This window comes from Lacerta agilis, chromosome 1 (assembly GCF_009819535.1).
Source record: "Lacerta agilis isolate rLacAgi1 chromosome 1, rLacAgi1.pri, whole genome shotgun sequence".
NCBI classification, from domain to species: Eukaryota; Metazoa; Chordata; class Lepidosauria; order Squamata; family Lacertidae; genus Lacerta; species Lacerta agilis.
The window spans coordinates 127,072,291-127,144,379 of record NC_046312.1 but is presented as its reverse complement, the minus strand read 5'-3'; the positions used below and the strand labels follow the sequence as shown (position 1 = coordinate 127,144,379).

The window sequence follows — 72,089 nt, the reverse complement described above, 5'->3', positions numbered from 1 at the left end:
TGTTGTCCTTTCATAGCACCCATAAACCAGAGATTCCCCTATCAGCAAAGAAGTTTTTTTTTTCCAGAGAAAAAAAACTCACCAGGTGTTTTGGCATTTGATATTTTTTCTCTTCTCCAGGATGCAAAGCATCCTTCAGCTGGATGGCCGTATTTCCCCCAGGTCTTAATAGGATACCTTCTTCCCACAGTGGCTATGATCTCCCTCCACAGTTGGAGGCAGCCTTGGATTCCCACGGAAACCAATCCTGGCTCTCTTGCTCTGGTTCCCAGCCTGCTTCTCCCTTTTAGGTCACATCACTCAGCTCTGTTCTCAGCACTGCCTTTGTCCTCCTAACTACCAGCCAGTTGAGGGAGAGGGGCATCCATTTCCTGTCTCTCACAGGGCTCCTTCCTCTTCCGCCTTCAAGGCCCATCAGGAAGCTAGCCTGGTCTATTTTAACGCTTGCTGAATCCAGAGGTTAAAAGGGTCTCAACATACAGCTACTCTCCCCAGCAATTCATAACCATCTATTCTGGTCTGCTTCTTCACCTACAGGTGTTGGTTTATGATTGTCATCCATAAATTTTCATTTTGATATTAACAGAATAACCCTATCTTCTTGCTCTGCTGTACGAGCAGGATAGGATTGGTGCCAACACTTCTATTGATCTGAACTATATGTACTTATTGTGTAGACAGAGAGTGGAATTACAAATAAGTAATTCTACTTACTTTGGCCACTGGGTCACACTTCCTTATTTCCATCGCTCTGAAGATATAGATATAGATATCTACAGATATAGAAAAAAAACACGCTATGAACATACTATTAAAGCATTATAAAAAATATAGATGCAATTTGCCATTGAGCTCTGCAGTGCCATCTGGTGCCAAATTTTATAACACACTTATAACGTTATAATAGCAGCTGCGTAGCTGAGTCCTGAGATGTGTTTTCCTGATTCAAAGCTACAAAAGATAAATTCTGTGATGCAGATTTATTAGGGACCTAGTTAAGTCCCTAAAATAAATTCAACTGTTGAAAACAAAATGCTTCCATTCTTGCTGTGAAGCCAGCAGAGAGAGGTGTCACAATGCGGCAGGGAGATTAGTCCAGCGGACCTAAAATCACAGAAGGATTTTCAAAGTAGTATCAGCAAGTAGGAGGTGGATGCCTTACTATTCCTAAGCCCCCTGGACTCCCACTGCAAATAGTCCCCAGGCTTTTTTACCTACTGTTGGCCTTTGTCTGTTCTTGGAACATTGCTGTAGGGAAGCAGTAAGATATCTGGCATGGGCCTGCACAGGGGAGAACTGGCTCCTGTCTTCCTCTGGAAATGTTTGTTTGTTTATTGCATTTCTGTCCCAAGAAGGCGAACATGGTTCTCCCCCTCGTCATTTATTCTCTACAACAACCCTGTGAGGTAGGTAAGGCTGAGAAGCAGTGACTGGCCCCCAAGGTCAACCAATGGCTGAGCGGGGATTTGAACTCTAGGGATTTGCCCTATTTGTTATTCTTACCTCCTTTTTGGCTTTGATAATCTTTCCCAGATGGTGGGGTCCTCTTTCTTTTGGTGTTTCTCTGGTGTTAGAAACAAAATGGTAGGGGCAGAAGCAAGCATTATTTTGTCTTGCTTCAACACCAGAATGTGGCCCCTTCAGCTGGAGGCTCTTCTTCCAATGCCAGAATATATGTTTCTTAAAACACCAGTGGGGTACAAGGTATTTGTAGCAAATCAGTATTTCTAGACTGACTCAGCTCAGTGCACCTTCTAGACTCCTAGAGCATCTGGGTTGAGTTGGAATGAAAACACTCCACTCCTGACCGGGAAAGAGAAGGCAGCTGGCCAGCCTGGTTGAGCTGGGAGATCACTACAGGGAAAGGCAGGAAAGGGTGACTAGCAAAAGAGCCCTTGGGATCTCCTCCTGCTAATCCCCTCTCCTCCTTCAGATGAAATCTGAATTTTTTCCCCTGAAAGTAAAAAAGGAAAATGAAGTTGATTAGGCCTATGAATCTTTGTGATATGCTTCATCCCAAAGAACACATGGGGAGGTTTAAAACTGTATCCAGTCACAAACCACACTAACCCCCCCCCCCCAATCTCCTGTGGTTGTTTGCTCTCCTATCCCAACATTTCCTCCCCTTTCAACTTTTAGTCTTGCCTAGAAAGGTATCTAGGAATCATCTAGCAATGTTCAGCTGGACATGATTAGAAACCTCATCTTATACATGTATGTGACTCACCATCATGGCCATTTCCCAGAGTAAATCAATCCCCCCCCCCCCCGGATTTCTAATATTTCTGATTTTGTAACAATTGGCGGTAGCCGCCTAGATATTTCCCCCTGAAAGTAAAAAAGGAAAATGAATGTAATTTTCCATTGCATTAACATGTTTGCTAATATATTAGAAACCCTTCTTGCAGTAATGGCCTCTGTTAACTCATTATGTTGTGTTAGTAAATAACACAAGCCTTGTCCCACACAAGGCCAATGAGCCAATCCATTTAGCAACCTTTCAGCTAGTTTATAAGCTATAAGGGTGACATTTGTCAGTATGGTGAGAAAGGAGCTGATTACGAAACCGAAATGTTCAAGGAAAAGGCAGGGGGTGTGTTAATAGCATTGCACAACGTGTTTTCCTTGTTTATTACTGTCCTCAAATGAGAATGCTGGGTCAGATGGAAGAGGTCATAGGCTGTCTTCCAAGAGGCTGCTCTGTGATATCACAAGATATTTCCTTCAAAAAGACTTTAAGAATAATGTTCCACAAATGCTCCCAGAAGGACCATATGAGGTGGGGGGTGCGAACATGCACAGATGCATTGCCACGGATTCAAGCCACTGGAAGTAAGCTGGAATACAAAGGTTGCACTCTGAGGTGCTTCCACTCACACAGGGCAAAGGGTTGCTGATGGCCTTCTACTGCCCCTGAAAACAGGCTCCAGAGCAAGCAAATTGTGTCCTCTGTTATCTCGATGTTTTCCTCTTCTGTCTTCTGGGTGGTTGTTGGTATTTTCTTGATTTCTTCTTTGGAAGGAAATCTGAAAGGCAAGCACGGCTGACCGGGGATTTGAACTCTAGAGATTTAGGGATTTGTACCCTTTGCTCCTCCTGGGCCTTGACAGTCTTCCCCACACTGCAAGGCCTACTTTTCTCCTCTTCTCTTTCTCCAGCAGAGGGGCTGTTGAAAACAAAATGCTTCCACTCTTGCTGTGAAGCCAGCAGAGAGAGGTGTCACAATGTGGCATGGAATCTTTTTTTTAAAAAGTGCTTCCTCTTCCTTTTTAATTTGTTCTTTTATCTTTAATAATACATATGAGGCAGGTGCGGAAATCTCCCAGGTGAAATTTGTCTTCTTCCTTTCCTCTGTAATAAAAAATATGAGGAACATGGCAGCGGGGTGGGGGGGACGGAATTACCGGGGAAGGGGGGCAGGAAGGAAAGGACATAACCGGAGGGGAAGGAGGGGACGGGTTTGATCTTCACATTGTTGTTTGTTGTTGTTGTTGGTATTTTTTTTCTTTCTTCCGTTGGAAGGAATCTGAAAGGCAAGCATGGACATGGATCAGAATGACAATATAGCACTCTAGGTTTTAAACCTAAGCTAAGAAATGGCTGTAGGGTGGATCTTCTTCCACCTACAAAATTTATTTAGGGGAAGGCTAATTTGTTTTCTTAAAGTCAGGAAACAGAAAGAGGAAATGTAACATTATTCAGCTAGTAGCAGTGCATATTAAGGTATCTAGAATAGCTACCAGCACAGTGCAGGATGTGCCCTTGCCTAGGCTGGGAGGGGAGCAGCTTTTGCATCACCAAAAAAGAGTGCACAGGTTTTTGTTATTCTTACGTTCTTTAGGCTTTCATAATCTTTCCCAGATGCTGGGGTCCTCTTTTTTCTTGGGCTTTGGTGGTGGAGCCTATGAAGGTACTATTGCTAAGCTGTTATATGTGTATGCATGTATGTGACTCACCTTCATCATCATCTCCCACATGAGGTCTATCTTCATACCCTGCACTTCTAATATTTCCTCAGATGTTACTATTTGGGGGAATTTGAATTTTCTTTCCTGAAAGTAAAAAGGAAAAACGAATGTGGTTATGCAGAAACCTCAGACTTCATCTGCCTAAAGACACCTCACAGCAAATGGTGGAGTGGCCAGAACAAGCTACCCCTGCATGAACCCCCTATTCCACACAATGATTAAATTCAGGATCCCACCCTAAATCGGTGGTGATGGAGCAACCATCTATGCTGCCTTCTATCCTTGGCAGAAAGGTGGGGTGGAAATGTAATAAACAAGATAGACATCTGCCACCCACCCTTGGCTTTCAAATGATGGCCTTGCGAGGCCTTTCTCAGTCATGGATTTTAAAAAGTCAACAATTTCACTTGATAGTTCTCCTAAATAAATAGCTGAATTTAACGTTCATCTTGTTCTGAGGCATTTCCAGAACACGCATTCTGCTTGGTGTGAGCAGCTCCAGACAAAGGTCAAGGAAGCTGCCCACTCGAAATACTGCTACACGCTCTGCACTACCTGTTCCTACGGCCATGAGATTCCCCCTCTCTGCCGCCACTCGGGACAAGCCCTGGCTCACCCTCCACCCTCACCCTCCAATAGGGATCAAATCAGAAGCTGGGGTGGCTTTTGTAATTCCGGGACTGTCCCTGGAAAATCAGGACACTTAGAGGGTTACACCATTGCAACTGTCCCAAGAGCATAAACTGGAAGCTCAGTTGGTCAGAGTGTGGTGCTGATAAGGTTGCAGGTTTGATCCCTGTACGGGATAGCATTGCAGGAGGGTGGACCAGATGACCCTCAGGATCCCTTCCAACTCTATGATTCTAACATTTGAATTTGTTCTTACTTACTTTTCTGAGGCTTCTTTCCGGTGGTGGGCTGGCTGAAAAGTAAGGAAAGAAAAGAGCACTGTTACCTGTCTGCTTCATTTAACCTTCAGTGTCAGAATAGATCCTTTCCTTGTTCCCACACCAAGACACCATTTGAGACTTCAGTGAAAGGAAGGGCAAGGTTCAGCAAGGACCAAGAACTAGCCTCTAAGTGGGTCAAGGTGAAATAGTGCCAGGGAGCACCTGTGTTTCAGTGTCTCATGCAGATTCAGAAGACATGGACTGAATTCAGACTGAACAGGGTGATTAACCTACTGTTGTGTCACAAAGTGGCACGGAGATTAGGGAAACAAGGCACCTGGAGAAGGGTGACTGGGTTTCGTTGTGGGAAGCTGCCCTGAAGCCACAGGCTAGGCTGCAGTGTTGACAGAGGGGTCTTCTGCTCTCCTGCCCTGTGACATGTTGGTCAAATGCCATGAGAGCGATAGGAAGAGCCAGCCCTTCTAAGGCTGGGTGCCATTTTTCAGACCAACATCAGTTGTGCAAGAATGAGGTACAATTTAGACCTATGCCTCTCTGAGGTGGGAAATCTGTGTCTGTCTGTACTCTGTACTGTAGGAGTCTTTGAAGGCTTATTCACAATTAAAGTACGCATGTCAGGGTTAAGGCTAGGTGCCGCTATTCCAACCCAAGGAAGTTAACAAAATATGAATTTTACATACCTGGCTTGTAAGGGGGGTGGGGTCTGGATAGAGACATTTTCTGCAAAGGAAAACAAGACACTTATGTAGATGGCTGAACAAATCCAGCTAAATAAAGGATGACCCATACCTCTTTTTTCAGGGTTCTTCTTCCAGAAAAAGAGAAAAGGGAAAAAAGTACAGTGCTACCTCTGGTTGCGAATGGGATCTGGTTGCGAATGGGTTGGCAGCAGGGGGGGGGGCGTTACCGGGGAAGGGGGGCAGGAAGGAAAGGACATAACCGGAGGGGAAGGAGGGGACGGGTTCAATGAGGGTGTGTTCTTCTTTGATGTTCTTCTTTTCTGGGTTTTTCTTTGCAGCTTCAATCTTTGGAAGGAATCTGAAAGGCAAGCATGGACATGGCTCAGAATGACAATATGGCACTCTAGGTTTTAAACCTAAGCTAAGAAATGGCTGTAGGGTGGATCTGCTTCCACCTACAAAATTTATTTAGGGGAAGGCTAATTTGTTTTCTTAAAGTCAGGAAACAGAAAGAGAAAATGTAACATTATTCAGCTGGTAGCAGTGCATATTAAGGTATCTACAATAGCTACCAGCACAGTGCACAGGTTTTTGTTATTCTTACCTCCTCTTCAGCTTCGAGAGCCTTTCCCATACAGAGGGATCCTGTTTCTTTTTTGGAATTGGTGGAGGGGCTGTTGGAAACAAAATGGTGGGGGGAGAAGAAGCATTATTTTGCCTTGCTTCAACACCAGATTGTGGCCCCTTCTGCTGGAGGCTCTTCAGTGTACAGCTTCCCCATACCTTACCTGGAAAGTCTTTGGCCGGCTGTGTTTTTTTCTTTCCAGTTGATCCTGTAGAAAAAGAGCACCAGTTTACAATCAGGCCAGTTGAGGGAATCTAGGCCTATGAAGGTACTATTGCTAAGCTGTTATATGTGTTTACATGTATGTGACTCACCTTCATTGCCATTTCAAAGAGTAGATCGATCTTTCTGCCCTGCACCTCTAATATTTCCTCTGATGTAACTATGGCAGGGAATTTATATTTTCTTTCCTGAAAGTAAAAAAGAAAAAGGAATGTGGTTATGCAGAAACCTCAGACTTCATCTGCCTAAGGACACCTCACAGCAAAAGGTGGAGTGACCAGAACAAGCTGCCCCTCCATGGGAATGGGATCTGGTTGCGAATGGGTTGGCAGCGGGGGGGGGGGTTACCGGGGAAGGGGGGGCAGGAAGGAAAGGACATAACCGGAGGGGAAGGAGGGGACGGGTTCGATCATCACATTGTTTGTTGTTTGTTGTTGGTGGTCTTTTTTTCCTCTCTTCCGTTGGAAGGAATCTGAAAGGCAAGCATGGACATGGCTCAGAATGACAATATATCACTCTAGGTTTTAAACCTAAGCTAAGAAATGGCTGTAGGGTGGATCTGCTTCCACCTACAAAATTTATTTAGGGGAAGGCTAATTTGTTTTCTTAAAGTCAGGAAACAGAAAGAGAAAATGTAACATTATTCAGCTGGTAGCAGTGCATATTAAGGTATCTAGAATAGCTACCTGCGCAGTGCAGGATCTGCCCTTGCCTAGGCTGGGAGGGGAGCAGCTTTTGCATCATCAAAAAAGAGTGCATATGTTTTTGTTATTCTTACCTCCTCTTTGGCTTTGATAGCCTTTCCCACATGGAGGGATCCTCTTTGTTTTTCATGGGCTTTGGTGGCGGAGCTGTTGGAAACAAAATGGTGGGGGGGAAAGAAGCATTATTTTGTCTTGCTTCAACACCAGATTGTGGCCCCTTCAGATGGAGGCTCTTCAATGTACAGCTTCCTCATACAAGATGGTACCTTACCTAGAAAGTCTTTGGCTGGCTCTTCTTTTTTTCTTTCCAGTTGATCCTGTAGAAAAAGAGCACCAGTTTACGATCAGGCCAGTTGAGGGAATCTAGGCCTATGAAGGTACTACTGCTAAGCTGTTATATGTGTTTACATGTATGTGACTCACCTTCATTGCCATTTCAAATAATAAATCGATCTTCTTCCCCTGCACCTCTAATATTTCCTCTGATGTAACTATGGCAGGGAATTTATATTTTCTTTCCTGAAAGTAAAAAAGAAAAAGGAATGTGGTTATGCAGAAACCTCAGACTTCATCTGCCTAAAGACACCTCACAGCAAAAGGTGGAGTGACCAGAACAAGCTGCCCCTCCAGGAACCCCCTATTCCACAGAACAATTAAATTCAGGATCCCACCCTAAATCGGTGGTGATGGAGCAACCATCTATGCTGCCTTCTATCCTTGGCAGAAAGGTGTGGTGAAAATGTAATAAACAAACTAGACATCTAATATAATATAATATAATATTGGCTGGGTCAGATGGAGGAGGTCATAGACTGTCTTCCAAGAGGTTGTTCTGTTCTACACAAGATATTTACTTCAAAAAGACTTTAAGAATAATGTTCCACAAATGCTCCCAGAAGGACCATATGAGGTGGCGGGTGCAAACATGCACAGATGCATTGCCACGGATTCAAGCCACTGGAAGTAAGCTGGAATACAAAGGTTGCACTCTGAGGTGCTTCCACTTACACAGGGCAAAGGGTTGCTGATGGCCTTCTACTGCCCCTGAAAACAGGCTCCAGAGCAGCGTTTTCAGGGAGGATCCTGCCCTGGTTGGGAGAAATAATGGAGCTGGTGATCGTGACGATTACATTTACTAGCTGACCTGCATCAGCAAGTCCCAGGGCTGCTTACAACAATTTAAAATTCAGAATTGAAAACACTCCTAACAGATTCCACTCCTGCTGTGAAGCCAGCAGAGAGAGGTGTCACAATGTGGCATGGAGATTAGGCCAACGAACCTAAAACCACATGTTAAGATAAATAAGTAATTCTACTTATGTTATATCCTTTTTAATAAAACACACAGAGAATAATGTGTTTCTAAGTAACCTCGTCTTATACACATACGTATGGGGGGCAGGGCAGAAGGGGTGAAGGAAAGGATGTAACCAGCGTGATAGGAGGAAGGGAAGGGTTCAATTGATGTCATTTCTTCTGTCTTTTGTGCTGGGGGTGATATTTTTTTCTTCTTTGGTAGGGAATCTTAAAGGGAAGCATGGACATGACGGGGGGCAAATTCTTGGGGAATGGTGGGCAGGAAAGAAAGCATGTATCCGGATTTGTAGGAGGAGGGAAAGAGTTCAATTGTCACGCATTCTTTCTCACTCTTCTTTTCTTTTCTTTTTTTCCCTCAATGATTGGTAAAAATATGAAAGGCAAGCGTGGACATGACTCAGAATGACAATGTAGCACTCTATATTGTCATGGTTATGAATGCCTCGGAAGCATTCATTTCTGGTTTGTCAGAGTTTGGGAGGTGCAACATTCAACTCCCGAGGTTCCACTCTAGATCACAATGTAGATCTTCTTGATACAAGATGGTACCTTACCTGGTGCTTCTTTTGGCGCCTTTTTGGTCTCCGTTCTCATTTCCTATAGAAAAAGAGCAAAAGGGTTATTTGATGGTTCATTGTTTTATTAATATTTTGATGGGAGCTGCCCAGAGTGGCTGGGGCAACCAAGTTGGATGGTGGCATATGAAAAATATAATATTATAATTATAATAATTATAATAATAGAAAAAATATGGCCTCAAGTTATATTTCCATGGAACTGGAATCATAGAATCAATCCATCTACTTATTTTTTTACCTAGACATTTCAGCTTTAATAGATCACAGCTTCAGAATTATTAAAACACCGGAGATGTAAACACATGTAATCTGCATTTAATCCTAAGGCTTTAGAAGGAAAAGTCAGAAAGGGGAAAAGCCTCGTTTAAGAGAATACATTCTGCCTGTTTCTTTGTCTCAGAATGCAGTACACAGAAATATATTTTTAGCATCACCATAACTAACTGGGTATTGCAATAACTTATTGAGCATATGCATTCGACTATAAATCTCCTGCTCACGGCAGCAACTGATCCCACATCCCCCTATTTTTTACATTATGGCCAGGTGAGATCAGGCACTAAATGTAAACTGTGTGGCTAAGAGTCTCCCTTCTCAGAGGAAAGCACCCCAGGGTGGGGCAGCAAGCAGCAGCAGCGTCTCTAGAGCTGCCTGAATGCACCCTGACTGGCCCCACGCTGGAAGGAACCAACTCCCCCTAGCTCTCATCTCAAATATGTGGTCTATTTTTTCACCTCTACTTCAAATATTTCCTCCGCCATCACTCACAATTATTGCCATCTCAAATTGGAGATCGATTTCTTTTCCTTGGATTTCCAATATTTCTTATTCCGTTACAATAGGGACATATGGCCGCCTGGGTATTATTTTCGGAAAGAAAAAAAGGAAAATGAAGGTTCCCCCTGCCCAATTATCTCATTTCTGACTCTAATATTGGAGAAGACCTGTCTGGCTTCAAGCAGGGGGTGGCAAATGCAGTGCTAGGTTTTCATGGTCTCTATATTGTTATGGGTTGTTGCTGCTGCTGCTGAATCCACCCACATGTTAATTTCTTCAGGGGCAGAGATTCAATGGTATATCATCTGTATTATTAATTCACAATGAGTCTGCAGTGACCTGTGAAATCTCTCACTCTATCCTGCATACCAACAGTAAAGACCTGGTTGCTTTCTATGGGTTGGAACCTGGCAAAGTTAGTAGAACTTCATTTCTATTGAATCAATTGGATTGCAGCTGTTAGGACTCACCTCCGTTAGCATAGCCCAAATAGAACCTAATGTGGTTAACATCTCTTCAAATGAGACACAAGCAAATTGTGTCCTCCGTTATCTCGATGTTTTCCTCTTCTCCTCAGCTGTGACCATTTCATTTTCCTCTTCTGTCTTCTTGTGGTTGTTGGTATTTTCTTGATTTCTTCTTTGGAAGGAAATCTGAAAGGCAAGCACCGCTGACCGGGGATTTGAACTCTAGAGATTTAGGGATTTGTACCCTTTGCTTTCTTCCCACCTCCTCCTGGGCCTTGACAGTCTTCCCCACACAGCAAGGTCTAATTTTCTCCTCTTCTCTTTCTCCAGCGGAGGGACTGTTGAAAACAAAATGCTTCCACTCTTGCTGTGAAGCCAGCAGAGAGAGGTGTCACAATGTGGCATGGAATCTTTTTTAAAAAGTGCTTCCTCTTCCTTTTTAATTTGTTCTTGTATCTTTAATAATACATATGAGGCAGGTGCGGAAATCTCCCAGGTGAAATTTGTCTTCTTCCTTTCCTGTGTAATAAAAAATATGAGGCGTTATCAGCTTTTAAAATCAACATCCTGCTCTTCTGGATTCTAGAACAAATGCTTCTCGGCAGGGGCATAGCGATGGGGGTGCGGTAGGGGTGCCATGCCCCGGGTGCCACCACTGAGAGGGCTGCCAAATCCCAGGCGGCACATTGGGCGCGCCTGCTGCCTCCCCCCAGCTGTAGGGCGGCTGAGGGGGAGGAGTGACTTGTGGTGTGCTTAGCACGGTTGAGCGGGGATTTGAACTCTACAGTTCAACAAACCCATGAATGCAACTTTCAGTTCCTTCTGTAGATTTTACTGTGTTTCTGCAGACTTGACAGTTTATTCTTACCTCTTCTTCGGTTGTGCCAATCTATCCCAGATGAAATCACTATAGGGGGAAATCTGAATTTTCTTTCCTGAAAGTAAAAAAGGAAGGAAAGTACATAACCGGAAGGGAAGGAGGGGACAGGTTCAATGGGGGTGTGTTGCTCTTTTTGATATTCTTCTTTTCTGAGAGTTTTGTTGGGGCGTCAATCTTTGGAAGGAATCTGAAAGGCAAGCATGGACATGGCTCAGAATGACAATATTGCACTCTAGGTTTTAAACCTAAGCTAAGAAATGGCTGTAGCGTGGATCTGTTTCCACCTACAAAATTTATTTAAAAATTTTATTTAGGGGAAGGCTAATTTGTTTTATTAAAGTCAGGAAAAAGAAAGAGAAAATGTAACTTCATTCAGCTGGTAGCAGTGCATATTAAGGTACAGGATATGCCCTTGCCTAGGCTGGGAGGGGAGCCGCTTTTGCATCACCAAAAAAAGAGTGTACAGGTTTTTGTTATTCTTACCTCCTTTGACAGTCTTTTCCAGATGCTGGGGTCCTCTTTCTTCTTTGGTTTTGCCAGTGGTGGGGCTGTGGGAAACAAAATGGCGGGGGGGAGAATGAGCATTATTTTGTCTTGTTTCAACACCAGATTGTGGCCCCTTCAGCTGGAGGCTTTTCAATGTACAGCTTCCTCATACAAGATGGCACCGTACCTGGAAAGTCTTTGGCCGGCTCTTGGTGTTTGCTCTCCTATCCCAACATTTCCTCCCCTTCCAACTTTTAGTCTTGCCTAGAAAGGTATCTAGGAATCATCTAGCAATGTTCAGCTGGACATGATTAGAAACCTCATCTTATACATGTATGTGACTCACCTTCATGGCCATTTCCCAGAGTAAATCAATCCCCCCCCCCCCCGGATTTCTAATATTTCTGATTTTGTAACAATTGGCGGTAGCCGCCTAGATATTTCCCCCTGAAAGTAAAAAAGGAAAATGAATGTAATTTTCCATTGCATTAACATGTTTGCTAATATATTAGAAACCCTTCTTGCAGTAATGGCCTCTGTTAACTCATTATGTTGTGTTAGTAAATAACACAAGCCTTGTCCCACACAAGGCCAATGAGCCAATCCATTTAGCAACCTTTCAGCTAGTTTATAAGCTGTAAGGGTGACATTTGTCAGTATGGTGAGAAAGGAGCTGATTACGAAACCGAAATGTTCAAGGAAAAGGCAGGGTGTGTGTTAATATCCCCATGTAGCATTGCACAATGTGTTTTCCTTGTTTATTACTGTCCTCAAATGAGAATGCTGGGTCAGATGGAAGAGGTCATAGGCTGTCTTCCAAGAGGCTGCTCTGTGATATCACAAGATATTTCCTTCAAAAAGACTTTAAGAATAATGTTCCCCAAATGCTCCCAGAAGGACCATATGAGGTGGGGGGTGCGAACATGCACAGATGCATTGCCACGGATTCAAGCCACTGGAAGTAAGCTGGAATACAAAGGTTGCACTCTGAGGTGCTTCCACTCACACAGGGCAAAGGGTTGCTGATGGCCTTCTACTGCCCCTGAAAACAGGCTCCAGAGCAAGCAAATTGTGTCCTCTGTTATCTCGATGTTTTCCTCTTCTGTCTTCTGGGTGGTTGTTGGTATTTTCTTGATTTCTTCTTTGGAAGGAAATCTGAAAGGCAAGCACGGCTGACCGGGGATTTGAACTCTAGAGATTTAGGGATTTGTACCCTTTGCTCCTCCTGGGCCTTGACAGTCTTCCCCACACTGCAAGGTCTACTTTTCTCCTCTTCTCTTTCTCCAGCGGAGGGACTGTTGAAAACAAAATGCTTCCACTCTTGCTGTGAAGCCAGCAGAGAGAGGTGTCACAATGTGGCATGGAATCTTTTTTAAAAAGTGCTTCCTCTTCCTTTTTAATTTGTTCTTTTATCTTTAATAATACATATGAGGCAGGTGCGGAAATCTCCCAGGTGAAATTTGTCTTCTTCCTTTCCTCTGTAATAAAAAATATGAGGAACATGGCAGCGGGGTGGGGGGGGACGGAATTACCGGGGAAGGGGGGCAGGAAGGAAAGGACATAACCGGAGGGGAAGGAGGGGACGGGTTTGATCTTCACATTGTTGTTGTTTGTTGTTGTTGGTATTTTTTTTCTTTCTTCCGTTGGAAGGAATCTGAAAGGCAAGCATGGACATGGATCAGAATGACAATATAGCACTCTAGGTTTTAAACCTAAGCTAAGAAATGGCTGTAGCGTGGATCTGCTTCCACCTACAAAATTTATTTAGGGGAAGGCTAATTTGTTTTCTTAAAGTCAGGAAACAGAAAGAGAAAATGTAACATTATTCAGCTGGTAGCAGTGCATATTAAGGTATCTAGAATAGCTACCAGCGCAGTGCAGGATGTGCCCTTGCCTAGGCTGGGAGGGGAGCAGCTTTTGCATCATCAAAAAAGAGTGCATAGGTTTTTGTTATTCTTACCTCCTCTTTGGCTTTGAGAGCCTTTCCCACACGGAGGGACCCTCTTTCGTTTTCTTGGGCTTTGGTGGTGGAGCTGTTGGAAACAAAATGGTGGGGGGAAAGAAGCATTATTTTGTCTTGCTTCAACACCAGATTGTGAACCCTTCAGATGGAGGCTCTTCAATGTACAGCTTCCTCATACAAGATGGTACCTTACCTGGAAAGTCTTTTGGCGGCTCTTGTTTTTTGTTTTTCAGTTGATCCTGTAGAAAAAGAGCACCAGTTTACAATCAGGCCAGTTATGGGAATCTAGGCCTATGAAGGTACTATTGCTAAGCTGTTATATGTGTTTACATGTATGTGACTCATCTTCATTGTCATTTCGAAGAGTAAATCGATCTTCTTCCCCTCGACTTCCAAAATTTCCCCAGATGTAACAATATGGGGGAATTTGAAATTTCTTTCCTGAAAGTAAAAAAGAAAAAGGAATGTGGTTATGCAGAAACTTCATACTTCATCTGCCTAAAGACACCTCACAGCAAAAGGTGGAGTGACCAGAACAAGCTGCCCCTCCAGGAACCCCCTATTCCACAGAACAATTAAATTCAGGATCCCACCCTAAATCGGTGGTGATGGAGCAACCATCTATACTGCCTTCTATCCTTGGCAGAAAAGTGTGGTGAAAATGTAATAAACAAACTAGACATCTAATATAATATAATATAATATTGGCTGGGTCAGATGGAGGAGGTCATAGGCTGTCTTCCAAGAGGCTGTTCTGTTCTACACAAGATATTTCCTTCAAAAAGACTTTAAGAATAATGTTCCACAAATGCTCCCAGAAGGACCATATGAGGTGGCGGGTGCGAACATGCACAGATGCATTGCCACGGATTCAAGCCACTGGAAGTAAGCTGGAATACAAAGGTTGCACTCTGAGGTGCTTCCACTTACACAGGGCAAAGGGTTGCTGATGGCCTTCTACTGCCCCTGAAAACAGGCTCCAGAGCAGCATTTTCAGGGAGGATCCTGCCCTGGTTGGGAGAAATAATGGAGCTGGTGATCGTGACGATTACATTTACTAGCTGACCTGCATCAGCAAGTCCCAGGGCTGCTTACAACAATTTAAAATTCAGAATTGAAAACACTCCTAACAGATTCCACTATTGCTGTGAAGCCAGCAGAGAGAGGTGTCACAATGTGGCATGGAGATTAGGCCAACGAACCTAAAACCACATGTTAAGATAAATAAGTAATTCTACTTATGTTATATCCTTTTTAATAAAACACACAGAGAATAATGTGTTTCTAAGTAACCTCGTCTTATACACATACGTATGGGGGCCAGGGCAGAAGGGGTGAAGGAAAGGATGTAACCAGCGTGATAGGAGGAAGGGAAGGGTTCAACTGATGTCATTTCTTCTGTCTTTTGTGCTGGGGATGATATTTTTTTCTTCTTTGGTAGGGAATCTTAAAGGGAAGCATGGTCATGACGGGGGGGGGCAAATTCTTGGGGAATGGTGGGCAGGAAAGAAAGCATGTATCCGGATTTGTAGGAGGAGGGAAGGAGTTCAATTGTCACGCATTCTTTCTCTTTTCTTTTCTTTTTTTCCTCAATGATTGGTAAAAATATGAAAGGCAAGCATGGACATGACTCAGAATGACAATGTAGCACTCTATATTGTCATGGTTATGAATGCCTCGGAAGCATTCATTTCTGGTTTGTCAGAGTTTGGGAGGTGCAACATTCAACTCCCGAGGTTCCACTCTAGATCACAATGTAGATCTTCTTGATACAAGATGGTACCTTACCTGGTGCTTCTTTTGGCGCCTTTTTGGTCTCCGTTCTCATTTCCTATAGAAAAAGAGCAAAAGGGTTATTTGATGGTTCATTGTTTTATTAATATTTTGATGGGAGCTGTGCAGAGTGGCTGGGGCAACCAAGTTGGATGGTGGCATATGAAAAATATAATATAATATTATAATTATAATTATAATAATAGAAGAAATATGGCCTCAAGTTATTTCCATGGAACTGGAATCATAGAATCAATCCATCTGACTTATTTTTTTACCTAGACATTTCAGCTTTAATAGATCACAGCTTCAGAATTATTAAAACACCGGAGATGTAAACACATGTAATCTGCATTTAATCCTAAGGCTTTAGAAGGAAAAGTCAGAAAGGGGAAAAGCCTCGTTTAAGAGAATACATTCTGCCTGTTTCTTTGTCTCAGAATGCAGTACACAGAAATATATTTTTAGCATCACCATAACTAACTGGGTATTGCAATAACTTATTGAGCATATGCATTCGACTATAAATCTCCTGCTCACGGCAGCAACTGATCCCACATCCCCCTATTTTTTACATTATGGCCAGGTGAGATCAGGCACTAAATGTAAACTGTGTGGCTAAGAGTCTCCCTTCTCAGAGGAAAGCACCCCAGGGTGGGGCAGCAAGCAGCAGCAGCGTCTCTAGAGCTGCCTGAATGCACCCTGACTGGCCCCACGCTGGAAGGAACCAACTCCCCCTAGCTCTCATCTCAAATATGTGGTCTATTTTTTCACCTCTACTTCAAATATTTCCTCCGCCATCACTCACAATTATTGCCATCTCAAATTGGAGATCGATTTCTTTTCCTTGGATTTCCAATATTTCTTATTCCGTTACAATAGGGACATATGGCCGCCTGGGTATTATTTTCGGAAAGAAAAAAAGGAAAATGAAGGTTCCCCCTGCCCAATTATCTCATTTCTGACTCTGATATTGGAGAAGACCTGTCTGGCTTCAAGCAGGGGTGGCAAATGCAGTGCTAGGTTTTCATGGTCTCTATATTGTTATGGGTTGTTGCTGCTGCTGCTGAATCCACCCACACGTTAATTTCTTCAGGGGCAGAGATTCAATGGTATATCATCTGTATTATTTATTCACAATGAGTCTGCAGTGACCTGTGAAATCTCTCGCTCTATCCTGCATACCAACAGTAAAGACCTGGTTGCTTTCTATGGGTTGGAACCTGGCAAAGTTAGTAGAACTTCATTTCTATTGAATCAATTGGATTGCAGCTGTTAGGACTCACCTCCGTTAGCATAGCCCAAATAGAACCTAATGTGGTTAACATCTCTTCAAATGAGACACAAGCAAATAGTGTCCTCCGTTATCTCGATGTTTTCCTCTTCTCCTCAGCTGTGACCATTTCATTTTCCTCTTCTGTCTTCTTGGTGGTTGTTGGTATTTTCTTGATTTCTTCTTTGGAAGGAAATCTGAAAGGCAAGCACGGCTGACCGCGGATTTGAACTCTAGAGATTTAGGGATTTGTACCCTTTGCTTTCTGATCCTGTAGAAAAAGAGCACCAGTTTACAATCAGGCCAGTTGAGGGAATCTAGGCCTATGAAGGTACTATTGCTAAGCTTTGTAACCACAAATAGAACCTCCATGTTCAGAATCACAATAACAATTTGTGTTATTAAAGTTTTTTTTTTGTACGTGCCTTTTTAGTTTGCTGTTTGTACAGATTGGATCTGTGAATCTTTGTGATATGCTTCATCCCAAAGAACACATGGGGAGGTTTAAGACTATATCAGGTCACGTGCACCACCCCACCCCCCAACATCCTGTGGTGTTTGCTCTCCTATCCCAACATTTCCTCCCCTTCCAACTGTTAATCTTGCCTAGAAAGGTTTCTAGGAATCATCTAGCAATGTTCAGCTGGACACGTTTAGAAACCTCGTCTTATACATGTATGTGACTCACCTTCATCGTCATCTCCCAGAGGAGGTCGATTTTTTTTGCCTTTAACTTCCAGAATTTCCCCAGATGTAACAATTTCCGGGTATTTGTATTTTCTTTCCTGAAGGTAAAAAATAATAATGAATGTGCTTATGCAAAAACCTCAGATTTCATCTGCCATGGACATGTCACAGCAAATTTTGGAGTGGCCAGAACAAGCCCCGCCACCCAAAAGATCCACCTGCTGCCTCCCCCCAGCTGTAGGGCGGCTGAGGGGGAGGAGTGACTCATGGTGTCCTCAGCACGGCTGACCAGGGATTTGAACTCTAGAGTTTTAGGGATTTGTACCCTTTGCTTTGTTCCCACCTCCTCCTGGGCCTTGACAGTCTTCCCCACACTGCAAGGTCTACTTTTCTCCTCTTTTTCTCCAGCGGAGGGACTGTTGAAAACAAAATGCTTCCACTCTTGCTGTGAAGCCAGCAGAGAGAGGTGTCACAATGTGGCATGGAGATTAGGCCAAGAAACCTAAAACCACATGTTAAGATAAATAAGTAATTCTACTTATGTTATATCTTTTTTAATTAAGCACACAGAGAATAATGCGTTTCTAAGAAAAAAAGTCCTATACACCTATGACTCACCATTACCGCCATCTCAAACAGTATGTCTATTCCCCCCCCCCCCGGATTTCCAGGACTTCTTCCGAAGTAACAATTGGGGGTAACCTTCTGGGTATTTTTAACAAGACAGGGGTGCCCTCTATCCCCATTACTTTTCATTTCGGTCTTGGAAGTCCTATTAAATATGATTAGACAAAATGAGAACATTAAAAGAATAAGAGTGGGAGAAAGAGAATATAAAGTGAGAGCGTTTGCGGACGATTTGGTTTTGACCCTACAGGATCCTGAAAACAGTGCAGTGTGTGCACTGGAAACAATTCAACATTTTGGGCAGGTAGCAGGTTTCAAGCTAAATAAGACTAAAACCAAGGTTTTAACAAAAAATATGAGTAAAGAAGAGAATACAAGATTGGAATTACAAACAGGGCTTAGCTTTGTGAAGAGAGTAAAATATCTGGGTGTTAATATGACTGTAAATAATTTAAACTTATACAGAGATAATTATGAGAAAGTGTGGAATGAGATAAAGAGAGATTTAGAAATATGGACTAGATTGAAATTGTCATTACTAGGTAGAATTTCTGTGATAAAAATGAATATTTTGCCAAAAATGTTATTCTTGTTTCAGTCGTTGCCAATTATAGACAAGATGGAGTGTTTTAAAAGATGGCAGAAAGATTTAACGAAATTTTTCTGGCAGGGAAAGAAACCCAGGATTAAATACAAGATTTTAATAGATGCAAAAAATAGAGGGGGATTCTCCCTGCCAGATTTAAGAACTTATTATGAGGCAGCAGCTTTTTGCTGGTTGAAAGACTGGTTTTTGTTAGATAATGCTGATGTATTAGATCTAGAAGGTCACGACAATGTTTTCGGTTGGCATGCATATTTATGGTATGATAAATGTAAAGTACACAGTGGGTTTAAGAAACATATAATTAGAAATTCTCTGTTTAAAATATGGATGAAATATAAGGTTTTTATAGAAAGCAAAACACCCAGATGGTTATCACCTTTGGAAGCTAAAGCACATAAAAAAGCAAACTTGGATCGACAATGGCCGAAATATAAAGACATTTTGATACAAGAAGGACAGAGTTTCAATTTAAAAACCTACGAACAACTGAAAGACCAAGTGACAAATTGGCTACAATATCATCAGATTAATGAAACATTTAAAGTAGATAAGAAAGTTGGTTTCCAGATAGGAAAATCCAAGTTGGAGACAGAACTACTAGAACCGAAAAGTAAAAATCTTTCCAGAATGTATAATTTGTTATTGGGGTGGCATACACAAGATGAGTTGGTGAAATCGGCAATGATTGATTGGGCAAAAGACTTGGGGCACAACATTATGATGGAGGATTGGGAGAGACTGTGGAATCAAAATATCAAATTTACTGCATGCCGCTTACTAAGGGAGAATTTTATGAAGATGATTTACAGGTGGTATTTGACCCCTGTTAAATTGGCAAAAATGCATCATGGTTTAAGTAATAAGTGTTGGAGATGTAAGCAATCTGAAGGAACTTTCTTTCATATGTGGTGGGTGTGCCCTAAGGTGAAGGACTTTTGGGAAAAGGTTTATAATGAATTGAAAAAAAATTCTTAGATATACTTTTAAGAAAAAACTGGAAGCCTTTTTGTTAGGTGTTTTAGGGAATGATTTTCTGAAATGTGATAGAAATTTAGTTTTGTATGCCACAACAGCAGCAAGAGTTCTAATAGCAAAGAACTGGAAATTGGAAGAGCTACCCACTATTGAACAATGGCAGATGAAGATGTTGGAGTATATGGAGCCTGCGGAAATGACCGGGAGAATCCGTAACCTGAGAGACGACGCAGTGGAGAAAGAATGGGGAAAATTTAAATTGTATTTTAAAAAGTATTGTAATATTTAAAATCTTTGCTTGTAGAAGAAGGATAGGCTGTCAAATGTACAATCTGAAGTAAATAATGAGAATTTTAGGAGATTATAGGTTATAGAAATAGATTTGGAAATTATTTTAGATATAAATAGTTTTAGATTTAATATGATTTAACTTTAAGATTGAATAGTACCGGTATATATAAAACATGTGATAAATGTTAAATTTGGAAGTTACGTGAAATATTCTTAAGGGACGTAAATAAGGGGAAACAGGAGGAAGTCCGCAAAAAATGACAAGAAAATGGAGATTTTTAGTATGATGAAGTATTTTTTGTTGTTTTTTTTAGATGTTTTTTTAATTGTTGTATTATTTAGTCTTTGTCTTTTTTTGTTTTTGTCGAGTTTGTATTCGTTGTTGTTTTTGGAAAATACAATAAATATTATTTGGGGGGAAAAAACCTTCTGGGTATTTTTTCCGGAATGTATAGCGTCTTACACTGCCCCAAATGCCCTGCTGTGGGATTATCATGGCACTAGCATAGGACTTTGGCTCTTAATTCTCCCTCTGGAACATAGAGCATCTCTCCTTTATACAGGAGCTCATCTTTCTCTTCGAACCCCACGTTTCCTCCCGGCGCCTCTACAGTATTTTGCCTTTTTCAAAGGCATCCAACTTTGCTAAAATTGCATGTTAAGATAAGAAATACTTACTTCCAGATCCGACTCACTCCCAATTCTGCTTGCCACTACGTATCTGCAAAAGATCAAGATTATATATCAAACCCTTGTCTCAGAGAAATTCACCAGGATCCCTCATCATTCTAGTCTATGCTGGAGAAAATATCCCTGTCGCCTGAGGTCAATTTTTAAGTTAGGCTGCAACTGGTGTTCCAATTTTGGCACACGCATGCAAAAGGTCAAAATCACCAGAGGCAGATGACATGGTCTAGGACAGGCTGAGGGTCGGGTTCCTGAGGTTTCCTGATTGCGGGCCAGTGTGGGAAATACTAAGCTTGGTTGACCACGCTGCTCTGGGCAGAGGTAGTGCTGCCTGCTGGCCAGTGTGAACAATACTGAGCTTTGTTTGACCTCGCTGCTCTGCACACAGGTGGTGCTGGCTGCCGTCTAGTGTGAATAATACTGTGCTTGGTTGACCCTGCTGCTCTGCACACAGGTGGTGCTGGCTGCCGGCCAGTATGGGAAATACCATATTTTTCGCTCCGTAGGGCGCACTGGACCATAGGGCACACCTCGTTTTTAGAGGAGGAAACAAGAAAAAAAATGTTTTTCTGGTTTTCCTCCTCTAAAAGCCCTGGTTTTTTTTGAGGATCAGCTAAAAGTTTTGCAGCTTTTTTTTGCAAAGGGAAAAGCCCTGGTTTTTTGAGGATCAGCTAAAAGTTTTGCAGCTTTTTTGCAAAGGGGGAAAAGCAAAGAGGAAAAGCTCTGCTTTTACAGGGTTCAACCGACATTTCTGCAGCTTCTAAAGGAAAGGGAGCCTTTTCTACAGTTTCCAGACAGATAATCTAATCAGCCAGTCACATGTAGCTGGGGAAACAAACAACCTCCCTCTGCAGCACATTCAACAAAGGAGGGCCGGGCTGAAAGGGGGCGGGGACTCTTATCTCTCTCCCGATCTCTTGCTGCTCAGCTGCTGAGCGGGGTCCTTTCAACACCCCCTTTTCTCTTTGTAACATAAAAAGCATGATCCTCTTTTGGCCCCTGGGCAATTCAGCTCCAGGGACCACCATTCGCTCCATAAGACGCACAGATATTTCCCCTTACTTTTCAGTAGGGAAAAAGTGCGTCTTATGGAGCGAAAAATACGGTGCTAAGGTTGGCTGACCACATTGCTCTGTGCACAGGGTGTGATCTCTGCTGGCCAGTGTGGGAAATACTGAGCTTAGTTGACCACGCTGTTCTACACACACGTTGTTCTGGCTCCCGGCCAGTGTGGGAAATACTGAGTTTGATTGGGGAAACTGTTCTACGCAAAGGTGGTGCTGGCTGCTGGAGTGTGTTGGCAATATCGAGGTTGGTTAACCACACTGCTCTGTGAAGACATACTTCTCCCACTGGTTGGCAGCCTGCACCACCTGTGCGCAGAGCTGCATGGTCAAGCAAGCTCAGAATTGCCAACACTGACTGGCAGCCAGCACCACCTGTGCACAGAGCCTCACAGTTAAGCAAACTTGGTATTGGCCACACTTGCCGGAAGGCAGCATCACCTGTGCGCCTTGTAACGTGGTCAACCTGGGTCTGTATTGCCCACACTGGCTGTGAGACAACACCACCTGTAAGTCGTGTAATGTGGTCAGTCTAGCTCTTTATTGCCCACACTGGCTAGCAAAGATCACCCTCTGTGCACAGAGCAATGTGGTCAACCACTATCAGTATTTCCTACACTGGCTGGCAGCCAACACCACCTGTGCGCCATGTAACGTGGTCATCCTTGCTCTTTATTGCCCACAGTGGCCCGAAGACAGCACCACCTGGTATGCAGTGCTGTCACAATAGTGAAAGCAAGTGAACTAATTAAAATGTGCCCCGTATTGGTAACACAAACCAGTAGCAAAAGGACTAAAGAACAGCAGCTATCAAAAGTAAGTAACTGAAGAGACAGCGGCAAGCCGCAGAGCCCATATTGCTTACACAACAGGCAGCTCCAACTGATAAGCGGGGTAAGTGGTCCTGAACGTTGGCCTCAGAGGAAGCAACTAGATTTCCAGGGAGCAAGTCAGTATTGCCTACACTGAGCAGCAAGATAACTAAACAGCACTGACTGTTGGAAACCACCAGCCAATATTGTCTACACTGACTGGCAGCAACCAAAACAATATCACAGATTGGACGTCAATGGGCCTATTATTATACACCCTGTGGAACACCCTTCCATCAGATGTCAAGGAAATAAGCAGCTATCCTATTTTTAAGAGACATCTGAAGGCAGCCCTGTTTAGGGACGTTTTTTAATATCTAACGCTGTATTGGTTTAACATTTGTTTGTGAGCCGCCCAGAATGGCTGGGGAAGCTCAGCCAGATGGGCGGGGTATAAATAATATATTATTATTATTATTATATTATTCAGTAATGCCCACACACACTGGCAGCAACATTACTATCAAGCCATGTTAGACTTGCCGCCACTGACACAGCCGTGAGCGCTGCTTCAGGATTGCCTGCACTGAGTAGCAGCACAACACAGCAAGATCCTATTCACAGTACCCCAGTACAGATGCACAACCCTAAAATAAATAGGATTGACCAAGCCAATTCAGTGGTACCTCGGGTTAAGAACTTAATCCGTTCCGGAGGTCCGTTCTTAACCTGAAACTGTTCTTATCCTGAAGCAACGTTCTTAACCTGAAGCGTTATTTCTGGGTTAGCGGATTCTGTAACCTGAAGCGTCTGTAACCTGAGGTACCGCTGTACCCACACACAAAAATCCAGGCAACACATTATTACAGCCAGGAATATGGTCAAAGTGGCATAAAGCAAAATCCCCTTAAAGGAGACCCCTAAACAATAACAAATCAGAATGCAGTTATGAGTCCCAAACCAGCGAAAAGAGAACTGCAATGCAGGAAATAAAGGTCTTTGTTTGCTTGTTTTGTGTTTTATTACTATATTATAATTATATGTATATATGCTATTTATAAAAGGTCAACACAGAGAATAAATTATACAGGTCCAAGACAGGGAAACACAAAAGAAAAGCAGCCCCCACCCCCAAAGAAAAAGACCACAGTGTTAAATAATAATAAGAGGAAGGAGAATGCAACTTAACACTACGGTTAGTGGACATAACAGCAAGCACAGTAATCCAGAAAACAAAGAAAAGGAACAGGCAGCATTGGTGAAAAAAAATCCTTCCAGTAGCACCTTAGAGACCAACTAAGTTTGTTACTGGTATGAGCTTTCGTGTTCATGCACACTTCTTCAGATACCACAATGGGTTAAGTCAGAATGGGCCACAATGGGTTAAGTCAGAATGGACCATCGCCGCCCTGAAACAACATGGCGACCTTCACTTCAAATGAGTCACATGGGCCAGCTAAAATGGCCGACCCCGCCATGTTGCCCTTAACTAAGATGGCGAGCAACGACTTGCCCTTACAATAACAAAGCCCACAACGATGTAAGTCACCTTTAGCATGATTTTAGCTTTGAAAAGTTGCCTTACAAATAAAATGACTGACTGACTGATTGATTGATTGATTGACTGATTGATGAGGAGTGTGCCTAGCAGGCCCATGGGAGAGCTCCTCCCACCCTAGAAGAGCTCTATTGGCCAGCCTGGAGCGTCAATCAGCCAGCTGTGGAGGGCGGGCTCAAATTCCCAGGAGCCTAACTGCTAGGCCGCAGGAGGCAGGCAAGTCAGGGGAGGGCAAAAACCTTCAGGTGTTATTGTGACTTCCAAAAGGTGACAAAAGGCAACGCAAATGGAGGGACAGGGGAACCAATCTGTGTTTTAAAGGACAGGAGGCAACCCTCTTCCTTTCCCCCTTCTGAGCCTGATATTCCTCCTCCCCCCACCATTTTTTATTTAGTTCCAACATGATAGCAGCGTAAATGTGAAAAGTGCTACGATGAAAACTGATGCCTTGAAAGTGACACAACATTTGCGCAATGATAGTCATTGGCATTTGATTTTCAGATGCACCCTTTATTATTTGAGTTTACAAATACAGAAAAGTTTCGGTTTTCGCTATAAAATAAAAACAGGTCCTTGTGTGTTCTCTGTGCTAGATTTCGTATTGGGGAAATGCACACTTTTCAGTCAGAAACAATGAAACCCGCCATTTCTTCTAAGATTATGAGTTACATCTCATTAATTTCTGCAGTGAGGCAATGTGACATAGTGGAGGGCAAGGGAAACAGGCTTTTGAACAGAATTGTATATAGGAGAAGTGGAAAGGTAGAGCACTGGGATTGTACTTTAGAGCACAATTCAAAGTGCTGGTGCTGGCCTTGAAAGCCCTCCACGGCCTCGGCCCACTAGACCCGAAGCAGCGTCTCCACCCCCATCGCCCAGCCCGGACACTGAGGTCCTCCTCTGAGGGTCTTCTACTGGCTTCCTCCCAGCGGGAAGCGAAGGGACAGGGAACCAGGCAAAGGGCCTTCTTGGAAGTGGCACACCCTCCCTTCAGATGTCAAGGAAGTAAAGAATTACACAACTTTTAGAAGACATCTGAAGGCAGCCCTATATCGGGAGGTTTTAAACACTTGCTGTTTTTCTTATTTTTTTAGATATGCTGTAAGCTGCCCAGAGTAGATGGCGTAGTAGTAGTAGTAGTGGTAGTAATCATCATCTGCATCATCTCCACAGGACTGCATAAGAATAATTCGTATAGAAGCCAAGGAAGATTTTCTAATCCAGCTGTGGGATAATTAGTATCCCGCACACAATGAAAAAATTATGAACCACACAAGCACCTTCTGGTGAGTAAATCTCCTCCTCTACCTACCACTATACTTCTGTTGATGCAGCCTAGAATAGCTCATGGCCTACAAATGTTTCCTTAATTTTTTTGTTTGTGGGTGAGCATCCTCCCATGTCCTCACCTACAGTCTAAAGCTCTGCAACATCATAATAATAATAATAATAATAATAATAATAATAATAATAATAATAATAATAATTTATTTGTACCCCACCCATCTGGCTGGGTCCCCCCAGCCACTCTGGGCGGTTTCCATCAAATATTAAAATACATTTAAAATACATTGTATAACAGTGCCCCCAGCTCCCAACCCCTCTAGCCGGTCCAGAAGGATGTTATGGTCGATGGTGTCAAAGGCCGCTGAGAGATCCAGCAGAACTAGGAAACAGCTCTCACCTTTGTCCCTAGCCCACCAGAGATCATCGACCAGCGCGACCAAGGCAGTTTCAGTCCCATGATGAGGCCTGAATCCCGATTGGAAGGGATCCAAATGGTCCGCATCCTCCAGGCGTGCCTGGAGTTGTTCCACAACCACCCGCTCAATCACCTTGTCCAAGAATGGTAGATTTGAGACTGGGCGATAGTTGGCTATATTGGCCGGGTCTAAAGATGTTTTTTTTAAGAAGTGGTTTAATGACCCCATCTTTCAGTGGGTATGGGAAGACTCCCTCATAGAGGGAAGCGTTCACCACCCCGCGGAGCCCATCGCCCAGTCCTTCCCGGCTCGCTTTTATTAGCCAGGATGGGCAAGGATCAAGGAGACATGCGGTCGGTTTCACTCGTCCAAGCACCCTGTCCACATCCTCGGAGGTAACAAATTGAAATTGATCCCATGAAACATGACTAGACAGAGCTGTAGCACTCTCCCGCCCCGGCCCTACTCCCACGGTGGAATCTACCTCCTTCCGAATCTGAGCGACTTTATCTGCAAAAAACTTTGCATAAGCATTGCAGGAGATCTTGGGGTCCCTACCAGGCCCCGATGACCGAGGTGGTTCTGCTAGATTGCGAACCACCTGGAAGAGTCTCCTGGTGCTGTTTTCTGCAGATGCAATAGAAACAGTGAAGAAGGTCCTCTTTGCCGTTGCCATTACCATTTGGTAGGCTCGAAGTTGAGCTCTAGCCTGTGTCCGGTCTGATTCAGAATGAGTTTTCCACCACCGGCGCTCTAGCCGTCTCAGCGACTGTTTCATCGCCCTCAGCTCCGGGGAAAACCACGGGGCTGTCCGGGCTCCATGCAATCGGAGAGGGCGCTTCAGAGCCAGACAGTCAATAGCCCTGGTTAACTCCACATTCCAGCGGGTCACCAGGGAATCAGCTGAAAGGCCATCAACATGGGATAAAACATCCCCCACCACTCTCTGGAAGCCAATTGAAGCCATTAAGTAGTGGGGGCGAACCATTCTAATTGGTCCTTCCTCCCGGCAGAGGGGAAGGGTCGTGGAGAAGTCCTGTTGCACCAGGAAGTGATCTGACCATGGCACTTCTTAGGGATTGAGGAAGATGAGCAAACTGAGTCTTGTTTAAGTTTGGCAATGTTAATTTGCTGACAGCCAGTCATTTCACTTATATTTCCACTTTCAAAATCTTTCACATGCCTAGAGAAAACAAAATGGTATTATGGAGCAGAAGTTTATTACAAAAATGCCTTTTTATCACAGATATCACATCTCAGAATACAGTATATGAAAGTCTCAGAGCCCTGTTTTAGAGAAGTGTGGCCTGTTTCTTTGGTTCTTTTATCCATGGATTGAGCTTTTGAGCCAGTGTAGAATAAAAAGATGCATTGGGAATTTCATGTTATCTATGGTGTCAGGACACCTGGATTTATTTTTATTTGTTTTTTATTTTTGTGGCCAAAAAAAGAGGATAAAGAAGATAGCCTCCTCTAATGTATAAACTGTCTACAATGGAGAACGAAGCTGGGTTGTTGTTTTATATACAGTGGTGCCTCGCAAGACGAAAATAATTCGTTCTGCGAGTGTTGTCGTATAGCGAATTTTTCGTCTTGCGAAGCACCAACGGAAAAATAGCGGTTTAACGAAAAAAATTATTTTTTTCGTCTTGCGAGGCAAGCCCATTGACATTTTCATCTTGCGAGACAGCCTTCCGCTAGTGAATGCCTTGCGTCTAGCGAGTTTTTCATCTAGCGAGGCATTCGTCTAGCGGGGCACCACTGTATATATATATACAAAAGCAGACGTCTTTGCTGTGCATCTAATGTAACTAGTTTCAGTTATCTTGAGGGAGAAAGGACCCCCTTGAAGTTATGGCAAGGACAGCAGAAGAGATGACAGTCCAACCGCAACGGCTTGCTTAAGGCACGGCCAAGGCTGGATGTGTGTTGCAGCAGGGCCAGCGGGTAGTCCAAGGTCCAGACAATCATCTAGCAACCAGGCAGGCAAAGCAGCACCCAAAGGCAATCCAAGATCAGGGCAAGCAGAGACAAGGACAAATGTTACTCTGATTTGATTTTATTTTATTATTTGGCAGATTTACAAAAAGGAAAAGCCACACTAATAAGTAAATTCTATGATTCTATGACTCCACCCGTAAGGGCAGACATATGTCACAGCTAGTATTGAGTATTGAGAAGTAAAGAATTTTAGGGGACACCTGAAGGCATATTGGGAGGTTTTAAACACTTGCCATTTTTCTTATGTTTCTTGTGTTTTTAGATATGTTGTAAACTGCCCAGAGTGAATGGGGTAATAATAATAATAATAATAATAATAATAATAATAATAATAAATCATCTCCACAGAACCACGTAAGGAACATCTTGATGTCACCAAAACAAGATATGGCAATCCAGCTGTGGAATACGTTGTATTCTGCACCCAGACCCAGAGTGCATAAATATGAACTGCCAAAGCACCTTCAGGGTGAGTAAATCTCCTCCTCTACCTCCTCCTCCTTTTTACTTGGTCTGACCAAGGCAGAATAGAGTGGCACTATCAGGGGCAGAGGGAGCCAATCTGCCGCCCGGGGTGGCAAACTTTAAAGGCACCCCTCCCCACGCGCGCTGCTGTTCGCCCACTGCAGCCTTAAAATGCGGCATGGCGCGATCAACGGTCGAAAGGGGTGCCGGCCGATCGCGCCCGCCATCTTGGGTGGACTGCACATGTCCACCCAAGATGGCGAGCACGATCGCCGGCACCGCTTCTGACCGGCACTGGGCCGCGCCGCGCTGCGTTTTATGGCTGCAGCGGGCGAACAGCCTTTTAAAAGTTGCCGTGCTCGATCGCGGGGGTGGGGCCTGCCCCCAGAGTGTCACCCTCCCCAGGGCGGTACCTGGGGCGGCCCCCCCCGCCCCCTTGCTCCGCCCCTGGCCACTATGACTTTCATTGATCTGACACTATACTTCTTTTTTTTATGAAGAATTTATTAGCATTTTCATAACACAACAAACACCCAAACCCACACCTACAAATATTAAACAAATACAAATACATATATTGCCAGGATTCTTCTTCTTGTTTGTATACCTAAAAAAAAAAAATTCTATTTCCGAATCTTGACATTTGACTTTTCACCTTCGGTTTTAAATCCATATTTTACTTTCTTAACAGCTTTTTTCTAAAAAAACCAAAAATATTAACTTCCATTAAAGTTAATTATCTTAATCATCATATTCTATCATAAACCTTAACAAAAAATTTCTTATAAAATCTAAACTTATTTCTTCTGTCCTTTATCATGCTGCTATTAACATAAAATCTCAATATCTCCTTATTTATTCAAGATAAACTTATAATTAACAGCCTTCACCCTCTGATTTCAGATACCATAGCAGACCATTTAAATTTTACATTTAATACTTCACCCCACACCCCCTCTGTCCATTGTCTTTCTCTGTCCTTCGCCGGAACCAATCTTCCATTTATCTTCTTTTCCCAATTGTCCACAGATCCAGACAAAGTTCACCACAAACCTTGCATCGAGCATCAGGATACACATCACCTCTTTTCTGGGCTCCTCCGCTTCTTTGTACCATACTTCTTCTTCTTCTAAATATCTTAATTCCATGTCCCTTGCCCCCGAGCTCCCACCTCGGGGTCTGGATATTGCAAATTTTACCGTTCCGGGGCTGCCACCCCCAAAGAACGGATCTTTTTCCCGGAGTCGCCCAGCCATTTCAGACCATCCTTCAAGCATCCCTTCTAACTCTTTGCCAAGGTTTTCTTCCATTGTGTAAAACTTTTGAAAAGCCTCCTCTGTGGAAAGTAGATTTTTTTTATTTATTATCCCACTCAAGACTTTCAATTTCCGATTAAGCAGTTCCAGTCTCAAGACAGTAAGCATTTCTTCCTCCGTTAGTCCAGAGTTCAAAACAAGTTCAAACACAAAGTACAGCATGTTGGGGGAAGGGGTGAGTGTCAAATTTCAGTTCCTGTCTCTTCCTTCCTTTGTTTCAATTGTTTCCCACGTCAGTCCAAATTTTCCATCGCCATTTTTCTGAAGCCAGAGCGTAAAGACCAAAACTTTAAACGGAGATATTTTCTGCCCACTTAATCCCCAGAGGGAAATCTCAGCAGTCTCAGTCTTCAAATCTCAAACACTTTGTATCCATTATTGTAGCAGCAGTCACTTAAACTGGTTATTTTCTTTCTTTCTCCCGAAGGGAAAGAGGCAGGCTCCCTTTCCTCTTTCCCCGGATCGTTGCAAAAATATAAAAGTCAGTCAAGTACTCACAACCACCGGGTTCTTTCAGATCGTTAAAGACAGGTAGAACTTAGACGCTCGTCACGGGATTTGTCGCCGCATTTGCATCCCGGTTGGGGCATGTCCCCTATAGCCCGGCTCCGTTGTCCCTTCACCCCCACTCCCCCTTTACAGGGGGAGCGAGGGAAGGGTTCGGAGCCACAACGGGCACAGCCGGGGAGCCCAGGGTGCGGGACGCTCTTCCCGCACCCCACCGGAGCCCCGCTTTGCGGTAGCGGGGCTCCAACCCCCGGGATGGACTGGGCGCCTCGCAGCCGAAGCAGCCCACGACCACCCACAATGGCGTCGCCGCCGGAAGTCCCTGACACTATACTTCTGTTGATGCAGCCTAGAATAGCATTAACCTTTCTTGTTGCTGCATCACACTATTGACTCATGTCCGTTGTCTACAAATGTTTGTGGGTGAGCATCCTCACCTATAGTCTATAGTCTAATCTATGTCATGATTTATTTGCAAACTTTGTTTAATTTTTGGTATGACTGGTGGTTGAGACTGACTTATTTTTTTAATATCAAACAATATGAAAATTAATTCCATACCTTAAAAGGCTATTGTTTCTTTCAAGTTTCTGCACTGATCAATGTTGTTGTTGTTGTTCAGTCGTTCAGTCATATCCGACTCTTCGTTACCCCATGGACCAGAGCGCGCCAGGCACGTCTATCCTTCACTGCCTCCTGCAGTCTGGCCAAACTCATGATAGCAGCTTCGAGAACACTGTCCAACCATCTCGTCCTCTCTCATCCCCTTCTCCTTGTGCCCTCCATCTTTCCCAACATCAGGGTCTTTTCCAGGGAGTCTTCTCTTCTCTTCTTATGAGGTGGCCAAAGTACTGGACCCTCAACTTCAGGATCTGTCCTTCCAGTGAGCACTCAGGGCTGATTTCTTTCAGAATGGATAGGTTTGATCTTCTTGCAATCCATGGGACTCTCAAGAGTCTCCTCCAGCACCATAATTCAAAAGCATCCATTCTTTGGCGATCAGGCTTCTTTATGGTCCAGCTCTCACTTCCATACATCACTACTGGGAAAACCATAGCTTTAACTATACGGAGTTTTGTCGGCAAAGTGATGTCTCTACTTTTTAAGATGCTGTCTAGGTTTGTCATTGCTTTCCTCCCAAGAAGCAGGCGTCTTCTAATTTCGTGACTCCTGTCACCATCTGCAGTGATCATGGAGCCCAAGAAAGTAAAATCTCTCACTGCCTCCATTTCTTCCCCTTCTATTTGCCAGGAGGTGATGGGACCAGTGGCCATGATCTTAGTTTTTTTGATGTTGAGCTTCAGACCATATTTTGCACTCTCCTCTTTCACCCTCATTAAAAGGTTCTTTAATTCCTCCTCACTTTCTTCCATCAAGGTAGTATCATCAGCATATCTGAGGTTGTTGATATTTCTTCCGGCAATCTTAATTCCGGCTTGGGATTCCTCCAGTCCAGCCTTTTGCATGATAAATTCTGTGTATAAGTTAAATAAGCAGGGAGACAATATACAGCCTTGTCGTACTCCTTTCCCAATTTTGAACCAATCAGTTGTTCCATATCCAGTTCTAACTGTAGCTTCTTGTCCCACAGAGAGATTTCTCAGGAGACAGATGAGGTGATCAGGCACTCCCATTTCTTTATGATCTTGCCATAGTTTGCTGTGGTTGACACAGTCAAATGCTTTTGCATAGTCAATGAAGCAGAAGTAGATGTTTTTCTGGAACTCTCTAGCTTTCTCCATAATCCAGCGCATGTTTCCAATTTGGTCTCTGGTCCCTCTGCCCCTTCAAAATCCAGCTTGCACATCTGGGAGTTCTCGGTCCATATACTGCTTAAGCCTGCCTTGTAGAATTTTAAGCATAACCTTGCTAGCATGCGAAATGAGCACAATTGTGCGGTAGTTGGAGCACTCTTTGGCACTGCCCTTCTTTGGGATTGGGATGTAGACTGATCTTCTCCAATCCTCTGGCCACTGCTGAGTTTTCTAAACTTGCTGGCACTGATCATTAGAGGAACTTTTTGGGGGGCGGGGGAATCTAGCATATGTTCCCTCTCTTTTTACATGACCATTTATATATAAGCACTAGCTGTACCCAGCCACATGTTGCTGTAGCTCAGAGTGGTTAAGTGGATGCAGGCCCGCTTCCCTGTCGTATTCAGAGTTGGGGGGTCCCTGAGGGAGGGGCCCTTTCCCTCCCCCCCTCTGTCAGACATTTCCCTTGCATATATTTCTCCCCCCCCCCCGTACTGGAATGAGACCCCGTTTTTGCCTGCCTCCCCACAGCTTCTCCCATTGAACTCCCAGCAGAGAGGCTCCTTCCCCACCTTCCCCTCCAAGGTCCCCCCTCAGACCATCCCTCTCCCACTTCCTCCCTACCTTAGAAACAGCTCCTTTCATTTTTCCGCCTTCTGCGGAGTACGCCGACCTATGTTTGATGTTTGATGGGTATGATCTCGCATAGCGTGTGTTGTTGGCTGCCAATAGTTTATTGGCGTAGCCGCCCTCGCCTCCAAGGGCCCCCTCCCTCCCTCTCCTCTCTCCTCCTGGGCTCTCTGACCAGGCTCTCTGTATAGCCTATATCACAGCAGTGATGTCACCACATTGACAATGGTGGCGGCTATGTGGCTATGTAGTGTTGTGATGTCATGCTGCTCACTAACTGACAGTTACATTTTTATTTATATAAGCATTTACATATGAATTAAGGATTTAAAACTGAGACGTAGAACAAATACCTGCCTTGATATAACTAATTATTCTTATACTGAATGGGTGTTCCTACAGGCTATTCTTGTTAAAGAGAAATATTATTCCCTTTATACTCTTTCCTGCTTTATCTATAATAAAATAATGCTGTTCTCTTTGATATTATGGAATCTTACAAATATATAACACTGTTGGTATTCCAAGACTTTACTCATTCGTCCTTGGCCTTCCCCATCCTTCGGCATTGTATATTCATTAATTAACACACAAACAAGATTGAAGCTACACAGTCTCAGTACATGGGTTATGATGATGATGATCAATTGACCCATCCGATGAGCAGCAAAAAGTGATCTGGTGCAGTGTTTGAAATCACATTCTAGATCCCATGGGACTGGCGTCTGCATTCTGACCTTTAGATTATTTATCCTATCTATATAGCAAACTTGCAGCAGTATTTATTATTATTATTATTATTATTATTATTATTATTATTATTATTTTACAAATTGCCAGTTTTCTTTTTAGATATCTGTAAAATGTTACTGAAGTGCAACTTTCTTCCCAGTTGTGTCAGTAACCAGAAAGGATGATGAACACAATCCCGATGGTACCTCTGCTCTGACTAAAAGCCACTGTAGGTTTTAAGCAATGTTTAAATTATGTGATTTCCTTTCAGTGGCCACTGCCAACTGAGCCTCTTCAGTTTTGGGGGCAAATAAGTGTTGCTGGGACTGGGGACCAAAATCATAGAATCATAGAATCATAGAGTTGGAAGAGACCACAAGGGCCATCCAGTCCAACCCCCTGCCAAGCAGGAAACACCATCAAAGCATTCCTGACAGATGGCTGTCAAGCCTCTGCTTAAAGACCTCCAAAGAAGGAGACTCCACCACACTCCTTGGTCGCAAATTCCACTGTCGGACAGCTCTCACTGTCAGGAAGTTCTTCCTAATGTTTAGCTGGAATCTTCTTTCTTGTAGTTTGAATCCATTGCCCCGTGTCCGCTTCTCTGGAGCAGCAGAAAATAACCTTTCACCCTCCTCTATATGACATTCCCAAAAAAGCCATACTGGAACCTGCCTAGCAACTGGTACATACCGGTAGTCAGGAAGGTAGTGCTGCCCAGTCATGGGCTTAGGATTTGCTCCTTGGCCCCCACAAACTGGGGGAGAAGCGAAGCAAAGGAGTCAAGAAAGAAAGCAGGAAAAGACAAGGTATACATAAGTATATAAGAATAACAATACATAACTCCGGGACACAAAGGAAGATATAAACTGTGGGTGCAACAGCAAAGGAAAACCCAAGAGAAACCAAAGCACAGGAAGAGAGTAAAAAAGAAGAAGGTAAAAGCACACAGTTATTTGGGGTGGGGTGAGGAGTGGAGTTTTATATTATTGTTGGCATCCATCTGTCTCAAGAGACAATGGAATACACTTCCGAGGATCAAGTCCAATTCCTGCGATACCAACACCAAAGTGACCTCCCGGGGAGCAAGATGGCAGTGTGGGTGGAGGTTCTGGGCTGCCCAGATGACATGACCCCCCCCCCCCTCGGCCTCAAGGATGTGCTCCAAATGAAAGTAGAACAACACGCTTGGCACCAGAACATGGGGCCCAGGAACCATCTGGAAGGAAGGTGATGCTGGACTCAACCCTGAGAGGCACCCAAGACATGGGGTGTTGTCAATCATAGCAGTGAGTGGACTTCTCCAGTTCTGCTCCATTATTGACCCTCCATTCTGATATTGTTTGGGACATGATAGCTATTGATGAACCTGTGTAAAAATGAACAGAGTGAATTTATCCTTCCTCTCTCATAACTACCAGTCCTACCTTGCTTTTCCTATCTATGCTCAGAACTGAAGCTCAGATCTTCACAGATACATTTCCCTTTTATAGTATCAGTTGACACCTCAGCAGACTGGAAAAGGCAAGCAGGAAACAGGCAGCCGTTGTTTCCTAGCTGCTAATGCTCTACTATTCCCAGAGTCTGTGGTGTGAGCATTTTGCGCCCAGGAAGGAGAGGTTTGTGCCAGTTGCAGAAGCCTGCAAATACCCCTCCTCCTCTGTGCAGATTGGTTTTTGTCAACTCAAATCCTGATCACTTCTGCTTGGGTTGTGCCTGGGTTAATGGCCACCTCCAGGCGCATGTCAACTCAGCTGGTTCCCCAGATGGTCCCCTGGAAGTTTGGTGGCCCACCTGCTCGCCTCTAGGCTTCAGGGCAAAACTTGCACACAGAGCCCTTTGACAGGGGGCCTGGAGATATCACACCTGCAGGAAGGAAAGAGGGTGATGCACCACTTCCCCCCTCCCAGAATATAGACTCCAGGATTCAAGCCAATGCTTTATCAACCCAAAGTTGTGGTGACTGATAAATGGGCCCCGTTTGTTTGCATGCAGATTCCTTCCCAGCCCCGCATACAGAGACCAATTATACCACAGCAAGGTCTTAAAAACGCAGTCTCCACAGACCCGGTGGCTGGGCTGAACTGTTGCCAACTCTGCCGCTTGGTCAGAGTGCAGCCGGCCTTTAACTGCAGCAGCAGAGCAGAACCTTGCTCCCTCTGGTCTGCTCCTGAAGCCCTGCCCACTGTGGAGGTCAGGATTTCTGAGTTTAAAAGAGTGATTTTTGGCAGGCAGTGCTGGAGTCCACTATGACAATACAGATTCAGGTTAAATCCCAGGATAGGCTAAGCAACTCCTCCAAAGGCCCAGGTGAACAGATTCCCAGAGTCAGGGCATAATCCCCCAGAAAGGGGGTTGGGTTGGGGGGTTGGTGACCATTCTGTAGATCAGCCCCCCCCCCCACCTGCTGCCTTCTTGTTGTGCAGTCCAGGGCTTATGGGATCTGTGGTCCCCAACACCTGGAGGGCACCCAGTTGGGGATGGCTGGCTTAGTTTGTCCAAAAATATATAGGAAGGAAAACAGGTCTGGCCTGGATTGAACTCAAGTCCCCATCAGCACAGGAGAAGGCTGCTGCCCAGTTCAAAAAGGGTGAGGCTATGTGCTTTGCTGAACAGGAATTGTGGTGTGTTTGTGTTTTGACCTGAATGGGCACCTAAGCCCTGTCCTCGCGAGATCAAATTGCAGCACTCAAGAACCGCATCTAGAACGCAAGGACCACTGGGCACCTGTGGAATGCGATGACATCAGACGACATCATTTTAGAAAGAAGCGCGGATCTTTTTCTTCAACTGTACTCCGTACTAGTTCTTCTACAGGTAGGCCATGGTACTGCGCTTGGGAAGGAAAGGGGGGCAGACCTGCCTCTGTGGGGAGGGGGTGCCACAACCCACAGGGACTGTCCTCTGCTGGGCCACCCTGCCGAGCTTCTGAGGACAGTGGAACTGCCAGTCCATTAGGCGATATAGTCCTTTGGATTGCCAGGTTTTGGTTTGGAGGTTTTGTGCTGCATTGTGGAATAGTGGGTGGTAGGTCAGGGGAATTAGTGGGGATGGGGTTGGGGATAGTTTGCCTGTTTCTGCTTTCCATGCTTTGAACATGGTTTGTGTGTATCTATTAAGTGTTGTGGGGATTTTTCTTAGTTTGTTTGGGAGGAGTGGGTATGCTGTGGTGCAGATATTCTCAATTGTGTCCCTTTCTAGGTGTATCCATTGCTTTGTCTCGTCTTCTAATATGTATGGGATTATATGGCGTATTTGGTTGGCTCTGTAGTATGCTTCTATATTGGGGATTCCCCATCCTCCTTCTGCGGTGGGGAGGTGTAGGTATTTGGTGTATATTCTTGGTTTTTTTGTGTGAGAAGATAAAGGATTGTAGTTTTCTCTGCCATTTGCGGAGTTGGGTTGGGGGGGATCCAGATTGGGAGGGTTTGGAATAGATAGGTTGGTTTTGGAAGGGTGATCATTTTGATCATGGCTATTTTGTCTGAGAGAGTGAACTTCATGTTGTTCCATCTCTTTAAGTCTTTGTTTATTTGTTGCCATAGGGGTTTGTAGTTGTGGAGGTATAATTTGTTAAGGTTTTTAGTTATTTGTACTGAACTTGGTGTGGCAGAGTTTTATCTTGGTGGTGTTAGTGAGTTCTCTTTGGATGTAAGGTGGGGTGTTAAAGCACATGGCTTCCGATTTTTCAAAGTTTACTTGTAGGCCTGAAACCGTTGCAAATGTGTTGAGTTCTCTGATTAGGGAGGGTGCTGTGTTTGAGGGATCTGGTGTTGTGACCATTAGGTCATCTGCAAAAAGTCCTAGTTTATAGGTTCTGTCTTTTATTTCCACCCCCTTGATGTCTGTGGCTGCTCGGATTCGGATTGCTAGGGGTTCCAGCGCCAGGATAAATAGGAAGGGAGATAGTGGGCACCCTTGTTTTGTGCCTCTTTGGATTGTTATGGTATTTGAGTCCATATTATTAATTCTGCATTTTGCTGAGGCTTGGGAGTATATTTGTTTGATGGTTTGTAGGAAGTAGGGGCCAAATTTCATGCTAGTTAGTACTGCTGATAGGTATTTCCATTCTAGGCAATCAAAAGCTTTGAGGATGTCTAGGGACATAATTGTCAATGGGAGTTTAGTTGCCTTGCTGTGTTCAATTAGGTTCAGTAGTTTCCTGATGGGGTCTGTAATATTGCGACCAGGGACGAAGCCAGTTTGGTCTGGAGCTATTAGCTTGGATAAGAATTTTTTCAGGCGGTTGGCCAAGATTGATGTGAATATTTTGTAGTCTTGGTTTATTAATGAAATCGGGCGGTATGATTCTACCTTGAGGCTGTCCTTCAATGGTTTTGGGATGGAGACTATTTTGGAGAGGGTCCAGGTTTTGGGGATGGGCCCTCCTTTCATGATGTCATTAAACAGGCGTGTCATGTAGGGCATCAGGGGTTCTTTGAATTTCTTATAGAATTCTGCTGTGAAGCCATCTGGGCCTGGAGCTTTGTGTGATTTTAAGTTTTTGAGGATTGTGTCTATTTCCTCTGGGGTGATGGGACTGTTCATATATTCTTGTTCCTCATTAGTTAGAGTAGGTATGTTCATCTCTGTTAGGAATTCTCTGATTTCCTTCTCAGGTGGGTTACGGGAGGTGTATAGATCGGAGTAGAATTTTGCAAATTCTGCAATTATTTCTTTGGGGGGAAATGTCGTGTTGCCATCTTTTTTGGTGATGCAGTGTATTCTTGTTTTAAGTGTTTTTTTCCTACATCTATTTGCTAATAGTCTGGAGTTTTTCCCTCCGTATTCAGATTGGTGATGTCTTGTTCTAAGTTGTTAATTTTAGAGGTGGTTTGTTTTTTTAAGGAGTGCTTTCAAGCTCCTCTGGTGACTGCTTTCATTGCATCCCACAGGAGGGGTGTTTTTATGTTGTCTACATCGTTTTCCTTGAAGTAGTTTTGGAGGGTTTTTGTGAGACTCTCTCTAATTTGTTTGTTTGTAGTTAGGGTGGGACTGAAGGACATTGATGGGGTGGTTTGTGTTTCTTCTCCTATTTTAATAGTGACTTCTACTGGGGCGTGGTCTGTGATTTGGATGTTGCCTATGTTTGTTGATTCCACTAAAGCGATCAGACCCTGTGTAGCAGGATGCTGTCCAATCTGGATACTGTGCCATGGCATCCAGATTGGAATGTATGGCTATTATCTCTTGGATTTTGCTCACTCCAGATGTCGTAAAGACCCCTGTTTTTTAACATTTTCAGTAGGTGGCCATTAACCCAGGCACAACCCAACTGTCAGGCACATGTTTTCCTCTTTTTAAATAATTACAGAATCATTAAAATAGGTTATATTTTATAACGTTTTTTCACAGCATATTTTTCTATTATTGTAGACTACTCAAACTTGGTAGCTTCGAGAACACTGTCCAATATGGAAGGCCGGAGGAAGATCAACAACAAAGCTGTGGAAGTAAGTAGCATTACCGATTGGAGTGTTTTTCTTTGTAATGTATGTTTTTGCTTGTTGTTTGGAATAAAATCTTTAATCTTCTTACCCAATTGCGTTTGTATTGCTTCTGACTCTAAATTTTAAAAGAACCATCTTGCCTTTAGCAAGACACCCTAATTCTGAAAGTGCTGGGTCTTTGCCCAGAGTCTCCAAGCCTCTGCCCCTCCTCCTCCCTTGGAGAGACCTCAGGGGAAATGCTAGAGGAGGAGGAGTCCGTTGACAGAAGTGGCTGGGGTTCCCTGTAACGTAGAGAGACTTCCTCTCGCGAAGGGCTGCTCCACCCAGCTCTTCCTCTCGAGTAGTCCTCCTGTCCCCCTCCTCAAGAGGAGGACATCTCTCCTCTCGCTCCTCACAAGGAATACCTTTGCCCCGGCTCTCCTCCCGAGTAGGTCCTCCCCTCGCCCTATCCTCGCGAGGAGTTGTGCAAACCCTGACAGATACTATGCCTTTTACTACAGCCATAACTGTAAATTTTAGCACAGGATACTGTTTCTCAAATCTGTTTCCTTGTCAACAACATGCGTTTGTATTGCTTCTGACTCTAAATTTTAAAAGAACCATCTTGCATTTGGCAAGACAGAGCCTTAATAATTACACTTTTCGCAACCATACTAACCGCCATCTTCTGTTGTTGTTGTTGTTGTTGTTGTTGTTGTTGTTGTTGTTGTTTTTGTTGTTGTTCAGTCATTCAGTCGTTCAGTTGTGTCCGACTCTTCGTGACCCCATGGACCAGAGCATGCCAGGCACTCCTGTCTTCCACTGCCTCCCGCAGTTTGGTCAGACTCATTTTGGTAGCTTCGAGAACACTGTCCAACCATCTCGTCCTCTGTTGTCCCCTTCTCCTTGTGCCCTCCATCTTTCCCAACATCAGGGTCTTTTCCAGGGAGTCTTCTCTTCTCATGAGGTGCCCAAAGTATTGGAGCCTCAGCTTCAGGATCTGTCCTTCCAGTGAGCACTCAGGGCTGATTTCCTTCAGAATGGATAGGTTTGATCTTCTTGCAGTCCATGGGACTCTCAAGAGTCTCCTCCAGCACCATAATCCACTACTGGGAAAACCATAGCTTTAACTATACAGACCTTTGTTGGCAAGGTGATGTCTCTGCTTTTTAAGATGCTGTCTAGGTTTGTCATTGCTTTCTTCCCAAGAAGCAGGCGTCTTTTAATTTCATGACTGCTGTCACCATCTGCAGTGATCATGGAGCTCACAAAAGTAAAATCTCTCACTGCCTCCATTTCTTACCTTTCTATTTGCCAGGAGGTGATGGGACCAGTGGCCATGATCTTAGTTTTTTTTTAATGTTGAGCTTCAGACCATATTTTGCGCTCTCCTCTTTCACCCTCATTAAGGTTCTTTAGTTCCTCCTCACTTTCTGCCATCATGGTTGTGTCATCAGCATATCTCAGGTTGTTGATATTTCTTCCAGCAATCTTAATTCCGTTTTGGGATTCATTCAGTTCAGCCTTTTGCATGGTGAATTCTGCATATGAGTTAAATAAGCAGGGAGACAATATACAGCCTTGTCGTACTCCTTTCCCAATTTTGAACCAATTAGTTGTTCCATATCCAGTTCTAACTGTAGCTTCTTGTCCCACATAGAGATTTCTCAGGAGACAGATGAGGTGATCAGGCACTCCCATTTCAATAGTATGCTGTGTTCGACACAGTCAAATGTTTTTGCGTAGTCAATGAAGCAGAAGTAGATGTTTTTCTGGAACTCTCTAGCTTTCTCCATAATCCAGCGCATGTTCGCAATTTGGTCTCTGGTTCCTCTGCCCCTTCGAAATCCAGCTTGCACTTCTGGGAGTTCTCGGTCCACATACTGCTTAAGCCTGCCTTGTAGAATTTTAAGCATAACCTTGCTAGCACGTGAAATGAGTGCAATTGTGCGGTAGTTGGAGCATTCTTTGGCACTGCCCTTCTTTGGGCTTGGGATGTAGACTGATCTTCTCCAATCCTCTGGCCACTGCTGAGTTATCCAAACTTGCTGGTATATTGAGTGTAGCACCTTAACAGCATCATCTTTTAAATTTTTAAATAGTTCAGCCAGAATATCATCACTTCCACTGGCCTTGTTATTAGCAGTGTTTTCTAAAGCCCATTTGACTTCACTCTCCAGGATGTCTGGCTCAAGGTCAGCAACCACATTTCCTGGGGTGTACGAGACCTCCATGTCTTTCTGGGATAATTCCTCTGTGTATTCTTGCCACCTCTTCTTGATGTCTTCTGCTTCTGTTAGGTCCTTCCCACTTTTGTCCTTGATTATGGTAATCTTTGGACGAAATGTTCCTTTCATATCTCCAATTTTCTTGAACAGATCTCTGGTTTTTCCCATTCTGTTGTTTTCCTCTATTTCTTTGCATTGCTCGTTTAAGAAGGCCCTCTTGTCTCTCCTTGCTATTTTTGGAAATCTGCATTCAGTTTCCTGTATCTTTCACTATCTCCCTCACATGTTGCTTGCCTTCTCTCCCCCGCTATTTGTAAGGCCTCATTGGACAGCCACTTTGCTTTCCTGCATTTCCTTTTCATTGGGATGGTTTTTGTTGCTGCCTCCTGTATAATGTTACGAGCCTCCATCCATAGTTCTTCAGGCACTCTGTCCACCAAATCTAAACCCTCAAACCTGTTCCTTACTTCCACTGTGTATTCATAAGGGATTTGATTTAGATTGTGTCTTAGTGGCCCAGTGGTTTTTCCTACTTTCTTCAGTTTATACCATACGAATAACCTTCTATGTCCAATTAAGCACACAACGAGTCACTCCTCCCCCTCAGCCACCCTACAGCTGGGGGGAGGCAGCAGGAAGACCTTTTGGGTGGCAGAGCCTACGCGTGCCCAGTGTGCCGCCTGGGATATGTCACCCCTCTCAGTGGTGGCACCCGGGGCATGGGCCCCCTACCGCACCCCCATCGCTACGCCCCTGCCAAGAAGCATTTGTTCTAGAATCCAGAAGAGCTGGATGTTGGTTTTAAAAGTTGACAATTGCTCATATTTTTTATTACAGATGAAAGGAAGACAGATTTCCCCTGCCAGATTCCCCCACCTACCCCACATGTAAGTTTTCCTGCTTTTGAAACAAAATTAAAAATTCCTTCCAGTGGCACCTTAGAGACCAGCTAAGTTTGTTATTGGTATGAGCTTTCGTGTGCATGCACCCTTCTTCAGATACACTGAAACAGAAGTCACCAGACCCTTATATATAGTGAGAGGGTGGGGCTGGGTATTACTCAGAAGGGTGGTGGGAATTGGCTGATGGGTGTGGTCAACCTTTTGACGACTGTTAATGGCTGCAATTGGTCTTACAGGAAAAAGCAAGGGATGAGATGGCCAAAAATAGCTTTATCATGTAAAACGAGATAAGAATCCAATGTCTCTGTTCAGACCAGTCTCTCCATTGTTTTAGGTTTGGTAATAAGTTGTAATTCAGCAACTTCTCTTTCCAGTCTATTTCTGAAATTCTTTTGTAATATGACAGCTACTTTGAGAACTTGTACAGAATGTCCTGGGAGATTGAAGTGTTCTCCTACTGGTTTCTCTGTCTTGTGATTCCTGATGTCAGATTTATGTCCATTTATCCTTTGGCGTAGGGTTTGGCCTGTTTGTCCAATATAGACAGCTGAAGGCCACTGTTGGCATTTGATGGCAAAAAACACCATGGTGGCTGTCACCTTTGGAGGCAATGAGTGTGGGGGAAATAAATATGAGCAAAAATTGGGCCACCTATAAAAATATATAATCTTGATCTTTTACAGATACGTGGTGGGAAGCAAAATCCAATTGGGAGAACCGGTAAGTATCTGTTATCTTAACGTGCAATTTTAAAACACCCAGCTCTGTGCAGGGAAGAGCTAGACAGCCGGCTGTGTGTTTGCTGGTCACAAGCTTACGCTGACCAACCCACAACCCCTGAATTAGTCCTGGGTGCAGGACTGTTGAGAAGGATGAGAAAGGGTACATTTAATGGATGAGTTTCTTGGATGAGATGAAGCAATTGCTTGTTACCCAGTGAACTGAGACACTCTGAGGCCATCAGCTTTGGCAGAGAGGTAGCCTCCAGTCTTTTCAGACTGTAGCTAATCTGGACCATTTCTCCAGCATCCCTATTTCCAGGGAATTCTTGTTCTGCATTTTGTAAATTGAGATCTCCTTGGCAACAGCCCTTGCACCCAGACTAAGTTCCAGCTCCAAGGATGTAGGTGTGTGGGGTGGGGTGGTCATGCAGGGAGGCAACAGCTCAACTGGCATAGAATTGTTATTGTTAAAGTTTATTTCTGCATCACCTTTCAGTTACAGTGGTACCTCTGCTTACGTATCCCTCCTGTTACATATACTTTGGGATACGTAAGCGGCAAACCCGGAAGTATATTTCCGGGTTTCACCCCACATGCATGTGCAGAAGCGCTCTATCGGACTGTGCACATGCGCGGAAGCGATCTTCCGGGTTGCGAAAACTTCGGGGTACGTCCGGAGCTCCGGAACAGATCCCGTTTGCAAGCAGAGGTAGCACTGTACTTTCCCCCCCTTTTCTCTTTTTCTGGAAGCAGAACCCAGAAAAAAAGAGGAGGTATGGGTCATACTTTATTTAGCTGGATTTTTTCAGCCACCTACATAAGTGTCTTGTTTTCCTTTGCAGAAACTGGCTGTACCCCAACCGCAACCACCCTCCAAGCCAGGTATGTAAAATTCCTTTCTTGCCCTTCCTTTCACTGAAGTCTCAAATGGTGTCTTGGTGTGGGAACAAGGAAAGGATCTATTCTGACACTGAAGGTTAAATGAAGCAGACAGGTAACAGTGCTCTTTTCTTTCCTTACTTTTCAGCCAGCCCACCACCTGAAAAACCTCTCAGAAAAGTAAGTAAGAACAAATTCAAATGTTAGAATCATAGAGTTGGGAGGGATCCTGAGGGTCATCTGGTCCACCCTCCTGCAATGCTATCCCATACAGGGATCAAACCTGCAACCTTATCAGCACCACACTCTGACCAACTGAGCTTCCAGTTTATGCTCTTGGGACAGTTGCAATGGTGTAACCTTCTAAGTGTCCTGATTTTCCAGGGACAGTCCCAGAATTACAAAAGCCACCCCAGCTTCTGATTAGATCCCTATTGGAGGGTGAGCCAGGGCTTGTCCCGAGTGGCGGCAGAGAGGGGGAATCTCATGGCCGTAGGAACAGGTAGTGCAGAGCGTGTAGCAGTATTTCGAATGGGCAGCTTCCTTGACCTTTGTCTGGACCTGCTCACACCAAGCAGAATGCGTGTTCTGGAAATGCCTCAGAACAAGATGAACGTTAAATTCAGCTATTTATTTAGGAGAACTATCAAGTGTAATTGTTGACTTTTAAAAATCCATGACTGAGAAAGGCCTCGCAAGGCCATCATTTGGAAGCCAAGGGTGGGTGGCAGATGTCTAGTTTGTTTATTACATTTCCCCCCCACCTTTCTGCCAAGGAGAGAAGGCAGCATAGATGGTTGCTCCATCACCACCGATTTAGGGTGGGATCCTGAATTTAATTGTTGTGTGGAATAGGGGGTTCCTGGAGGGGCAGCTTGTTCTGGTCACTCCACCTTTTGCTGTGAGGTTTCTTTAGGCAGATGAAGTCTGAGGTTTCTGCAAAACCACATTCATTTTTATTTTTTACTTTCAGGAGAGAAAATTTATATTCCCTGCCATCGTTACATCTGAAGATATATTAGAGGTACAGGGGAAGAAAATTGACTTGTTATTCGAAATGGCCATGAAGGTGAGTCACATACATGTAAACACATATAACAGCTTAGCAATAGTACCTTCATAGGCCTAGATTCCCTCAACTGGCCTGATTGTAAACTGGTGCTCTTTTTCTACAGGATCAACTGAAAAAGAAAAATCCTGAGCCTGCCAAAGACTTTCCAGGTAAGGTACCATCTTGTATGAGGAAGCTGTACATTGAAGAGCCTCCAGCTGAAGGGGCCACAATCTGGTGTTGAAGCAAGACAAAATAATGCTTCTTTCCCCCCCACCATTTTGTTTCCAACAGCCGCAACACCAAAGACCAATAAAAAGAAAGAGGATCCCTCCGTTTGGGAAAGGCTCTCAAAGCCGAAGAGGAGGTAAGAATAACAAAAACCTATGCACTCTTTTTGGGTGATGCAAAAGCTGCTCCCCTCCCAGCCTAGGCAAGGGCACATCCTGCACTGCGCTGGTAGCTATTCTAGATACCTTAATATGCACTGCTACCAGCTGAATAGTGTTACATTTTCTCTTTCTGTTTCCTGACTTTAAGAAAACAAATTAGCCTTCCCCTAAATAAATTTTGTAGGTGGAAACAGATCCACCCTACAGCCATTTCTTAGCTTAGGTTTAAAACCTAGAGTGATATATTGTCATTCTGATCCATGTCCATGCTTGCCTTTCAGATTCCTTCCAAAAATTGAAACACCAAAGAAAACCAAAGAAAAAAAGAAAATTAAAGAAGAACACACCGTCATTGAACCCGTCCCCTCCTTCCCCTCCGGATATGTCCTTTCCTTCCTGCCCCCCCTTCCCCAGTAATTCCGCCCCCCCCCCCCCCGCTGCCAACCCCTACCTGTGTTTTGTTTTCCAGTTTGGCGAAGAATTGTTCTGCAATGCCCTTTAAATGTTTTGGTTTTAGAGTCTGAAAAATGATTTTAAAATTTTTGTTGAGTGTTCAACATTTTACAGCAGATTTTCAATTGGTATTTGTTTTCTGTACTGTTTAAACCAGATCAAAATGTAAGTCTATGCGTAGAGATTATATGTATTTATTGCTACAATTTAGTTGACAAATTGATGTTACTGTAAAGCCATACGTTCTGTTAAGTCTTGTTTGCTGGAAACACTAGAATATTTTTGAAGTGCACATGGCTTGTTGTGTATTTTAAGTGATTCGCCTTTTTTAACCCAAGATTCACCAAGATGTACTTTAATTCAGGGCATTATTAAGTTAAACAATTTTGGAACAATCTTCGTATTTAAAACAATGTAATCCTTTTGACAATAATAATAATAATTGCAGCTATAAGCTCATATGATCCTTTTGACAAATAAACGAAATATAATGAAATGCCCATGCTGTTCATGTAATTACAGTTCATGTCTTTTAAAGATATATCTTTTAAATATCAAAATTGAGCATGTTGATTGTTACACTTTCACTGTTTTGTTTTTTCACTGTTTTGATCCGTGTGAATGTGTGTGTGTGTGTGTGTGTGTAGTGACTATGGAAACTAATTGTAATTTATAATTTTCTATGTCATATAATTCCAACAGCCTTCTCAAACAAGCAATATAATGTATATTGCCACATTGTCTGGTGGAATTGTTAAAGTACTTCACCTCTTCCACTTTTAGATGCAAATCCATTTTTATTTCTTTTAATCAAAAGTTACTCATCTATTTTTACATCATTTGTTTTCCTGACCAGTATTTAAAAGCGAAAAGGATACTCTAAACAATGGCCAGTGACTTATTTTAGAAAGTGTCCCAAGCTACGTGCCTAATACTACATTGCATACAGAAATAAATACAAATGTATACTGGTAAAACAAACAAGCAAACAAACATTTGCCAGGTTCAGTTCGTTCCTTGCAGGATAGAGCATCTGCCATGTTATCTCCGCAGAGCTTTTACTGGTCCATCATATTGTTACATTTCTCCAACCAGTCTTATCTGACCTCGGATCCTTCAGTTCCTTTACATTCTTCTCTCTCTATGTCCCGTCAGCAAATGTACCTTAAAAAAGCATGCAGCAAGCAATGATATACAGAAGCAGATGTTCAGCATGATTAATTAATTCTAATAAGCACAAATAACTGATGTTTCCAACTGATGTTCTAAACTTCCCTGGGGAGAGTCTACCTATTGCAGAAGGCGAGCAAGGAAATGGTGGGCACAAGACCCTCTCCGCACCTTCCTCCTCTTCTTCCTTTCGGGTCGGCCTTCTGCTAGGTGGGGGGCGGTGGGTGCCTGGAAGACGATCGCCTACAGCTGGACTATCAAGTGGATTTCAAGGGTGACTTCCGGGGCGGCGTGAGGAGGTGGGAAGCCAAAGTTGTTGAATTTTTTTGAGGAGGGGCCAAGCCAACGTTGTTGAGCTCTTTTTAAGGGGAGGGGAATTGCTCACAAAAAACAAGGGTGCAGCGGTAACAACTACTTCCGTTTCCTAACTCGTAGGCAAAATATGATTAAAGACCACCAGTTTGACACAACAGTGGAACACAGCAACAGAGGAGGGGGGGGCGAGTACTTTCGCTACATTACTTTTCAATATCGCCAACGAAGAAAAAAGGGGGGGGAGAGAGAGAGAAACCGTGGTCAACCACGATCATCCAGGGATCCACCTGTCAGTCGCGGTAGACCTGTTGGACACCCCTGATCTAGTCCTACCCTCTGCAATACACAGGAATATGCAGATGTCCCATCCTTTCAAAATTTGCTCTCAGCCCTCATTTCCCCTCCTCTTCCTATGTAAATTTACATATCTCCCCCCCCCCTCACACATGGTTGCCTCGGATGCTAGTCCTACTTGGAGTAGACTCACTGAAATGAATTAAAAATCCAAACATTAATTTCAAAGGGTCCGCCCTAAGTAGGATCTAGTTGGATGTAGCCTGTTATTATGACCAAAGTATCTGGCCCAAAGCACATACCAGTTTATCTGAGTGCATTATTCACAGGGTGGGGGGACTCATTTATTTATAATCGCTCAATCATATGGGACTAAATTACACTATGCTGTAAGGACCTTTCATAAAATTGAAAAGTCGGAAGCGACCCCCAAGGGTTATCTAGTCCAACCCCCTGCAATGCAACTCATTTCTCCCTGACAGATGGCCATCCGGCCTCCGATTGCAAACTTCCAAGGAAGGAAAGTGCAAATCCTCGCAAGCGAGTCTGTTGCTCTGTTGAAGGGCTCTTGCAGTCAGAAAAGTTCTTGCTGACGTTTCATCAGAATCTCCTTTCATGTAACTTGAAGCCATTGTTCTGGGTCTTACCCTCCAGAGCGGGAGAAAACAAGCTTGTTCCATCTTCCATGTGACATCCCTTCAAATATTTGAAGATGGCTGTCCTATTTCCTCTCAGTCTCCTCGTTTACAGGCTAAACATACCCAGCTCCTTCAGGCACTCCTCATAAGGCTTGCTTTCCAGATCCTTAATCATCTCGGTTGCCCTCCTCTGCACACGTTCCAGCTTGTCAATGTCCTTCTTGAATTGTGGCGCCCAGAACTGGACACAGCATTCCAGGTGTGGTCTGACCAAGGCAGAGTAGAGTGGTACTTGATCTAGAGACTAGACTTCTGTTGATGCAGCCTAGAATAGCATTAGCTTCTTTTGCTGCAGCATCACATTGTTGACTCATATTGTGGTCTGCTAAGACTCCTAGATCCTGTTAACATATACTGCTGGTAAACCAAGGGTCCCCCATCTTAGATTGGTGCAGCTGGTTATTTCTGCCTATGCTGAAAGGGACTAGTAGGAGTAGTGCAAGTAGATAAATACGGTGGAAAGGTAAATGGCGTTTCCGTGCGCTGTTCTGGTTTGCCAGAAGCAGCTTAGTCATGCTGGCCACATGACTCGGAAGCTGTACTTGGCCAGCAAAGCGAGATGAGCGCCACAACCCCAGAGTCGTCTGCAACTGGACCTAATGGTTGGGGTCCCTTTACCTTTACGAGTAGAGTTACAGTCTTAAGGGTTTTTGTGTCTGAATGGGGCTTGCCAAAAGGGATGCTCAATATCCAGGAACTAAGGAACGAAACAAAGCTTTGCCTCATTTCTCAGGCTCCCCCAGTTGCAGGGCTGGTGATGAGGAATTTACTGAAAGTCTGCTCACCTCCTTCCACCCCTCCCAATGTTCCTGAAATTTCCATCCTTAAACAAAAGAAGGTGAGGAAGATAAAGGGGGTGTCACATGACCACACCTCAGGGCTTTTGGGGGGGGTGGCAGGGAAGCATTTTTTTAAAGAAAGATAGACTTTTCTTTTTAAGTCACTGGCGAAAACTCACCTTGGTGGAGATGCAACACCTTCACAAACCTGCTCCATCCCATAAATATTAAACAGCTTTAAGATACTGGCTCCTCCAGTCCTCTAACTGCATCTCTTCTTCTTCCCTACCTTTTTCTGTTTACACTTAGACACACACAACCACCTGCATGCATCCTCAAAACACAAAGCAACGAGTCACAGCTGGAATCGCTTGTTATATTCCCTTCTTGTGATGGATCTGTACTCCGACCTGTTATTGTCCTTATTCTTTTTCTGCTCTCCTTTTTCATTTCTACGGTAATTCATTTGTAACTGGCAATCAACAAAATGCCAAAGGAGGTGGGGGGGGGACAGGAAGACGAGCTCTCCGGCACCTGCTCACCTCCTCTCTGCAGGTGGGAAGGACAGCTCCTGCAGCCAAGCAGGGTCCAAATACTAAGTGGGACAGACAGACAGACAGACAGACAGGCGAAAAACAACCCCATAGCCCTCCTCTGGGTTTCTTCCAGGCAAGGGTGAGGTTCCAGGATCTGGAGCTGCGGAAGAAGGATGCCCAAGGCGCAGGTGCCCCCGGAGGAAGACTGAGCACCTGTGAAAAGCATGCAGACCTTACCTCCTGCTGCCGCCGCTGATCCTGCAGCTCGCAGACAAGAGGAGCCACCGAGCCCAGCCTCCTCTCCTAAAGTCTCGGAGCTGCTTCCCAATACCTGCCTGCCTGCCTGCCGCCCCCACCAGGGACCCGCCTCTTCCCTGCGCCCGCTGCGAGCCTCCCCTTCCCCCGTTTGGCAAGGTGCAGGATTCCTTCCGTGCGATCATTCTGAGACCTGCTTGTCTAAAGGAAGCTGTTAGACGAGAAACAGGAATAGCAACTGGCAGGACATCTAGCTCTTCTTTATCGGACACACCTGAATCAGGAGGGGCTGGGGCTGTTTCAAACTGGTGTCCATGCAGCTTCTGTTTGGGAGGGAGTGCCACCCCATCTAGACATCTGTGTCAGTCACGCCTGATTTAAAATCTACAGGTGTTTATTCGTTAATCATTTTAAATATGTACCTGGTTAACATTAAAACAATTATACGAACAAATTCATAAATAAGCCAACAATGGAACAAATACAGGGAGCTAGTCCGGACCAATAATCTTCCCCTCCAAACCAGTAACAAACAACCCACACAAGCCAATACAACCTCAAACTGGTGCTCTTTGCAGGTTTCAGACTGAGGCCTCGGCCACACTGCCACTTGTCATGAGCCGATAAGTTTTCCGCTTGCCCCGTGCTTTCCAGGCATGAGTCCGAGCTGTGTTTCATTTGTCCCAGGAAAACCTGCTGTTTAGCACTAAACCGGAACAAATGTTTCCAGGGGAAAGCAGCGGGAGAAACGGAAGTGTGGAAGAGCCCTGAAACTCCCATCATCCCCGAACATTTGCCCTGCCAGCTGGGGCTTGATGGGAGTTGTTCAGAAATACTGAAAGAGAGGAAGGAGTAGCTGGGGGTGAAGAAGACTGGCCTCGATTAGTGCCAGCCTCACTATAGCCTCCATCCAGACTGTCACCCAACAGGCAGAGCTGAGCAGCCAAGTAGGTGTGGACAAGAAAAGGTCTTGACAGAAAAGTACCCAGCAAAAGAGGACACTTTGGCACACAAAAGGATATTTCGAATTCCAGCTGGTCCAAATGGTCCTGCAAGATCCCACTTAGAGCTCCTACGTTATCAAAGTGCCGCAAATACTTTGGGGTCAAAGAGATCAAGCACTTCTGCCAATGTGATAAAGAGTAATGTTTCTCTACGAATATCATACAATAGAGCCTCACAGTTGATTCTTCAATAATGGAAACCTATGATAAGTCTGACTGTATTAATGGGATTAATTGGAAGATTAATCAGTAAGGTCGTTAACTGTAGCTTTACAATGTGGATTTTTAATTGGATTTTAATTTCAACACCTCCTGTGAAAGGTTCCTCATACTGGTGCCAAGGCTTTATGTGCAAAGAGCAGTAATCTAAGGGATCAAGGGCTGGAATAGAGTTCTAGGAATACTGTTTTTCTTAGAATTTCTCATGTTTGATGCAAAAGGGCAACGTAGTGGTTTCTCTCTCTCTCCAGCCCCAGAGGATACACAGTGAAGAAGGCAGGAAAATGGCACCTGCTGCATCGAACAACAGTTTCGTGCTTTGCACTCCAACCAGACATGTCTTCAAAAATCTCACACCAGAGCACTCATCACACGGGCAGAGGCACAAAAATTGCTATCAGTCACCAGGGTATTTTTTTTAGTGTGCAGTTGGCCACAAAACTGTGCAGCAAGAGAGCTAATAATGTGCAGTTGGAAAAATGGGGGTGAGGGGAACTAGGCACCTTAGGTGTATGTGTTTATTAAGCACTTAAGTGACAGGCAATGTCCGGGACAGTATGTGCACTAATTGTGTAAGAATAGAATGTGCTCCGTTTCCATACCAAGGGTATCTTTACATTTCCACTTACTCCCCATGCAGTGTTCCTCTGTGGGTGGTTTTTGAAGCTGTGCTCACATGATGTTAGCCACAACCCATGAAACCTGCTTCTATGTGCAGTTCTTTACGGAGTCAAGTAAATCTCCACAATGCACTCCTGACATCTTCTGGACTGTCTCTGAAATTACAATGTGCATCTTTGTACTTGGAAGTCCAATGCAGCTCATCACACACACAAACACACACACACACACACACAGGAGCTTTTCTGCTCTGCTGTTAACTGCAGGCTGTAATTTGGAAGAAAACTCAAGTGTACATCCCTAACAGTGCCACTTTCATTTTCAAGCCTGACATGTGGAAACAACCCAAATTTCCTTTCAGAATCTTTAACAGGGGTTGTCAGTTGGGGTGGAGGGCAGGATTTAATACTTTCATGTAATAATAATAGCACATCCGTTTTCTAAAGAACTAGTTATTGAGATTTATTTGCACATGACAACTTCAGCCCTGTTATTTGATTAAGCATTGAGATCCACATCATTCAGAAGCAGTAAGGCTGCTGCTATCCTGCTAAAGGTGGAGCTCCTCCCAAGCAAAAATAAATTAGGTTTGTGACTCCTCAGTGGATTTTTTTTCCAGGTGGAAGTGTCAGTAGCTTCTATGGCTCTGAAGATAAAGAGAACTCTAGTTTGTTCTACAAACAGAAGGCTAAAATAAACACGAGGAAGTAACTAAGTTGAAAATTGGTAGTGAAGCAGCAGCAGTAGCTCCTGGATGCATCCTGCACTGTTATTTTTTTCCATGGCAAATAAACCTTGCAGTCACTTTGGTTAACTTTGCCTTAAGCACTCAGAATGGCCAGGCTTCACCTCCAGCAAATTGCTCTGAGTTGTAAGACTTTTTGGTTTTTGCTATGGAAGACTGGAGACTTTGTACCATGATCATTCTTATTAAGAGTGGGTGGGGAAAACCCAGCCAGATGGGTGGGGTATAAATAAGTTGTTGTTGTTGTTGTTGTTGTTGTTGTTGTTGTTGTTGTTGTTGTTGTTGTTATCCTGCACATTAGGATTATGTTTCTCTTTTGTATCTCACTTAAATAAATTGTACTATTGCTTAACTGGTGTTTTAAAAGCTTTAGAATACTTTGTTGGCTTCTTTCTGTCTCAGGAAACAAGGGAGTGCGCCCCCCAGGGGTGAAGTCAAACCATTGCATGAGCAGCACCGAAATGACTTCTCCAGGACACAAGTCTGGGCACTGTGTGTGGATGTCCTGGGCTGCCCAGACAACACAACCCCCATTCTCAGCCCCACGGATGTGGTCCAAAGGAAAGCAGAGCAATACATTTGGCACCATCTTGGCTGCAGGAATTGCTGGAAGGACGAATACAAGGTGCCATCCAGATGCAGGCCGTGGTGAGGGGGCGGGTGGGTGGGTGAGGAAGGGTGCAAGCGGGGGAGCAGTGGGGTCAGTGGGGTGGTGGGAGGGGGGCCCTCGATTTGCCCTCCCAAAATGTCGGGGCGTATGCCCGATCAGTGATCTCTGAAACTTTTTCCCATGTGAGGCTTAAATTGGGCACAAACATGATTCCTGCGCTAGCCGAGACATTTGTTTTATTTGTCTGCCAAATCCTCTGTTGAAATAATATGGAACACAAAGAGGAGGGGTGGGGCTACGAGCAAATGAGCTTCTTAATGTTGTGCAAGAAAACTGCTTCTCCAGATGAAGATGCAAACTGTAAATGCAGAGATGGTCCACAAGATGGCAGGAAAGCCCTGTGGAGATTCTTAGACTTGCCCTGACCGAGTGAAGCAGAGCTGCGTGGAGAATTATTAGGCTTTCTGCAAGTGCGTCTCTTGGCTGAATCAAAAGGTGCGCTCCAAACAGTGCACTGCGTGAAATTCTCAATCCTGCTGGATTGGAATTGGCCCACAGTCTGCAGTGCAGGGTGGGATATGAAGACATAGTCGTAGGAATGGGATCCTCAGTGCCATTGCGGACTATATTCCTTCTTCCATCTTGTGATGTGAATGGGGCAGACGTTCCCGATAAAAGCAAACCAGCCCACCCACACTCGGGAAGTTTGTGGCGGGATCTGGAACTGCAGCATCTCCCTTGTGAATGAGTCGGATGGTTTTTCATTTTGCTATCATCTCACAGTTTTCCCTGGTGAACTTGGGCCTCCTAGACTTCTGCATTCGTTTTCTGTTACTAATGTATCTGTGTACATATTATTTGCAGACATCACTGTACACTACTTTTATATTTTACACAAAATAGCAGTAGGCAGGGGTTTTTATAAATAGATAGGGTGAGCTATCAGGACTACAGACAACAAATAAAATTTCATCATGTATTTGTTATCTGTAGTCCTTATGGCTCACCCTTATCTATTTATAAAAATCCCTGCATACTGCTATTTATGGAGGAGATCCATGAGGTCTGTCTCTGCTGCGCTGCATTGGAACCTTTTGTATTATTACGCAAACTGCTGCTCATGAAACACGAACCGTTTAAGAGCAACACCACATGCAATGGAGTGCGCAGTGTTAAAACATCACACTACAAGGTAGAAAGCCTATTAATTGGATATGACAAAGACCCAGTTATGGATTTATTGGAAAAAGCTGCAAAGCTAAAATGGACATAGGCAAGACATGGGGCCAAAGACGACTTAGCAGTGTTAATATGGAGACCATGCAATCTTAAAAAGACTGTGAGGACAGCCATTTATGTGAGGGTCGGTGGGTGATCTAAAACTAACAGCAGGGCTTGTATGGATGCAGGAGGCGAACAACAAAAAATGCCGGAGAGAACTTGAAGAGGCATCTATCCAAGGATGAACGTGAGGTGCAATAGAAGAATGAGAAACTGCAGGCATGGTCCTACAGTCCTCATTAACCCACATGCTAGATGATTCCAAACATGCTGGGCCTTTATGCAGAACAACAGCAACTCTGCGCATAAAGGCACAGCAAACATCATGCTTAATTTAGCCCTGAATTGTGGTTCTTCTCTTTGCCTATCTCTGCCAATGCCATCGACTCCTCAGGAATGCATTGTTCCTCCCTGGCAGCAATAGCAGGAAGCAAGAGGTCAGAGAGTACTGGGCAGAGGTGAGGAAAGGAGTGTGAAAATTAATCAGTGCAATGGGAGTGTAAATCCGTAGCGTGTGCCTCTGCCACCAGGACTGCAGGCAACTGCTGCAAGCACTTGGTTAGCAGCCTCTGCCTTAAACTTGGTGCATCCCAGGCTGAGGGGGAGGAGTGACTCGTGGTGTCCTTAGCACGGTTGAGCGGGGATTGGAACTCTAGAGTTTTAGGGATTTGTACCCTTTGCTTTGTTCCCACCTCCTCCTGGGCCTTGAGAGTCTTTCCCACACTGCAAGGTCTACTTTTCTCCTCTCCTTTTTCTCCGGCGTAGGGACTGTTGGGAAGAAAAATGCTTCCACTCTTGCTGTGAAGCCAGCAGAGAGAGGTGTCACAATGTGGCATGGAGATTAGGCCAAAAAACCTAAAACAACATGTTATATCCTTTTTCATAAAGCACACAGAGAATAATGCGTTTCTAAGAAAAAAAGTCCTATACCTATGTGACTCACCATTACCGCCATCTCAAACAGTATGTCTATCTCTCCACCCCCCCCCGGATTTCCAGGACTTCTTCCGAATTAACAATCGGGGGTAACCTTCTGGGTATTTTTTCCGGAATGTATAGCGTCTTACACTGCCCCAAATGCCCTGCTGTGGGATTATCATGGCACAAACATAGGACTTTGGCTCTTAATTCTCCCTCTGGAACATAGAGCATCTCTCCTTTATACAGTAGCTCATCTTTCTCTTCGAACCCCACATTTCCTCCTGGCGCCTCTACAGAAATTAGCCTTTTTCAAAGGCATCCAACTTTGCTAAAATTGCATGTTAATATAAGAAAGCTAGAGAGTTCCAGAAAAACATCTACTTCTGCTTCATTGACTACGCAAAAGCATTTGACTGTGTCGACCACAGCAAATTATGGCAAGTTCTTAAAGAAATGGGAGTGGAATTATAAATAAAAAGGACTTACTTTCCACAGAGGAGGCTTTTCAAAAGTTTTATACAATGGAATCAAACCTTGGCAAAGAGCTGGGAGGGGCGCTTGAAGGTTGGTTTGAAATGGCTGGGCAACTCCGGGAAAAGGAACCGATTTCTGGGGGTGGCAGCCCTGGAACGGGAAAATTTACAATATCCAGACTCCGAGGTGGCAGCTCGGGGGCAAGGGACATGGAATTAAGATTTCTACAAGAAGAAGAAGAAAAAGAAACGGAGGAGCCCAGAATGGAAGTGATGAACACCCTGAAGCTCGATGCAAGGTTTGTTGTGAATGTTGCCTGGATCTGTGGACACTCAGAAGAAGACAATTGGAGATTTGGTTCTGGTGAAAGACAGAAAAAGACAATGGACAGAGGGGGAGTGGGTTGAAGTATTAAATGTATAATCCAAATGGTCTGCCATGGTATCCGAAATCGGAGTGTGAAGTCTGTTAATTACAAGTTTATTTTAAATAAGTAAGGAGATATTGAATCTTAAGTTAAAAGCAGCATGATAAAGGATAGAAGAAATAAGTTTAGCTATAAGAATATTTGGTTATGATTTAGGTTATAATGGAAAGATTAAGACAATTGTGTTCTTTTTTTTTTTTAAGTAAAGTTAAATTTTTTTATAGAGAAAAGTTGTTAAGGAAATAGTATATTGATTTAAAACCGAAGGTGAATAGGCGGGGGAAGTCAAACGTCAAGATTCAGAACTAGAATTTTTTTTTTTTGCAAGGTATATAAATAAGAAGAAGAATCCTGACATTATGTGTATTTGTATTTGTTTTTGTATTTGTAGGTGTGGGTTTGGGTTTGTGTTATATTATGAAAATGCTAATAAATTCTGTTTAAAAAAAATAAAATAAAGAAATGGGAGTGCCTGATCACCTCATCCGTCTCCTGAGAAATCTCTATGTGGGACAAGAAGCTACAGTTAGAACTGGATATGGAATCACTGATTGGTTCAAAATTGGGAAAGGCGTACGACAAGGCTGTATATTGTCTCCCTGCTTATTTAACTTATATGCAGAATTCATTATGCGAAAGGCTGGGCTGGATGAATCCCAAACCGGAATTAAGATTGCCGGAAAAAATATCAACAACCTCAGATATGCTGATGATACAACCTTGATGGCAGAAAGTGAGGAGGAATTAAAGAACCTTTTAATGAGGGTGAAAGAGGAGAGCACAAAATATGGTCTGAAGCTCAACATCAAAAAAACTAAGATCATGGCCACTGGTCCCATCACCTCCTGGCAAATAGAAGGGGAAGAAATGGAGGCAGTGAGAGATTTCACTTTCTTGGGTTCCATGATCACTGCAGATGGTGACAGCAGTCACGAAATTAGAAGACGCCTGCTTCTTGGGAGGAAAGCAATGACAAACCTAGACAGCATCTTAAAAAGCAAAGACATCACCTTGCCGACATAGGTCCGTATAGTTAAAGCTATGGTTTTCCCAGTAGTAATGTACGGAAGTGAGAGCTGGACCATCAAGAAGGCTGATCGCCGAAGAATTGATGCTTTTGAATTATGGTGCTGGAGGAGACTCTTGAGAGTCCCATGGACCGCAAGAAGATCAAACGTATCCATTCTGAAGGAAATGAGGCCTGAGTGCTCCCTGGAAGGACAGATCCTGAAGTTGAGGCTCCAGTACTTTGGCCATCTCATGAGAAGAGAAGACGCCCTGGAAAAGACCCTGATGTTGGGAAAGATGGAGGGCACAAGGAGAAGGGGACGACAGAGGATGAGATGGTTGGACAGTGTTCTCGAAGCGACTGGCATGAGTTTGGCCAAACTGCGGGAGGCAGTGAAGGATAGGCATGCCTGGCGTGCTCTGGTCCATGGGGTCACGAAGAGTCGGACACGACTGAACGACTGAAGAACAACAAATAAGAAATACTTACTTCCAGATCCGACTCACTCCCAATTCTGCTTGCCACTATGTATCTGCAAAAGATCAAGATTATATATAAAACCCTTGTCTCAGAGAAATTCACCAGGATCCCTCATCATTCTAGTCTATGCTGGAGAAAATATCCCTGTCGCCTGCAGTCAATGTTTAAGTTAGGCTGCAACTGGTGTTCCAATTTTGGCACACGCATGCAAAAGGTCAAAAACACCAGAGGCAGATGACATGGTCTACGACAGGCTGAGGGTCGGGTTCCTGAGGTTTCCTGATGGCGGGCCAGTGTGGGAAATACTGAGCTTAGTTGGCCACGCTGCTCTGGGCAGAGGTAGTGCTGCCTGCCGGCCAGTGTGAACAATGCTGAGCTTTGTTTGACCTCGCTGCTGTGCACACAGGTGGTGCTGGCTGCCGGCCAGTGTGGGAAATACTAAGCTTGGTTGACCACGTTGCTCTGTGCACAGGGTGTGATCTCTGCTGGCCAGTGTGGGAAATACTGAGCTTGGTTGGCCATGCTGTTCTACACACACGTTGTTCTGGCTGCCGGCCAGTGTGGGAAATACTGAGTTTGATTGAGGAAACTGTTCTACGCAAAGGTGGTGCTGGCTGCCGGCCAATGTGGGCCGTACTGAGCTTGGTTGGCCATGCTGCTCTACGCACAGGTGGTGCTGGCTGCTGGAGTGTGTTGGCAATATCGAGGTTGGTTAACCACAATGCTCTATGCAGACGTAATACTTCTCCCACTGGTTTGCGGCCTGCACCACCTGTGCACAGAGCTGCATGGTCAGGCAAGCTCAGAATTGCCAACACGGACTGGCAGACAGCACCACCTGTGCACAGAGCCTCACAGTTAAGCAAACTTAGTATTGGCTACACTTGCCGGAAGGCAGCATCACCTGTGCGCCTTGTAACGTGGTCAACCTGGGTCTGTATTGCCCACACTGGCTGTGAGACAACACCACCTGTAAGTCGTGTAATGTGGTCAGTCTAGCTCTTTATTGCCCACACTGGCTAGCAAAGATCACCCACTGTGCACAGAGCAATGTGGTCAACCACTATCAGTATTTCCCACACTGGGTGGCAGCTAACATCACCTGTGCGCAGAGCAGCTGCTCAGAGCAGCACAGTCAACCAAACTCAGTATTTCCTACACTGGCTGGCAGCCAACACCACCTGTGCGCCGTGTAACGTGGTCATCCTTGCTCTTTATTGCCCACAGTGGCCCGAAGACAGCACCACCTGGTATGCAGAGCTGTCACAATAGTGAAAGCAAGTGAACTAATTAAAATGTGCCCCGTATTGGTAACACAAACCAGTAGCAAAAGGACTAAAGAACAGCAACAATCAAAAGTAAGTAACTGAAGAGACAGCGGCAAGCCGCAGAGCCCATATTGCTTACACAACAGGCAGCTCCAACTGATAAGTGGGGTAAGTGGTCCTGAGCGCTGGCCTCAGAGGAAGCAACTAGATTTCCAGGGAGCGAGTCAGTATTGCCTACACTGAGCAGCAAGATAACTAAACAGCACTGACTGTTGGACACCACCAGCCAATATTGTCTACACTGACTGGCAGCAACCAAAACAATATCACAGATTGGACGTCAATGGGCCTATTATTATACACCCTGTGGAACACCCTTCCAGCAGATGTCAAGGAAATAAGCAGCTATCCTATTTTTAAGAGACATCTGAAGGCAGCCCTGTTTAGGGACGTTTTTTAATATCTAACGCTGTATTGGTTTAACATTTGTTTGTGAGCCGCCCAGAATGGCTGGGGAAGCTCAGCCAGATGGGCGGGGTATAAATAATAAATTATATTATTATTATTATATTATTATTCAGTAATGCCTACACACACTGGCAGCAACATTACTATCAAGCCATGTTAGACTTGCCGCCACTGACACAGCTGTGAGCGCTGCTTCAGGATTGCCTGCACTGAGTAGCAGCACAACACAGCAAGATCCTATTCACAGTACCCCAGTACAGGATTGACCAAGCCATTTCAGTGGTACCTTGGGTTAAGAACTTAATCCGTTCCGGAGGTCGCTTCTTAACCTGAAACTGTTCTTATCCTGAAGCAACGTTCTTAACCTGAAGCGTTATTTCTGGGTTAGCGGATTCTGTTACCTAAAGCGTCTGTAACCTGAGGTACTGCTGTACCCACACACACAAATCCAGGCAACACATTATTACAGCCAGGAATATGGTCAAAGTGGCATAAAGCAAAATCCCCTTAAAGGAGACCCCTAAACAATAACAAATCAGAATGCACTTATGAGTCCCAAACCAGCGAAAAGAGAACTGCAATGCAGGAAATAAAGGTCTTTGTTTGCTTGTTTTGTGTTTTATTACTATATTATAATTGTATGTATATATGCTATTTATTAAAGGTCAACACAGAGAATAAATTATACAGGTCCAAAACAGGGAAACACAAAAGAAAAGCAGCCCCCACCCCCGAAGAAAAAGACCACAGTGTTAAATAATAATAAGAGGAAGGAGAATGCAACTTAACGCTACAGTTAGTGGACATAACAGCAAGCACAGTAATCCAGAAAACAAAGAAAAGGAACAGGCAGCAATGGTAAAAAATAAATAAAAAGTCCTTCCAGTAGCACCTTAGAGACCAACTAAGTTTGTTACTGGTATGAGCTTTCGTGTTCATGCACACTTCTTCAGATACCACAATGGGTTAAGTCAGAATGGGCCGCAATGGGTTAAGTCAGAATGGACCATCGCCGCCCTGAAACAACATGGCGACCTTCACTTCAAATGAGTCACATGGGCCAGCTAAAATGGCTGACCCCGCCATGTTGCCCTTAACTAAGATGGCGACCAACGACTTGCCCTTACAGTAACAAAGCCCACAACGATGTAAGTCACCTTTAGCATGATTTTAGCTTTGAAAAGTTGCCTTACAAATAAAATGACTGACTGATTGATTGATTGATTGATTGACTGATTGATGAGGAGTGTGCCTAGCAGGCCAATGGGAGAGCTCCTCCCACCCTAGAAGAGCTCTATTGGCCAGCCTGGAGCGTCAATCAGCCAGCTGTGGAGGGCGGGCTCACCTTCCCAGGAGCCTAACTGCTAGGCCGCAGGAGGCAGGCAAGTCAGGGGAGGGCAAAAACCTTCAGGTGTTATTGTGACTTCCAAAAGGTGACAAAAGGCAACGCAAATGGAGGGACAGGGGAACCAATCTGTGTTTTAAAGGACAGGAGGCAACCCTCTTCCTTTTCCCCCTTCTGAGCCTCATATTCCCCTCCCCCCCCACCATTTTTTATTTATTTGAACCCACAACATGTTGTGATATCAACACTGCTGAGATGTCAGAGTGGTTTAGTGTTCCAACATGATAGCAGGGTAAATGTGAAAAATGCTACGATGAAAAGTGGTGCCTTGAAAGTGACACAACATTTGCGCAATGATAGTCATTGGCATTTGGTTTTCAAATGCACCCTTTACTATTTGAGTTTACAAATACAGAAAAGTTTCGATTTTTGCTATATAATAAAAACGGCCTTGTGTGTTCTCTGTGCTAGATTTCGTATTGGGGAAATGCACACTTTTCAGTCAGAAACAATGAAACCCGCCATTTCTTCTAAGATTATGAGTTACATCTCAATTAATTTATGCAGTGAGGCAATGTGACGTAGTGGAGGGCAAGGGAAACAGGCTTTTGAACAGAATTGTATATAGGAGAAGTGGAAAGGTAGAGCACTGGGGTTGTACTTTAGAGCACAATTCAAAGTGCTGGTGCTGGCCTTGAAAGCCCTCCACGGCCTCGGCCCACTCGACCTGAAGCAGCGTCTCCACCCCCATCGCTCAGCCCGGACACTGAGGTCCTCCTCTGAGGGTCTTCTGCTGGCTCCCTCCCTGCGAGAAGCGAAGGGACAGGGAACCAGGCAAAGGGCCTTCTTGGAAGTGGAACACCCCCCCTTCAGATGTCAAGGAAGTAAATAATTACACAACTTTTAGAAGACATCTGAAGGCAGCCCTCTAGCGGGAGGTTTTAAACACTTGCTGTTTTTCTTATTTTTTTTAGATATGATGTAAACTGCCCAAGATATGCTGTAAGCTGCCCAAGAACCGAGAACTCCCAGAAGTGCAAGCTGGATTTCGAAGGGGCAGAGGAACCAGAGACCAAATTGCAAACATGCGCTGGATTATGGAGAAAGCTAGAGAGTTCCAGAAAAACATCTACTCCTGCTTCATTGACTACGCAAAAGCATTTGACTGTGTCGACCACAGCAAACTATGGCAAGTTCTTAAAGAAATGGGAGTGCCGGATCACCTCATTTGTCTCCTGAGAAATCTCTATGTGGGACAAGAAGCTACAGTTAGAACTGGATATGGAACAACTGATTGGTTCAAAATTGGGAAAGGAGTACGACAAGGCTGTATATTGTCTCCCTGCTTATTTAACTTATATGCAGAATTCGTCATGCGAAAGGCTGGACTGAATGAATCCCAGACCAGAATTAAGATTGCCGGAAAAAATATCAACAACCTCAGATATGCTGATGATACTACCTTGAGGGCAGAAAGTGAGGAGGAATTAAAGAACCTTTTAATGAGGGTGAAAGAAGAGAGCGCAAAATATGGTCTGAAGCTCAACATCAAAAAAACTAAGATCATGGCCACTGGTCCCATCACCTCCTGGCAAATAGAAGGGGAAGAAATGGAGGCAGTGAGAGATTTCACTTTCTTGGGTTCCATGATCACTGCAGATGGTGACAGCAGTCACGAAATTAGAAGACGCCTGCTTCTTGGGAGAAAAGCAATGACAAACCTAGACAGCTTCTTAAAAAGCAAAGACATCACCTTGCCGAAAAAGATCCGTATAGTTAAAGCTATGGTTTTCCCACTAGTGATGTATGGAAGTGAGAGCTGGACCATAAAGAAGGCTGATCGCCAAAGAATGGATGCTTTTGAATTATGGTGTTGGAGGAGACTCTTGAGAGTCCCATGGACTGCAAGAAGATCAAACCTATCCATTCTCAAAGAAATCAGCCCTGAATGCCCTCTAGATGGACAGATCCTGAAGTTGAGGCTCCAGTACTTTGGCCACCACATGAGAAGAGAAGACTCCCTAGAAAAGACCCTGATGTTGGGAAAGGTGGAGGGCACAAGGAGAAGGGGATGACAGAGGATGAGATGGTTGGACAGTGTTCTCGAAGCTACTAACATGAGTTTGGCCGAACTGCGAGAGGCAGTGAAGGATAGACATGCGTGGCGTGCTCTAGTCCATGGGGTCACGAAGAGTCGGACACGACTGAACAACAACACAACAAAAGCTTCCCAGAGTGGATGGGGTAGTAGTGGTAGTGGTAGTAATCATCTCTTCATCATCTCCACAGGACTGCATAAGAAGAATTCGTATGCAAGCCAAGGAAGATTTTCTAATCCAGCTGTGGGATAATTAGTATCCCGCACACAATGAAAAAATTATGAACCACACAAGCACCTTCTGGTGAGTAAATCTCCTCCTCTACCTACCATTATACTTCTGTTGATGCAGCCTAGAATAGCACTAGCATTTTTTATTGCTGCATCACACTGTTGACTCATGCTCATGGCCTACAAATGTTTCCTTAATTTTTTTGTTTGTGGGTGAGCATCCTCCCATGTCCTCACCTACAGTCTAAAGCTCTGCAACATATACAGTGGTGCCCTGCTAGACGAAAATAATTCGTTCTGCAAAAATTTTCGTCTAGCGGTTTTTTCGTGTAGCGAAGCGGCAATGACGGCAGCGCTCCGCTAAACGAAAAAAAAAAGACGAAAATTTTTCGTCTTGCGAGGCAGCCCCATTGACTTTTTCGTCTTGCGGGGCAGCTTCCGCTAGACGAATGCCGTTCGTCTAGCGAGTTTTTCGTCTAGCGAGGCATTCGTCTAGCGGGGCACCACTGTACTTAGGGATTGAGGAAGATGAGCAAACTGAGTCTTGTTTAAGTTTGACAGTGTTAATTTGCTGATGGCCAGTCATTTCACTTATATTTCCACTTTCAAAATCTTTCACATGCCTAGAGAAAACAAAAAGTATTATGGAGCAGAGGTTTATTACAAAAATGCCTTTTTATCATAGATATCACATCTCAGAATACAGTATATGAAAGTCTCAGAGCCCTGTTTCAGAGAAGTGTGGCCTGTTTCTTTGGTTCTTTTATCCATAGATTGAGCTTTTGAGCCAGTGTAGAATAAAAAGATGCATTGGGAATTTCATGTTATCTATGGTGTCAGGACACCTGGATTTATTTTTATTTGTTTTTTATTTTTGTGGCCAAAAAAGAGGATAAAGAATCATAGAATCATAGAGTTGGAAGAGACCACAAGGGCCATCCAGTCCAACCCCCTGCCAAGCAGGAAACACCATCAAAGCATTCCTGACAGATGGCTGTCAAGCCTCTGCTTAAAGACCTCCAAATAAGGAGACTCCACCACACTCCTTGGTAGCAAATTCCACTGCCGAACAGTTCTCACTGTCAGGAAGTTCTTCCTAATGTTTAGGTGGAATCTTCTTTCTTGTAGTTTGAATCCATTGCTCCGTGTCCGCTTCTCTGGAGCAGCAGAAAACAACCTTTCACCCTCCTCTATATGACATCCTTTTATATATTTGAACATGGCTATCATATCACCCCTTAACCTTCTCTTCTCCAGGCTAAACATACCCAGCTCCCTAAGCCGTTCCTCATAAGGCATTGTTTCCAGGCCTTTGACCATTTTGGTTGCTGTAACTGGTCATGTATGCCAAGCCTGTTGTTAGGGACATAAAACTCTTCCCCTTTCTCATAAAGGAGGCATCGGCAACGTGCAGCCAGAATCGGCTCATGGAGACCATTTAACCGGCCCCACGAGCCGCCCGCGAACCAGGCCGCCTGCTCAGCAAGTCCCCACATGCTGTGCTAAATCAGTGCAGTGCGGCGCCAGAAATTGCATCTGTGCAGATGCTGAAAATTGCATCTGTGCAGACGGAGACAGCGAAAATCGCGTCTGTGCGTGCACAGACACCGGAAATTGCCTGCACGCAATACGGCCCATGGAGGAATCTCTGTGGGACTGAGTGGCCCAGGCAAGGCTGACCCCTGCCCCAAAGGGAGCCTAGGAGCGAGGGAGCTGGAACCCTGAACAAAAGGAAAACAACACTTATATACGTTTACAGGTGGATCTTCCCAATTTCCCACTTCCTGTCCTGCCATGGCATGGCACAAGTTGGAGGTACATCGGATGAGGTTTCAGGTAAATTTTCACTGAACAAAGGTAGGTCATTGTCACACAGCGGGTGGACAGCTCCCTCATTTTACATGCATATGTTCCTAGCGGGAAGTCACAAAAGGATTCCCTGGTCCTGAATGGGGTAACTGTGCCCCTGAAGGACCAGGTGTGCAGCCTGGGAGTCATTTTGGACTCACAGCTGTCCATGGAAGCGCAGGTTAATTCTGTATCCAGGGCAGCTGTCTACCAGCTCCACCTGGTACGCAGGCTGAGACCCTACCTGCCCGCGGACTGTCTCACCAAGGTGGTGCATGCTCTGGTTATCTCCCGCTTGGACTACTGCAATGCGCTCTATGTGGGGCTACCTTTGAAGGTGACCCGGAAACTGCAATTAATCCAAAATGCGGCAGCTAGACTGGTGACTGGGAGTGGCCGCCGGGACCACATAACACCGGTCCTGAGAGATCTGCATTGGCTCCCAGTACGTTTCCGAGCACAATTCAAAGTGTTGGTGCTGACCTTTAAAGCCCTAAACGGCCTCGGTCCTGTATACCTGAAGGAGCGCCTCCACCCCCATCATTCAGCCCGGACACTGAGATCCAGCGCCGAGGGCCTTCTGTCGGTTCCCTCACTGCGAGAAGCAAAACTACAGGGAACCAGGCAGAGGGCCTTCTCGGTAGTGGCGCCCGCCCTGTGGAACGCCCTCCCATCACAGGTCAGGGAAATAAACAACTACCTGACATTCAGAAAAAACCTGAAGGCAGCCCTTTTTAGGGAAGTTTTTAATGTTTGATATTTTTGTATTTGATTTCTGTTGGAAGCCGCCCAGAGTGGCTGGGGAAATCCAGCCAGATGGGCGGGGTAAAAAAAAAAAAAAGGGAAGGGGAAGGGTGGATGTTTTTCTTCTGCAGTCCGGCCTGTTTCGTCCCACCCATCCTGTTGTTAATGGCTGTTTACTGTTGTGCTTTGTTTGCAGGGACGGATGTGATACCAGGAGAAGAAAGGGAAGCCAAAACTCCAGGCATTTCCCCTCTATGGTCGGTGTTAGAGGATACATTTTTCATGAATGGCCGGAGTGCCTTTATTAATGGTTCATTCAATAAAGTCAAGAAGTTTGCGAATTGGTGTCTGTTTCTGTAGACTCACTAGAGGGCACAGTGCACCTGTCATCCTGTCAGAGCAGGCAAGTTACACGCTGAAGGGTCACCCTTACAGCTTACATAGTTGCATAATTCTTAGTTACAATTTCTTACACAGTTTCATTTACATTGTTTACATCAGGTACATTTTCTACACCATTCCTTATATTAGTTCAAATTTTTCTACATCAGTGTAAATTGAGGAAATAGGGTAATGGGCAGTGCAGGGAGGAGAGAAAAATGCTTTATTTGACAGAAAAGGAGGGTGAAGATTTGAAGGAGGGGAATAACAGGCGAAGTGAATTCGAAGGAGAGAAGACTAAAGGCAAAATTGAGGGAAAGTTTTACAAACATCTCTTAGCTTGTCTTCTTTTGGTTTATTTGGTCCTGGTTGTCAGCCTCTTGAACTATTTTTGTACACCATTCCCCTCTTTGGGGATGAATTTCTAACAGAAATCATTGCCCACCCCCTGAAATTACCTGGTATTCCCCTTCACCAAGGTGGTGCATTTGTATAATGTCTGGGAACTTAGGACTTTCCATGTATGCTCACAGTGGTGCCTGAACCTGCGACATGCTATATAAAAGAGAAGAGGATGACTGCAACGAGCAGCAGTAATGCACCCTTCACTAAATCTTATAACCAACTGATGTTAGGAAACCAGCCCCAAAGATCCCGGTCTGACAGTTCTTGGTATTGCATTGCGGTCAACCTGTTCTCGAGTGAGTTTGTGTGGCGTAATATTAACAGTCTGTTGCCGAGACACGGAGGTTCACCCCTCACACCCCAAGGTACAGCACACCATTTTCCTGTTTATACTCACCCCGTGATTCCTGGGATCCTTGTTCCTTTCCTTGGCCAATTTGATGTTAGCGTTGCTCCCACCAAAGCAAAATGGGGAAACAGGGAAACGCACTGACAAATGATCAGATGCATGCGGACCTTCACTGCAGGTAGGCAGACCACCAAATTGATGTAAAAATTGAGGCTTCCTTTTTGCCGCCCAACTCCCTGTGGGAGTCCCCTAAGTCCATGACCGGCCAAAGAAGAATGGATGGAGACAAGATCCCATGGAAAGCAAGGCAGATAGATATTTATTTTTCTGTTGCAACAGAGTTCCCTCCCCTCCTTGCAAGGAGGGAGAGACCCTGATTAAAAGTGCAGGAACCTTGAAAGACTTTTGACATTGCCCAACCCCCTTAGCCAAAGACCACCGCAAAATCATCATACATACATCATAGGAGGTGGTCTACAGCAGAAATCCTGTCTGCCAGGATACCTGATAATGGTCACTGGTTGCATTACCTGGGCAGCCTGGCAATTCTTTATTGATGGATAATACTATAGTTCTTGAATCCAGGTCACAGGCTCACCCTAGTCATACACAAATACCCCTTAAGACAGGATTAGTAAGCAAAAGGATAATGGGAAGACTCTCCCCATTTGCCTCCCTTACTGCAGAGGAATATTTGAGGTCATTGGGAGAGTCAAAAGGTTTCAAGATTGCTCTCCTGTACCCTTTCAGACACATGGTTATATATTTAGAAATATGTGCATTTATGAATATTCTATATTTGATACCTTAAAATTATTATAACACAGTGTTTTGGAAGGAAACTCTCCCACATTCCCAAAAAAGCCATACTGGAACCTGCCTAGCAACTGGTACATAGTCAGGAAGGTAGTGCTGCCCAGTCATGGGCTTAGGATTTGCTCCTTGGCCCCCACAAACTGGGGGAGAAGCGAAGCAAAGGAGTCAAGAAAGAAAGCAGGAAAAGACAAGGTATACATAAGTATATAAGAATAAGAATACATAACTCGGGGACACAAAGGAAGATATAAACTGTGGGTGCAACAGCAAAGGAAAACCCAAGAGAAACCAAAGCACAGGAAGAGAGTAAAAAAGAAGAAGGTAAAAGCACACAGTTATTTGGGGTGGGGTGAGGAGTGGAGTTTTATATTATTGTTGGCATCCGTCTGTCTCAAGAGACTGGAATACACTTCCGAGGATCAAATCCAATTCCTGCGGTACCAACACCAAAGTGACCTCCCGGGGAGCAAGATGGCAGTGTGGATGTAGGTTCTGGGCTGCTCAGATGACATGACCCCCCCCCCTCGGCCTCAAGGATGTGCTCCAAATGAAAGTAGAACAACACGCTTGGCACCAGAACATGGGGCCCAGGAACCATCTGGAAGGAAGGTGATGCTGGACTCAACCCTGAGAGGCACCCAAGACATGGGGTGTTGTCAATCATAGCAGTGAGTGGACTTCTCCAGTTCTGCTCCATTATTGACCCTCCATTCTGATATTGTTTGGGACATGATAGCTATTGATGAACCTGTGTAAAAATGAACAGAGTGAATTTATCCTTCCTCTCTCATAACTACCAGTCCTACCTTGCTTTTCCTATCTATGCTCAGAACTGAAGCTCAGATCTTCACAGAAACATTTCCCTTTTATAGTATCAGTTGACACCTCAGCAGACTGGAAAAGGCAAGCAGGAAACGGGCAGCCGTTGTTTCCTAGCTGCTAATGCTCTACTATTCCCAGAGTCTGTGGTGTGAGCATTTTGCACCCAGGAAGGAGAGGTTTGTGCCAGTTGCAGAAGCCTGCAAATACCCCTCCTCCTCTGTGCAGATTGGTTTTTGTCAACTCAAATCCTGATCACTTCTCCTGCTTGGGTTGTGCCTGGGTTAATGGCCACCTCCAGGCGCATGTCAACTCAGCTGGTTCCCCAGACGGTCCCCTGGAAGTTTGGTGGCCCACCTGCTCGCCTCTAGGCTTCAGGGCGGAACTTGCACGCAGAGCCCTTTGACAGGGGGCCTGGAGATATCACACCTGCGGGAAGGAAAGAGGGTGATGCACCACTTCCCCCCTCCCAGAATATAGACAATGGGATTCAACCCAATGCTTTATCAACCCAAAGTTGTGGTGACTGATATGAGGAAGGCAAAAACCCTAAATGGGCCCAATTTGTTTGCATGCAGATTCCTTCCCAGCCCCGAATACAGAGACCAATTATACCACAGCAAGGTCTTTAAAACGCAGTCTCCACAGACCCGGTGGCTGGGCTGAACTGTTGCCAACTGTGCCGCTTGGTCAGAGTGCAGCCGGCCTTTAACTGCAGCAGCAGAGCAGAACCTTGCTCCCTCTGGTCTGCTCCTGAAGCCCTGCCCACTGTGGAGGTCAGGATTTCTGAGTTTAAAAGAGTGATTTTTGGCAGGCAGTGCTGGAGTCCCCCACAGCCGGCCACAGGTGATGCCAACAGCCAGCCACAAGGAGCCATGCCAGGCTGCAACCATTGCCCACCCTTCATTCAGCTCCCCCCCCCATTATTCTGCAGCCTCCCCACAGCACAAATGTCAGGTTAGAGGGAAGCTGCCCAAGTTCAGACCACTGATCGGTCTCGGGCTGGCAGCAGCTCTGCAGGGTTTCATGAAGGGGACCTTCCCAGCCCCCACCTGGAGATGCCATGGGGACCCCACCCCCACATGCATGTTTGTGTATGTACAAACACACACGTGTCAAATTCTCATGCTTCCAACCTCAAAAGTAGCTGCCAGCCTAGTAGCTCCCTACAGAAATCAACAGCCGATTACCCCATAGGAAACCCTGATTGTGGAGAGAGGATAATCAGGACTCTCAGTTGGGGTGGGAATCTCTCAAAAAGCAACCCATCAAACCCCCCCCCCCCCACTGTGATGTTCTATAAACATTAAATGCTAGCCCTGCCTCTCTCATCCCCCCCCTTCTCCTATGGAGAGAGCATTAGGGTGTGTATGCCAAAAGACTCTTTCCCTACCAAGCTGCATGACACCAATCTGGGCAGATCAGCCCCCCCCCCACCTGCTGCCTTCCTGTTGTGCAGTCCGGGGCTTATGGGATCTGTGGTCCCCAACACCTGGAGGGCACCCAGTTGGGGATGGCTGGCTTAGTTTGTCCAAAAATATATAGGAAGGAAAACAGGTCTGGCCTGGATTGAACTCAAGTCCCCATCAGCACAGGAGAAGGCTGCTGCCCAGTTCAAAAAGGGTGAGGCTATGTGCTTTGCTGAACAGGAATTGTGGTGTGTTTGTGTTTTGACCTGAATGGGCACCTAAGCCCTGTCCTCGCGAGATCAAATTGCAGCACTCAAGAACCGCATCTAGAACGCAAGGACCACTGGGCACCTGTGGAATGCGATGACATCAGACGACATCATTTTAGAAAGAAGCGCGGATCTTTTTCTTCAACTGTACTCCGTACTAGTTCTTCTACAGGTAGGCCATGGTACTGCGCTTGGGAAGGAAAGGGGGGCAGACCTGCCTCTGTGGGGAGGGGGTGCCACAACCCACAGGGACTGTCCTCTGCTGGGCCACCCTGCCGAGCTTCTGAGGACAGTGGAACTGCCAGTCCATTAGGCGATATAGTCCTTTGGATTGCCAGGTTTTGGTTTGGAGGTTTTGTGCTGCATTGTGGAATAGTGGGTGGTAGGTCAGGGGAATTAGTGGGGATGGGGTTGGGGATAGTTTGCCTGTTTCTGCTTTCCATGCTTTGAACATGGTTTGTGTGTATCTATTAAGTGTTGTGGGGATTTTTCTTAGTTTGTTTGGGAGGAGTGGGTATGCTGTGGTGCAGATATTCTCAATTGTGTCCCTTTCTAGGTGTATCCATTGTTTTGTCTCGTCTTCTAATATGTATGGGATTATATGGCGTATTTGGTTGGCTCTGTAGTATGCTTCTATATTGGGGATTCCCCATCCTCCTTCTGCGGTGGGGAGGTGTAGGTATTTGGTGTATATTCTTGGTTTTTTGTGTGAGAAGATAAAGGATTGTAGTTTTCTCTGCCATTTGCGGAGTTGGGTTGGGGGGGATCCAGATTGGGGGGGTTTGGAATAGATAGGTTGGTTTTGGAAGGGTGATCATTTTGATCATGGCTATTTTGTCTGAGAGAGTGAACTTCATGTTGTTCCATCTCTTTAAGTCTTTGTTTATTTGTTGCCATAGGGGTTTGTAGTTGTGGAGGTATAATTTGTTAAGGCTTTTAGTTATTTGTACTGAACTTGGTGTGGCAGAGTTTTATCTTGGTGGTGTTAGTGAGTTCTCTTTGGATGTAAGGTGGGGTGTTAAAGCACATGGCTTCCGATTTTTCAAAGTTTACTTGTAGGCCTGAAACCGTTGCAAATGTGTTGAGTTCTCTGATTAGGGAGGGTGCTGTATTTGAGGGATCTGGTGTTGTGACCATTAGGTCATCTGCAAAAAGTCCTAGTTTATAGGTTCTGTCTTTTATTTCCACCCCCTTGATGTCTGTGGCTGCTCGGATTCGGATTGCTAGGGGTTCCAGCGCCAGGATAAATAGGAAGGGAGATAGTGGGCACCCTTGTTTTGTGCCTCTTTGGATTGTTATGGTATTTGAGTCCATATTATTAATTCTGCATTTTGCTGAGGCTTGGGAGTATATTTGTTTGATGGTTTGTAGGAAGTAGGGGCCAAATTTCATGCTAGTTAGTACTGCTGATAGGTATTTTTCCATTCTAGGCAATCAAAAGCTTTGAGGATGTCTAGGGACATAATTGTCAATGGGAGTTTAGTTGCCTTGCTGTGTTCAATTAGGTTCAGTAGTTTCCTGATGGGGTCTGTAATATTGTGACCAGGGACGAAGCCAGTTTGGTCTGGAGCTATTAGCTTGGATAAGAATTTTTTCAGGCTGTTGGCCAAGATTGATGTGAATATTTTGTAGTCTTGGTTTATTAATGAAATCGGGCGGTATGATTCTACCTTGAGGCTGTCCTTCAATGGTTTTGGGATGGAGACTATTTTGGAGAGGGTCCAGGTTTCTGCAATTATTTCTTTGGGGGGAAATGTCGTGTTGCCATCTTTTTTGGTGATGCAGTGTATTCTTGTTTTAAGTGTTTTTTTCCTACATCTATTTGCTAATAGTCTGGAGTTTTCCCCTCCGTATTCATAGAAGCGCTGTTTTAAGTATAGAATGTTGATCATTGTTTTGTTGATTTCTAGGGAGTCTATTTCTCTTCTTTTTTGTTCTATAAGTTGAAGGAGTTTTTTAGATCCTGTTTGTTTGTAGCGTGATTTGTTTTTTAAGGAGTGCTTTCTCTTTTATGCAAGCTCCTCTGGTGACTGCTTTCATTGCGTCCCACAGGAGGGGTGTTTTTATGTTGTCTACATCGTTTTCCTTGAAGTAGTTTTGGAGGGTTTTGTGAGACTCTCTCTAATTTGTTTGTTTGTAGTTAGGGTGGGACTGAAGGACATTGATGGGGTGGTTTGTGTTTCTTCTCCTATTTTAATAGTGATTTCTACTGGGGCGTGGTCTGTGATTTGGATGTTGCCTATGTTTGTTGATTCCACTAAAGGGATCAGACCCTGTGTAGCAGGATGCTGTCCAATCTGGATACTGTGCCATGGCATCCAGATTGGAATGTATGGCTATTATCTCTTGGATTTTGCTCACTCCAGATGTCGTAAAGACCCCTGTTTTTTAACATTTTCAGTAGGTGGCCATTAACCCAGGCACAACCCAACTGTCAGGCACATGTTTTCCTCTTTTTAAATAATTACAGAATCATTAAAATAGGTTATATTTTATAACGTTTTTTCACAGCATATTTTTCTATTATTGTAGACTACTCAAACTTGGTAGCTTCGAGAACACTGTCCAATATGGAAGGCCGGAGGAAGATCAACAACAAAGCTGTGGAAGTAAGTAGCATTACCGATTGGAGTGTTTTTTTTTTGTAATGTATGTTTTTGCTTGTTGTTTGGAATAAAATCTTTAATCTTCTTACCCAATTGCGT

General features: G+C 44.5%; 3 long non-coding RNA genes across 4 annotated transcripts in view; 1 reads left to right on the top strand and 2 right to left on the bottom strand.

The window, feature by feature from the left end:
* The window catches only part of LOC117061396, a 2,258-nt gene extending 688 nt beyond the window's left edge, over positions 1–1,570 (bottom strand). The window contains exons 1-2 of the long non-coding RNA XR_004428088.1: positions 1,504–1,570; positions 715–773 (exon numbers count right to left, since the gene is read on the bottom strand). This is a non-coding gene — a long non-coding RNA (uncharacterized LOC117061396). The remainder of the gene's footprint in view (positions 1–714; positions 774–1,503) is intronic.
* A 5,988-nt stretch (positions 1,571–7,558) lies between these two features.
* LOC117061392 lies at positions 7,559–10,384 on the bottom strand. 2 transcript variants are annotated; one of them, XR_004428086.1, is made up of 3 exons: positions 10,253–10,384; positions 8,982–9,024; positions 7,559–7,629 (listed from the first exon to the last, which is right to left on the bottom strand). It is a non-coding gene; the product is annotated as an uncharacterized LOC117061392 (long non-coding RNA). The 2 variants fall into 2 exon arrangements; XR_004428087.1 differs by lacking the exon at positions 10,253–10,384 and adding an exon at positions 9,774–9,864.
* A 14,749-nt stretch (positions 10,385–25,133) lies between these two features.
* LOC117061386 lies at positions 25,134–65,269 on the top strand. Its single transcript, XR_004428085.1, has 4 exons — positions 25,134–25,218; positions 27,985–28,105; positions 64,104–64,180; positions 65,133–65,269. It is a non-coding gene; the product is annotated as an uncharacterized LOC117061386 (long non-coding RNA).
* Positions 65,270–72,089: the final 6,820 nt, after the last annotated feature.